The sequence below is a fragment of the Sorex fumeus genome, unplaced genomic scaffold, assembly GCF_029834395.1.
Source record: "Sorex fumeus unplaced genomic scaffold, SorFum_2.1 ptg000063l, whole genome shotgun sequence".
Lineage (NCBI taxonomy): Eukaryota > Metazoa > Chordata > Mammalia > Eulipotyphla > Soricidae > Sorex > Sorex fumeus.
The window spans coordinates 75123969-75184634 of NW_026606120.1; the positions used below are offsets into that span (position 1 = coordinate 75123969).

General features: G+C 43.9%; 3 protein-coding genes across 3 annotated transcripts; all 3 read right to left on the reverse strand.

The window, feature by feature from the left end:
• Nucleotides 1-23818: 23818 nt before the first annotated feature.
• LOC130035559 (keratin, type I cuticular Ha3-I-like) lies at nucleotides 23819-29638 on the reverse strand. The gene is made up of 7 exons (XM_056127328.1): nucleotides 29291-29638; nucleotides 27555-27637; nucleotides 26127-26283; nucleotides 24740-24901; nucleotides 24520-24645; nucleotides 24174-24394; nucleotides 23819-23927 (listed from the first exon to the last, which is right to left on the reverse strand). Exons 1-7 carry the CDS (start codon nucleotides 29636-29638, stop codon nucleotides 23819-23821), a joined length of 1206 nt encoding a protein of 401 aa, XP_055983303.1.
• A 6718-nt stretch (nucleotides 29639-36356) lies between these two features.
• On the reverse strand, nucleotides 36357-41850 carry LOC130035515 (keratin, type I cuticular Ha1-like). The gene is made up of 7 exons (XM_056127259.1): nucleotides 41503-41850; nucleotides 40131-40213; nucleotides 39051-39207; nucleotides 37996-38157; nucleotides 37776-37901; nucleotides 37430-37650; nucleotides 36357-36476 (listed from the first exon to the last, which is right to left on the reverse strand). The coding sequence occupies exons 1-7, from the start codon at nucleotides 41848-41850 to the stop codon at nucleotides 36365-36367; spliced, it is 1209 nt and encodes a 402-aa protein (XP_055983234.1). The 3' UTR covers nucleotides 36357-36364.
• A 6463-nt stretch (nucleotides 41851-48313) lies between these two features.
• Nucleotides 48314-51571, reverse strand: LOC130035496 (keratin, type I cuticular Ha4). Its single transcript, XM_056127227.1, has 7 exons — nucleotides 51209-51571; nucleotides 51020-51102; nucleotides 50414-50570; nucleotides 49547-49708; nucleotides 49324-49449; nucleotides 48978-49198; nucleotides 48314-48515 (listed from the first exon to the last, which is right to left on the reverse strand). Exons 1-7 carry the CDS (start codon nucleotides 51554-51556, stop codon nucleotides 48434-48436), a joined length of 1179 nt encoding a protein of 392 aa, XP_055983202.1. The 5' UTR covers nucleotides 51557-51571; the 3' UTR covers nucleotides 48314-48433.
• Nucleotides 51572-60666: the final 9095 nt, after the last annotated feature.

The window sequence follows — 60666 nt, forward strand, 5'->3', positions numbered from 1 at the left end:
TGGTACTTATCTAGGCTATTCTAGGGTGTTAGTCTCCTATTTTGTTACTTTATGTTCCCCAGATGAATGCAATCTTTCTATGCCTGTCCCTTTCTTTCTGACTCATTTCGCTTAGCATGATACTTTCCATGTAGTACCGCTTGCATATGAATTTCATGACTTCATCTTCTCTAACAGCTGCATAGTACTCCATTGTGTAAATGTACCAAAGTTTCTTTAACCAGTCATCTGTTCTTGGGCATTCAGTTTTTTTCCAAATTCTAGCTATTGTAAAGAGTGCTGCAATGAACAAACAAGTGCAGATGTCACTTTGACTATACTTTTTTGCCTCTCTGGGATATGTTCCCAGGAGTAGTATTGCTGGGTCAAATGGGAGCTCAATTTCTAATTTTTTGAGGATCGTCCATACTGTTTTCCGAAAGGGCTGAACCAATCAGCATTCCCACCAGCAGTGAAGGAGACTCCCTTTCTCGCCACATCCGCCCCAACATCGGTTGCTTTTGGTCTTTTGGATGTGGGCCAGTCTCTGTGGTGTGAAATGATATCTCATTGTTGTTTTGATCTGCATCTCCCTGATGATTAATGATGTAGAGCATTTTCTCATGTGCCTTTTAGCCATTCAGATTTCTTCTTTGAGAAAGTTTCTGTTCATTTCGTTGCCCCATTTTTTTGATGGGATTGGTTGTTTCCTTCTTGTGGAGTTCAACAAGTATTTTGTATAACCTTGATATCAATCCAAGACAAGGCAAATTTTGCAAGCACCCCTATCTTCTACAGAAAGATGCAAAAAATAAATAACCCACAACAAATCCATGTCAGTAATTTCACTGAAGGTCAAAGATTTAAATACAACAATTAAGAGACACAGAGATGCAAGATGAATCAGAAAACTGAACCCAATTTTCTCCTGCCTTCAAGAAACACATATGAACAGTCAGAGAAAACACAGTCTCAAAGTCAATGTCTGGAAAACAATATTTCAAGCAAATAAAATTTCCTTCAAACTGCAGAATGACCATATTTATATTTGACAGCATAGACTTTAAGTTTAAAGAAGTTATGAGAGATTGAGGTGGTTCATTTCTTAATGATCAAGAGGTATTTACATCATGAAGAACACATGCTCCTAATTATTTATGCTCCTAATAAGGAATCATCAAAATATTTAAAAACAACTCTTAGAATACCTGAAGAAAGATATTGACAGCAACACCATAAGTAATTGGGGATTTCAGCACTGCTTTATCAACTCTCCAGAGACCAATTAGACAAAAATTAAATAAGGAAACACTGTCTTTGAAGAAAGACATGGAAGAGATGGGTTTAGCAGATACATATAGGGTTTTATGCCCTAAAATTTTTATACCCATTCTTATCCAGTGAGCATGGGACATTCTCAAAGATAGACAACATACTGGACCACAAAATGTACCTCCATAAAATCAAGAGAATAGAAATCACTTCAACTATCCTTTGAGATCATGATGCAATAAAAATAGAAATTTATCACAAAGAGAAAGGGGAGGAGGAATTTAAACACTTGGAAATTAAACAATGCACTACTGAACAACCAGCAGATCCAAAAGTAAATTTAAAAAATCCTGAAAACAAACAAGAATAAAGATATGAGTTACCAGAACATGCGGGACATAGCGTAAGTGGTGTTAAGAAGAAAGTTGATAGTAATGGAAGGGCTCATTAGGAAGCAAGAAAGAGACAATATAAATAACCTAGCTGCATAACTCAAGCAACTAGAAAAAGACCACCAACAACAATAACAACAACAACAAAAAGCAAGGAGAGAGAAGGAAATAAAACTTAGAGTAGAAATTAGTGAAATGGAATTTTTAAAAATCCAAAAGATCATTGTAACCAAGAGCTCATTCTTCAAAAGAAAAAGTACTAAAATAGACAAGGCATTAGCAAGAAAGAAAGAAGAAAAGAGAACCCTAGTAAACGCAATCAGAAATGAAAGAGTTGTCACAATAGATACCATAGATATTAAAAGGATCATCAGGGATTGCTTCAAATTCTCTATGACACAAAACCTAAAAGAAGAGAACCTAAAAGAAGAGATTAAATTTTTATATCACTATAACCTTCCAAGGTTTGACCAAGAAGAAACAAGTCACCTGAATAAGCTACTTACTATGAAGGAAATAAAAATGGTAACCAAAGCTCCCCCAAATCAAAAGTCCTATATGGAGTTACTAGTGAATTCTTCCAAACCTTTAAAGAAGATCCACTACTCCCAATCCTTTTCAGAGTTTCAGAAATTTGAAGAAGAAATTCTCTCTAATAGTTTCTGTGAGATGAACATTACTCTGATATCAAGCACACAGAGATATCATCAAATAAAAAAAACTGGGGGTATGGTGCCGCCAGCAGGTCAATCTGTACCTGTGAGGTGAGTGCATCAGCAGCCTGATGGCACCATCAGACTTTCAGATACCCCAAAATTGCTGCAGTGCCTTTGTCCAGACCCCAAAAACTTGGGGCAAAGTTTACCAAGAAAGTAAACGGCCAAAAGTCAGGTACGTGGGAGACACACCCCACAAACCACCTCTGGCTCAGCTATATAATTGGAAGCATGGCCTCTCTGGTTCTTGATCGAACTGCTTAACGGCCATGATCCCAGAGACTCAGAAATGAATCTCGGAACCCAAAGGTTTTTGGCAGAAATGCATCCTGTTCCTGCAGTAGGTTACTGGTGCTGGGTCACTCTAGGTGGGAATAGATTCTGTGCCTTGGCCTGTTCCCCCTGGCAGGCCGGTGACCGCCATCCTCCAGAGGCCACTGGACAGTCAGGTGTGTGCCTACAGTGACAAGATACGCGGGCCTCACCAGATGAGGGTGGAACCGACCCTTTCTTCCCCATCCCAACAAGACCCCGAGTCGCCACCTACAAACGGCCTCTCTGGATCAAGCTGATTAATGGCTATGATCCTAGAGACTCAGAAACAAATCTCAAAACTCAGCTGCTTTTGGCAGAAATGCATCTGAACCGCATACAAGGTGGCCTCCGCCTTAGAGCTTATAGGAAAGCCAGGTATGAGCCAACGGTGATGGGGCAACTGCAGTCTCATGGGAAGGGGGGGCAGTACCAGCTGGTCCATCACGCCCTACCGAAGTCACAAGTTGCCCCCCACGAGTGGATCTCTGGCACGGCCATGCTCCAGAGGCAAAAGGACTTAATCCAGAGCCTGGCAGCTTGAGGCAGAAAAGTGAATGGACCATGCATTAAATTATGGCTCTATGCCTCCCCAGCAGGGAAAGGGTATTGCTCCCTTCTGCCTTTTGTCCCCGGCAGCAAGGTAACCGCAACCTCAGAGCTTATAGGAAAGCCAGGTATGAGCCAGAGGTGATGGGGCAACTGCAGTCTCATGGGAAGGGGGGCTGTACCGGCTCGTCCTTCATGCCCTACCGAGGTCACAAGTTGCCCCCCTCATGAGTGGCTCTACAGCACAGCCATAACACCAGATGCACAAAAACCAATCTCATAATTATCTAGCTCTTTGCAGAAATCCAAAATCATTATATGACTCTCATAACCAGCCATAGAAAACAAAGTATTTCACAATGCCTTTTCAGCAATTCTGATTGTTGGGGGGGGAAGTTCTAAACAATAATGGTGCATCTTTTGTCGAAATAATGAATGTAATCAATGTAGAGAAAAATTAAGTAGAAATCATCTGCCTACAGGCATTGGGAGGAGTCGGGGGGGGGGGTATATTGGTGTTCTTGGTGGTGAAAAATGAGTACTGGTGAAGGAAAAGGTATTTGATCATTGTATGACCGAGACTTAAACCTGAAAGCTTTGTAACTTTTCCCCACAATGATTCAATAAATAAATAAAAGAAGAAAAAATAAATAAATAAATAAATAAAATTATGGAAAAAAAAGTAAGGTGGAGTTCATGCCCAATTCAATCAGCTAATCAGTGGCTGAATAAATAGCAGTACTCCTACATGAAAAAAGGAAAAATTATAGACTATATCCCTAATGAATATAAATGCAAAGATCCTCAAAAAATTAGCAAACTGGGGGCTATAGCGATAGCAGAGCGGGTAGGGCCTTTGCCTTGCACGGGACCGACCTGGGTTCGATTCCCAGCATCCCATATGGTGCCCCGAGCACCACCAGGAGTAATTCCTGAGTGAAGAGCCAAGAGTAACCCCTGTGCATCACCAGATGTGATCCAAAAAAGCAAAAAAAAAAAATAGCAAACCAAATCCAACAATGCATTAAAAAGATTATACACCATGACAAAATGAATTCATCCCACAGATATAAGGACTTTTTAAAAAAAATTTAAAGTCAGTCTGTTTATCTGCCGCTTCTTGAACACGGGACTTGGATTTCACCCTGCAAGCCCCCCAGGCATCCTCTCGGACGTTGGGAGACAAAGCAGCTCTGAGCCTCTCTGCCTCTTCCTTTTCGTTCCCCAAGCTGAGCTGATCTTCTCCCCCACCCAGTCTTTACTCCCCCCACACACACACCAGGTACCCGTGGGGGTGTGGCTGCTTTAGAAGTGGGCATGGTCTCTGTAGAAGTGGGCATGGCCTAAATTTCGGGGGCCAACGCTCACATGGCCGCAGGTAGTTTACTCATACCAAGAAATCTAGTCCCTACACCTACACACCAACATGAAGAAACAACGCAAATCCCCACTGCAGGGAGAGGACTATGAAACGAGTCCAGAAGCCTCAGTAGGTGCTATTCACCTAAGGGATCTCTCTGACAAAGAATTCAGATATGAAGTCATGAAGATGTTCAATCAACTCAATGAAACAGTCAGACAGATATTCAGTAAATTGAAAGAGGACATGAAAGATACAATGGATGGCACAATCGAGAAAATACAGGAAGAAATGAGATTAGAAATTGGAAAGCTAAGCACAGAAATGTCACGAATCAAAGATTCCATAAATGAAATGAAAAACTCAGTCTGTGCCCTCAAAAATACAATGACCATAGCTGAGCAAAGAATCAGTGAGCTGGAAGATCAGCTGCACCAAGCCAACAGGCAACAACAAACAGTGTCAAGGGACCTCAAAATAGCTCTACAGAGAATCAGAGTCCTAGGAGATGATTCCAAGAGAAACAACATTAGAATCATTGGACTACCAGAAGCTCAGGGAAACAATCCCAATGAAAAAGCCATGGTTAAACAAATCATCGCTGAAAAATTCCCAGAGCTCGACAATTCAGCCATTCAGATTCAAGGAGCCCAAAGGGTGCCAGCTAAAAGAGACCCTAACAAAAACACTCCAAGACATAGCATAGTTAGAATGATTGATGCTGCTGATAGAGACACAATACTGCAAGCAGCAAGGTCAAAGAAGGAAATCACATACAAAGGAGCACCCCTTAGATTCAAAACAGATCTATCAGAGGAAACCCTCCAAGCCCGAAGGCAGTGGCGAGATATAGTGAAAAAACTCACTGAAATGAATGCTTCACCAAGAATACTCTATCCGGCTAAACTCTCACTCAAAATCAAAGGAATGGTACACTATTTTCTAGATAAACAGCAGCTCAGGAACTTCATAGACTCAAAACCAAACCTAAAACAAGGGCTAAAGGGGCTACTATAAGATAAGACAAACCCTACAACCGCAACAGACCTTTACAGAAAGATGACACAAAACCCTATAACAATAATCTCTCTCAATGTCAACGGTCTAAATTCACCATTTAAGAGACACAGAGTGGCAAAATGGATACAGAGACAGAACCCAACACTCTGCTGCCTACAAGAAACTCATCTCAACAGTCAGAGCAAACACAGAGTCAAAGTCAAAGGATGGAAAACAATCCTGCAAGCAAACAGCTCCTTCAAAAAAGCTGGGGTGGCCATACTAGTATCCGACAACATTAATTTCACATTGAATAAGATTATAAGAGACAGTGAAGGCTATTTTCTCTTCATCAAGGGATACATACAACAGGAAGAAATCACACTCTTAAATGTATATGCACCTAATGAGGGAACAGCTAAATATTTAAAACAACTGCTAACAGATTTTAAGGAGGATATTGCTAGCAACACAATAGTAGTTGGAGACTTCAACATTGCCTTATCACGTCTGAATAGATCAACAAGAACAAAACTCAGCAAGGAATCATTGACTTTGAAAGAAGAAATAGAAGAGAAAGGGCTTATAGACCTATACAGGGCTTTACACCCCAAAAAGAAAGAATACACATTCTTCTCCAGTGAGCACAGAACACTTTCCAAAATAGACCATGTGCTAGGCCACAAAACACACCTCAACAGAATCAGGAAGATAGAAATAGTATCAACCATCTTTTCAGACCATGATGCACTGAGGATAGAAGTGAATCACACACAGACACAGAGAACCAAATCAAACACCTGGAAATTAAACAACTCAATGCTGAACAACGAGTGGGTCAGGAAGGAAGTCAAGGACGAAATCAAAAGATACCTGGAAACAAATGAGAATGAAGACACGAGCTACCAGAACCTATGGGATGCAGCGAAAGCCGTATTAAGGGAAAAATTTATAGCTCTGCAAGAATATCTTAGGACTGTAGAAAGGATGCACAGAAACAACTTGACCTCACAGCTCAAGACCTTAGAAAAGGATCAACAGAAAGAGCCTAAATCGGGCAGAAGGAAAGAGATCATAAAACTTAGTGCAGAAATCAATGACATGGAAACCATAGATACAATTCGAAAGATCAATGAAACCAAGAGCTGGTTCTTCGAGAAAATAAACAAGATAGATAAACCACTAGCAACACTCACAAAGAAACAGAGAGAGAGAACCCTAATAAACCGAATCAGAAATAAGAATGGAGATATCACAACAGAAACCAAAGAAATTCAAAAGATCATCAGAGACTACTTTGAAAGTCTGTATGCCATGAAACAAGAGAACCTAGAAGAAATGGATAAATTCCTGGACTCCTATAATCTCCCAAAGCTGAATCAAGAAGATCTAGAGTATCTGAGTAGACCTATTAACATCAAGGAAATTGAAACTGTAATCAAAAGTCTTCCCAAAAACAAAAGCCCAGGTCCAGATGGATTCACTAGAGAATTTTTCCAAACATTTAAAGAGGACTTACTGCCAGTCCTTCTCAAGTTTTTCCAGGAAATTGAAAAAACAGAAACTCTGCCAAACAGTTTCTATGAAGCCCATATCTCTCTAATACCAAAAGGAAACAAAGACACCACGAGAAAAGAAAACTACAGGCCGATATCCCTGATGAACACGGATGTGAAGATTCTCAACAAAATACTAGGAAATAGAATTCAACTACTCATCAAAAGATCATACACCATGACCAAGTAGGATTCATCCCGGAGATGCAAGACTGGTTTAACACTCGGAAATCAATCAACATAATCCATCATATGAACAAAAGAAAAGATAAAAATCATATGATCATATCAATAGATGCAGAGAAAGCATTTGACAAGATCCAGCACCCGTTTATGATGAAAACCCTCGCCAAAATGGGGATAGAGGAGACTTTCCTCAATATAGTTAAAACCATCTACCACAAGACTACAGCAAGCATCATCCTAAATGGGGAAAAACTGAGAGCCTTCCCTCTAAGATCAGGGACGAGACAAGGACGTCCACTCTTTCCACTGCTGTTCAATATAGTACTTGCAATAGCAATTAGGCAAGAAAAAGATATTAAGGGCATCCAGGTAGGAAAGGAAGAAATCAAGCTCTCACTATTTGCAGCTGATGTGATACTATACTTAGAGAACCCTAAAACCTCTACCAAGAAACTCCTAGAAACAATAGACTTGTATAGTAAAGTTGCAGGCTATAAAATCAATATCCAAAAGTCCATGGCTTTCCCATATGCAAATAGTGAGAAAGAAGAAAATGACATGAAGAAAACAATCCAGTTCACAATTGTGCCCCAGAAAATCTAGTACCTAGGAATCATCTTAACTAAGGAAGAAAGGACCTGTACAAAGAAAACTACAAAACGCTACTTCAGGAAATAAAAGAGGACACGAGGAAATGGAAAAATATCCCCTATTCATGAATTGGGAGAATTAACATTGTCAAAATGGCAATAACTCCCAAAGCACTGTACAAATTCAATGCGATCCCTATTAGGATACCCGTGACATTCTTCAAAGAAATGGAGAAAACACTCCTGAAATTTATATGGAACAATAAGCCCCCACGATTAGTTAAAGCAATTCTTGGGAAAAAGAAAATGGGAGGAATCAACCTCCCTAACTTCAAACTCTACTACAAAGCAGTAATAATAAAAAAAGCTTGGTAAAGGAACAAAGGCAGAGCTGTAGACCAATGGAACAGGGTTGAATATACTGACATCTCTCCCAAGCATACGACCATCTAATCTTCGATAAGGGGGCAAGAAAAGTGAAGTGGAGCAAGGAAAGCCTCTTTAACAAATTGTACCGGCAAAACTGGACGGCTACATGCAAAAAAGTGGGCTCAGATCTCTGCCTAACACCATGTACAAAAGTAAGATCAAAGTGGATTAAAGACCTCAACATCAGACCGGAATTCATAAAGTACATTGAGGGAAAAGTTGGCAAAACCCTCCATGACATTGAAGCTAATGGTATCTTCAAAGATGTCACTCCACTGGCCAAGCAAGTGAAAACAGAGATAGACAAATGGGACTATCTTAAACCAAGACGCTTCTGCACCTCCAAAGAAACACCATATGATTTCTCTCCTTGCGGAATGTAAATTTAAAAATCAAATGAACACAACAAAAGCACAGAATAGTGGTCAGCAGAGGAAGCAGAGAGAAAGATGGGGGAGCCTCAATGTTTTTGGGTTATTTATTTATTTATTTTTTATTAGTGAGACACCATGAGGTACAATTGTAGACTTACAAATTTTGTGCTTGGGTTTCAATTATACAATGAGCCTGCTTCTCCCATCCTGGGAGGATCCTCCCAACACTCTTTATTTGGTGCTCCCTTCTCTATCTGAGAGATAGACATAGAAAGATTGCATTCATATGGGGAAACATAAAGTAACAAAATAGGAGACCAACACCCAAGAATGGCTGAGATTCGTACCAGGAATTTTGCTCCATGGCTTGGAGGCCAGCCACACATGCTAGGGGGAAAGGAAACTCAGATAGAGCCTCAATGTTTAAGAAAGAGTATACGGCAAAATGTTGAGTGTTATCTAATAAAGATGAAAAAAACTGTTTTGACATATTTTGCTTTCATTAGCTGAGGCTCTGGAATAAAATCACTGTCCACTGTCACTGTCCTCCCGTTGTTCATCGATTTGCTCGAGCGGGCCCAGTAACGTCTCCATTGGAGACTTTGTTGTTACTGTGTTTGGCATATCGAATACGTCACAGGTAGCTTGCCAGGCTCTGTTGTGCGGGCGAGATACTCTCGGTAGCTTACCGGGCTCTCCGAGAGGGATAGAGGAATCAAACTCGGGTCGGCCTTGTTGGCTGCGTGCAAGGCAAATGCCCTACCGCTGTGCTATCGCTCCAGCAATAGCATGGATGGAATAAAATAAAATAATGACTGGAATAAAATAATAACTTTAAATTTTTCCTAAGCTATCATAGCCTCTGACTCTGTATATTAAATGTAGATACAGCCTAAGAGAAGGACCACATGGAGGGCGGGAACCACAGATCCCGGAGGGAAAAAAAAAAACAGGTTCCAAAAAGAGCCGAGATCACAGGCAAGTCCCAAATGGGGTAGGTACCGCATCCCGCCTCCCCCAGATGGAACCCTGGTGACCAGAAGCCTCTACAAGCACAGCTCAAGTATGCGGGAACTAGGACTTGTTCTCAAATCTGCCGGACTACAGCTCCCAGGTAACCTCTGATTCCGGAAGTCACGCCCACAGCCCACCCCCCCAGCACCATTTTTACAACATACAGCCTAAGAGAAGGACCACATGGAGGGAGGGAACCACAGATCCCGGAGAAAATAAAAAAACAGGTTCCAAAAAGAGCCGAGATTACCGGCAAGTCCCAAATGGGGTAGGTACTGCATCCCGCCTTCCCCAGATGGAACCCTGGTGACCAGAAGCCTCTACAAGCACAGCTCGAGTATGCGGGAACTAGGACTTTTTCTCAAAACCACGCGGCTGCTTTCGAGGCCGCGCGACATCTCTCTATATACAAAGTGATCATTGGGAAGTAAACCACCCAACCTTTCTCCCTGAAAATCAGAGTTAAGTTTGGAGCATGGCCACAGCCCCAGAAACACAAGGACTTAATGCAGAACCCGGCAGCTTGGAGCAGAAAAGTGAAAGGACTATGCATTAATCCAGGCCATCATGTCTGCCTGGAGGGGAAAGGGTGTTGCTCCCTTCCGCCCTCCTCCCTCTGGAAAGAAAGATGGCGGCCACATGGGAGCCTTGTGGACAGCAGGTATGAGCCGGGGGTATGGGGGCGACTAAAACCTCATGGGAAGGGGGGCGTTCCGGTCCGTCCTTCACGCCCTACCGCGGTCACCAGTTGCCCCCCGCGAGCGTCTCTCCAGCACAGCCACGGCCCCAGAAGCACAAGGACTTAATGCAGAACCTGGCAGCTTGGAGCAGAAAAGTGAAAGGACTATGCGTTAATCCAGGCCATCATGTCTGTCCGGAGGGGAAAGGGTGTTGTCCCATTCGCCCTCTCCTCTCTGGAAAGAAAGATGGCGGCCGCATGGGAGCCTTGTGGACAGCAGGTATGAGCCGGGGGTGTGGGGGCGACTAAAACCTCAAGGGAAGGGGGTTGTTTCGGTCCGCCCTTCACGCCCTACTGAGGCCAACAGTTGCCCCCCACGAGCGGCTCTCCAGCACGGCCACGACTCCAGAACACAGAAACCAATTTCTTAACTATCTGACTTTCAGTAGAAATACTTCCAGGGTCAATAGGTAAAATAGCAGAAATCCAAAACCAACATTTAATTCTTGAACCTAGCTGTAGAAAGCAAATCACTTCACAATGCTTTTTCAGCATGTCTGATTTGGGGGGGGGGGGGGTAAACTCTAAATAATAGTGGTGAATCTTTTATTGAAACAATGAATCTAATCAAAGCAGATAGAGTGTTAGAGTGTTAACTAGAATTCATCTGCCTCACAGGGGCTGGGAGGGGTGGGGGGGTGGGGTTTTATTGGGGTTCTTCATGGTAAAAAATAAGTATTGGTAAAGGGAAATGTGTTTGATATTTGCATGACTGAAACCTAAATATGAAAACTTTGTAACCTTTCCCACAGTGATTCAATAAATAAATAAATAAATTTTTTTAAAAATGTAATGATATTTTATATGCCAAATCTCATACGTATTTACTGTCTAATTTCTGAAAAATACAAAGAAAGTTGAAAACAAAAATAATCCATAACCCTACAACAAGAATTCTTATTGCCAGTACTCTAGTGTCTCTGCTAGTATTTTTCCACATAATACTAGCGTTAATAGCACTGTAGCACTGTCCTCCCATTATTCATCAATTTGCTCGAGTGGACACCAGTAACGTCTCACAATTGTTGCTACTGTTTTTGGCATATTGAATGCACCACACGTAGCTTGCCAGGCTTTGCCATGCAGGCTAAGCTACTCTCAGTAGCTTACCGGGCTCTCAGAGAGGAGCAGAGGAATTGAACCCAGGTCGGCCATGTGCAAGGCAAACACTCTACCTGCTGTGCTATTGCTCCAGCCCACAGCGTTAATATTATGTGTTAATATTAATTAACATAGATGATTATACATAGAGAGATATACTTACAAGAATGTGTGTGTGGTACAAAATCCTAAATTTATATGTAAAATTTGTGATTTTTTTTCTCTAGATGTTTAAACTTGCTTGAAATATCCATTCCAGTTTATGGGAAAAGAAAAGTCGATTCTGTATAAATACAGAAATGAATCAGAATTTCTCATTCCCAATCCCTTAACAGGAGATGGCTTCAGAATTTGAGGATCCTAAATGCTATAATAGCATTAAAGAGAGTAGGAACTGGTTCATAGTGGGAAGTTACTGACATGTACATGGTCCCCTTTTCTTTACTACCATTGTCTCCCTATGATGGACCCCCTGATATCCTGGAGCTCTCTCTACTCTTCGAGAACTCTTCATTCTTCCAACGCCCCCATCCAGAGATTCCAAAATTCACTCAATCAGACCACCCAACCTCTCCACAAGTTTACTCTGAATTAAAAGGCCCTCCCGTTGATCGTCGATTTGCTCGAGCGGGCCCAGTAACGTCTCCATTGGAGACTTTGTTGTTACTGTGTTTGGTATATCGAATACTCTCGGTAGCTTGCCGGGCTCTCCAAGAGGGGCGGAGGAATCGAACTCGGGTCGGCCATGTTGGCCGCTTGTAAGGCGAACGCCATAAATTTTGACTTGAATATTCTCTGTGGAAAGGGAGAGAGAGAGAGAGAGAGAGAGAGAGAGAGAGAGAGAGAGAGAGAGAGAGAGATACTTGCCATAAATATAGGGGAGGGAAAGGGTAATTGGGAACACTGGTGGTGAGAAATGTATACTGATGAAGGGATGGGTGTTGAAACATTGTATGACTGAAACCCAATTACAAACAACTTTTTAACTGTGTATCTCACTGTAGGGCTGGAGCGATAGCACAGTGGGTAGGGCATTTGCCTTGCATGCAGCCAACATGGCCGACCAGAGTTTGATTCATCCGCCCCTCTCGGAGAGCCCCGCAAGCTACCAAGAGTATCTCGCCCACATGGCAGAGCCTGGCAAGCTCCCCGTGCTGTATTTGATATGCCAAACACAGTAACAACAAAGGCTCCAACGGAGACATTACTGGGCCCGCTCAAGCAAATCGATGAACAACGGGAGGACAGGAAATCACAGGAAATCTCACTGTGATTCAATTAAAATTATTTTGGGGGGCTGGAGTGGTAGTACAACAGGTAGGGCATTTGCCTTGCACTCTTCAGACCCAGGTTCGCTCCCTGGCATCCCATATGGTTCCCCCAAGCTCCAGCAGGAGTAATTCCTGAGTGCGGAGCCAAAAATAACCCCTGAGCATCGCTGGGTATGATTCAAAAAGCGTATTTTTTTCTTTTTTCTTTTTTTCTTTTTAAAGGATACTCTGAAGTCATGAGGAAGGAGCAGCCATGGAAAAAATTGTAAAAGATGAGAACACAGAGTACTTCAAAATTCCATTCTGATGAATATTTTTCCGAAACTAAAACTACCCTAAAAGTTATGAGAACACTGAATTTTTTTTAATCTTATGAGAATGTTATGGCTAAATATTTCAAAATTTTGAAAATTTTCCCACTTTCCATTTTCTAACTTTCCACTAGTTAAAACAAAACACAAAGATAAACTTCCCTAGATAGGAATCCTAAAGAATCTTTCTTGTTATCTCCCTAAATTTCTATATTGCTGAATCTCTAACATGTTAATAAATTTAAGGTTATTAATAAATACTAAAAATCACCATCCTAGAAAAGATGCCCATTTTTTTTATTAGTGAAACACCATGAGGTACAGTTGTAGACTTACAAATTTTTGTGCTTGGGTTTCCATTGTATAATGATCAAGTACCCATCCCTCCACCAGTGCCAACTTTCAACCACCACTGATCCCGGTTCCCCTCCCACCCACCCCCCTTATCCTCCCATCCCACCCTCCTCTGTGGCATGGCACTCCCTTTTGTTCTCTCTCTCCTTTTGGGTGCTGTGGCCTGAAAAAGAGGCATCAAGTGGCAACATGTTTGGTCTAGAGTCTAGTCTCAGCATATTTCTCCCATCCTGGGTGGATCCTTCCAATACCCCCCATTTGGTGCTCCCTTCTACATCTGGGCTGCCTGTACCCCTAGAGTGTGAAGCTGGCCTCCAAGCCATGGAGTGAACCTCCTGGTATTTATCTCAGCTATTCTTGGGTGTTAGTCTCCTATTTTGTTACTTTATGTTCCCCAGGTGAATGCAGTCTTTCTATGTCTATCCCTCTCTTTCTGACTCATTTCGCTTAGCATGATACTTTCCATGTAGTACCATTTGTATGTAAATTTCATGACTTCATCCTTTCTGACAGCTACATAGTATTCTATTGTGTAGATGTACCAAAACTTCTTTAACCAGTCATCTGTTCTCGGGCACTCAGGTTTTTTCCAGATTCTAGCTATTGTAAACAGTGCTGCAATGAACAGACAACTGCAGATGTCGCTTTGACTATACGTTTTTGCCTCTCCAGGGTATATTCCCAGGAGTGGAATTGCTGGGTCAAATGGGAGCACAATTTCTAGTTTTTTGAGAATCGTCCATACTGTTTTCCAGAAGGGCTGAACCAGTCGGCATTCCCACCAGCAGGAGGGTCCCTTTCTCGCCACATCCAGGCCAGCACCTGTTGCTTTTGTTCTTTTGGATGTGGGCCAGTCTCTGTGGTGTGAAATGATATCTCCTTGTTGTTTTGATTTGCATCTCCCTGATGATTAATGATGTAGAGCATTTTTTCATGTGTCTTAGCCATTCAGATTTCATCTTTGAGGAAGTTTCTGTTCATTTCGTCACCCCATTTTCTGATAGGGTTGGATGTTTTCTTCTTGTGGAGTTCAACCAGTACTTTGTATATCCTTGATATCAACCCCTTGTCAGATGTGTATTTGGCAAATATCCTTTCCCATTCAGTGGACTGTCTTTGTATTTTGGTCACTGTTTCTTTGGAGGTGTAGAAGTTTCTTAGTTTAAGATAGTCCCATTTGTCTATCCCTGTTTTCACTTGCTTAGCCAGTGGCATGACATCTTTGAAGACACCATTAGCTTCAATGTCATGGAGGGTTTTGCCAACTTTGTCTTCAATGTACCTTATGGATTCTGGTCTGATGTTGAGGTCTTTAATCCATTTTGATCTTACTTTTGTACATGGTGTTAGGCAGAGATCTGAGTCATTTTTTGCATGTAGCTGTCCAGTTTTGCCAGCACCATTTGTTAAAAAGGCTTTCCTTGCTCCACTTCACATTTCTTGCTCCTTTATCAAAGATTAGGTGATCATATGTTTGGGGGGAGATGTCAGTATATTCAACCCTGTTCCATTGGTCTGCTGTTCTGCTTTTGTTCCAGTACCATGCTGTTTTAATTATTACTGCTTTGTAGTAGAGTTTGAATTTAGGGAGATTGATTCCTCCCATTTTCTTTTTCCCAAGAATTGCTTTAGCCATTCGTGGGGGCTTATTGTTCCATATAAATTTCAGGAGTGTTTGCTCCAGTTCTTTGAAGAATGAAAGACACCCATTTGCATCCATTTTACATTGCCTTCACCAATACCTCATGTGTGAGTTGGGGGTGGGAGGGGGTGTAGTGCTCATCAATTTGTCGATTTGATAAATCACTTTTATATTTGCTTAGTTAACTATTGTGTTTATTTCATTATTACTGCATTTATCTTACAGATCATTTTTAATTTTGGAAATTATCTGCTTGTTGCTTTTTCTATTAAGCTACTACCCCCAAAATTATTCAGAACCATTTAGTTTATATTAAATATTTTGACTGATGTTTCTGTCACTTACTGTTGCTGCTAAATTGTTTCCAGGGCATCATTTTTCTTTTCATCTTGCCTCTAGTATTTTTATGCACCAAATTGCCTTTTCATGCTGGCAAACTTGTCATCTTTTTCTTTCTGGGGCTCGTATGCCTGAAAAGTTTCCCCTATAACCCAATTTATAGGTTGGAAAATTTACTTTTGTGGTGGCAGATAATGCTGTTCAAAATCATCCTAGTTTTCCTCATTGAGGAACTTGAGTGCCTAGTAAGTGTATTTGTGGACTAGAAAGACAGTCAAGATGCACCACTGAAGTTGTTCAAGCTAAGCTTGGCATCTGTCTGGTGGCCTCTAGTGTTCACAAGGTGATACTACACATGTAGTTTTAGTGTTTATTCTAATAAAATCGGCACCAACTCAGGTCTCAGCTGAAAACAACTCAGTAAGAATTTGATTTGTTGTGATATTATTATGTTTACATGGCATGAATTTAAATCATAAGTCCAATTAACAGTCTCTGGCAAAAAGGAACATGGTTATCAAGTCCATCCTGAGTGCTATGTGAGACATTATACTTTACATGTATTTTCGTGCTAACTCAAGATAACTCTATACATTATTTTTTTCCTATTTGGCACACTTTAATTATTTTTCCCATTTATTCTAATTTATTATTCCAAAAGATAAACACAATGATGAATTTGATATATATACGTATATACATATACATATATATTCCTTTAGCATTTTACTCTTTCATAAATTTATATACAGAATTTTTTTTAACAAGTAGCACCATTAACCTTTTCCATCAACTCATTTTACTGTGAGTTTGAAAAGATCCCCTCCTTTAACCAAGAAATTCATGTTTTCACTGTCTTTATCATCAGCCATAGCTTAACTAGAGAGGAAGAAAAGATTCTTCAAGACATTCCCTGACACTTATTATCGTAATCCAGAATCTATGTATTCCTTCATCAGCTTTGATCAGCGATGTGTTTGGCAAGAAATGATGGGCCTGTGCAGAGAGAAGAGTCAAATTGTCAACTCTTAGCTCTGTAACTGGGTTATTCTAGGACACAGGCTTGATAAGCATCTTTCCTCCTCTGTGCTCAAGTGCCTCGAAGCATTTGAAACCTAGGCATGAACTCAATCTTTGTGTGACCAAATCATTCTTATTATTTCCGGAATGCCTTCTTTTAATGAGGTTTAATTTAAAAGTTGTTCTCCTGTTCTTATCATCAAAATTCTTTCCCACTGAAGTTTCATGCCCAGTCTTGTGTCTTGGTTATTGATGTATGCTACGCTGTCCAAGTCATAGTGTTTGTTCCCTGAGTGATTTGTTGGTTTCAGACATGCAGGTTATTATTAGTTGAACATTGTGCCTCCAAAGTGTCTGCTATAAGAGGCATCATAAGGCTTAGTTGTTAAGATATGTCAAAATTCTGGGGACAGAGATATAGCACAGTGGAGAGAGAGGGCACTTGTCTTTCACACTCTCCACCTGGGTTAGATCTCTAGCATCTCATATGGTCCCCTAACTCCTACTAGGAGTGACCCCTGAGCACAGAGCCAGGGGTAATCCCTGAGCACCACCAGGTGTGAACCCAAAATAAAACAAAAACAAACCAAAAAGATATGTCAAAATACTTCACTGTCATTCATACTGCCTGACTTGAGGGTCTGTCTACCTGGGACAGTGCCCTGGAGTGCAAGGGCAGGCCTGGAGCTGTTTGTACGGTTGTCTCCACTGCCCTGACCTCATATTAGGCACAAGGGCACTCAACTGGCAGGGGGTGGGGAATAGGAACTTAATACGCTTTGGCACTGCTTGCCAGACCAGAGACCTGGGTGGGCTGTGACCTGGCAGTGAGGGATTTTTTTCTCTAATTCACCCCCCTGACACTGAGGGGTACTGGAGACTTGACTGGGGAAACTAAGAACAAAGGGAGCTAGAAAATAAGGACTAGTGTCCCATAGGCACCAAAGGACAGAGAAGGTGGATCTCCATTAAATTCAAGGGGGAAACATGGCACTGAAATTTGGAGACAAAGTCAAGGTAGTGGCTAAAGCAGAGCCACAAAGACCACAGGACAAAGTCACTAACAGGATCAGAGCAGTGACAATAAAGAAAGATACCTCAAAGGGTAGAAACACAAGCCTGGCATGGATGAGGTCCAGAGTCTGATCCCCCATATAACATGGTACCTTGAGCATCGCCAGGTGTAGACATGGTGGCCCCTGAGAATAGCTGACCCCAAACATTGAACTGTCAGAGCCACAAAGCTAGGTTCTCTGATACTGGGAATAGCCCCAGGACCTCCTGAGAAATGATAAGAAGACCTTTCCCCCCAAAAGAGACAATGGTAGGGGGCAGAGCAATAGGAAAGAAGAGTAGGGGTTTGCCTCACACATAGCGGGCCCGGGTTAGATCTCCAAGACCCCATATGGTCCCTGCCAGGAATGATCCCTGAGGACAGAGCCAGTAATAAGTCCTGAGCATCACTTGGTGTGGCCTCTAATATTTTTTCAAACTTAAAAAATGTAAATACAATGGTTTCAAACTAAAAAAGAATGTAAATACAATGGTAGTAGACAGATTGCCTCCCTCTCCCATCTCTTTCCTACTCTTCCCTTCTTCCTTTCCTCTTTTAGCACCAAGCCCAGAGCAGGAGTACTAAGTCTCCCATAAACACCCATCAAATGTTTTTTCTAAAGCCTTTGACATCTATCCATCAGACCCTGGAGCCAGTTTTGCCAGCACAGTACCTGCTTATCTCACCTGCAATGTCCTAGATCTTTCCCCTCTCATTCTCTCCCACCAGGCCACCTGTGTGTCTGCATCTCTCTTCGAGATACATAATCAGGAGGAGCCAGTCTCATCACCAAGCGTCTATCTGAACTGTCCTGGTGCCATGCCACTCCCACTCTGGTCGTGGTGCCTATCCCTTGCATGGCTGGAATGGGTACTTCCCCAAGCAGCCCTTGGATGGAAAGGTGTGTTCCCCAGCCCCAGTCTGACATCCAATACCCCTCCACACTTTTCACTTTATTGCATGTTCCAAGAGACTTAAACAATAACTTGGACACTTCATACCCCATGCTTTGCCTCTGAAAATTCCGATTGCTGCAATCCATGAAAATGCTACTGATTTCATAGTCTTAACTATCCATCTTCCTCCTCATACAACACACACTTGCACACAGGCACATACACACACCCAGAGAGATGTTTTGGGTATTATAGTTTGCAACATAGGCACTAACCAGCCATCATGTTTGATCTATAGCCTACTTTCAGCATGCATCTACCATCCCAAGTGATCCCTCCAACCATCATTTGCTTAGTGGTCTCTTCTCCATCTCACCTGCCTTTTCCCCCAGCACATGAGATCTGCTTCCAAGCTGTGGGGCCACCCTCCTGGCCTTTATCTCTACTATCCTTAGGTGCTATTCTCCTATTATGCTACTTTATATTCCACAAATAGGTGCAGTCATTCTGCGTCTGTCACACTCTTTCTGGCTCATTTCGCTTAGCATGATACTCTCCATGTTGATCCACTTATATGCAAATTTCATGGTTTCATCTTTTCTAACAGCTGCATAGTATTCCACTTAATCACTTAACTTCCCGTTAGTCGTCGATTTGCTCGAGCGGGCGCCAATAACGTCTCCATTTGTCCCTGTCGCGTGCTAGTGTTGCCCAATGGCATCTGTTCGCTCCGGGAATATGAAGGGCCTCAAACCGATCGTTCGTGATCTTGACGAAGAAGTCTGACCATCTGGTAGGTGGGCGGCCACGCGGTCTTTTGACATCCCGTGGTCTTTTGGTGGGATCCCAAGGCCTCTCCAGTCCGCCGAGGGCGCACCACCGGCCCGTCTCACCCGCCACGCCGGGGAGGTGGAGCACGAGTGCACGTGTTAGGACCCGAAAGATGGTGAACTATGCCTGGGCAGGGCGAAGCCAGAGGAAACTCTGGTGGAGGTCCATAGCGGTCCTGACATGCAAATCGGTCGTCCGACCTGGGTATAGGGGCGAAAGACTAATCGAACCATCGCATAGTATTCCATTGTGTAGATATACCAAAGTTTCTTTAACCAATCATCTGTTCTTGGGCAGTTGGATTTTTTTCCAGATTCTGGCTATTTTAAATAGTGCTGCAGTAAACATACAAGTGCAGATGTCATTTCTACTGTGCTTTTTACCATCTCTGGGATATATTTCCAAAAGTGGTATTGCTGGGTCAAATGGGAGATCAATTTCTAGTTTTTTGAGGAGTCCATATTGAGGGAAATTTCCTTTACTACTGGTGGGAATGCCGTGTGGTCCAGTCTTTTTAATTAAACATCTTTATCCACATCCTCTCATTCCATCCCCTCTAAAAAGCTATGAGCTGGTTACAATTCTCTTCATTGTACGGCTCAAGAAACTGAGGCTCAGACAGGCCAGCTCACATACTGTGGTTGAGGACAGAGGTGTCACAACCTGCATATTGGACCCCAGAGCCATTTTTTAGGACCCCAGAGCCATTTTTTAGGACCTTGGTGACTTGCTTTCTATCTGTCCTCTTTTCCTCTTCTCGCTGTATTTAAAGCTTCAGGCACACACCCCAGCCCTTGATCACCCCTCCCAATGCTTCTCTGTGGTCGCAGGTCCCCTCTGTTTGTGCCAATGACACCTGCACAACTGAGAACAGGTCTGAACTACTGACAAGGCTGCCTGACTGGGACATGTATGCCTATCTCCCTGCTCTTTACATGTCACATTCTGGCTTGTCCCTGCACGTAGGAACATGGGAATGGGTGCACTGTGCAGCACACCTGTGCAGGGTCAGATAAGAGCCTGGCAAGTGGCCATCTGCTGGCACCAGCCCTCCTCCCAGTCAGGGTGTGTTTCTCAGTAAGGAATAGGCCATGTCAGGGCTGTAGGTTCTCATGACAGCCCTCTCTGTTGTTTGATGGGGGTTGTAAACACCCTTTAGAGAACAGTGACTCTTCTTCAAACTGCATCAGAACAGAACAAGGCATTTGACCTTAACTCATGACCCTTCCTCCCCGAAACTTTGCAGGACAGTCAATGATCATCTATTTGACACTTAATTACCAAAGGCGACACCCTTCATCTCCTTAGATAGGACTTCTGGTTCCAGGTGAACTTAGAATCACACTGGGAATGCAAGTACCCCCAAAGGATCCTGTGGAGTTGGAGTACTATGGGGCTTAATGCATTCACACAAAGTCTAGGTAAATAACACAGCACAGATCTGAGGGAGGAAGAGCCAGATTTGAGAGAGGGAAAATGTCTCCACCATTGATGGCAAATTTGTGACAAGTTTTCTTGCCCTGTCTGTTCTGTTTCCCCACTATGGAATTGCTATGAGTCACTGTCCTCTCAAGCATGAAGTTCATGCTTGATAGATGTGGAATAGACGTGTGTGTCTATCTATTATTCAAGCACCCCAAATCCTGAGTCATTTGCTTTGGATCTTGCTTCCCTCCACCATCTAGCTAAATTTTTTAAGTGTAGAAATAAAAGAGGGTCAGGTGACGTGAATTCTCCCTCCAGCCATTCTGAAAATTCAATTTCTTCTTCCATAAAATGAATAAAGAGCCACTGGAAGAGGGAAGATTATAAAGGTACCCAGAACACTTGGGAGGAGAATGGGCACGTTTGTTCATTATGTAGGAGTGTACACATGTCCACAGATCAACTTTATTCTTTAAAATGTACAGCTTGGGGGTCAGAGTAATAGTACAGTGGATAGGTCACTTGCCTTGCACACAGCCAACCTGGGTTCGATCCCTGAAACCCTTTATGATTCCCTAAGGCCCACCAGAAGTGATCCCTGAGCACAGACCCAGGAGTAAGCCCTGAGACACCTACGGGTGTGCCCTCCCCTCCAAAAGAACATAAAAAAATAAATCATAATAATTCTTAGACTCTGAAAAAATATATGGTGGTTACTAGAGGGGGAGTCTGAAATTTCAAGTACCTCTTCTGGGGAGGAGACTTTGCCCTTCACCCAGGAAAATACTGGAACTGGCAAGAGGTGAGAGAATTATGGACAGAAGTCAGGCATGGGTTTAGGGAAGACAGGGCAGAGATTCTGTGAATGGGGATTGGAATGATGAGACTTGTAAGCACTTGTTCTACCCTGACATCCCAAGCAACTGGAACAAGGGACTGTGCACCACTCAGTGCTTCAGGTCATAGTCTCACACATGGGACCTGTGTGAGAATGTGAATTCACATGTCCACTAAGTGTGTGTGTATGTGTTACTCTCAGGCTAGACTCTCATTGTAAAAAAGAAGATTCTTATGGACTCAAATAAAATTCACTTTCAGCTCTTCAAACATACATGGGTAGTACCAAAGAATACCCACCAATTATCTTATATCCATTTAAAATTATAGATCCTGGTGCATATAGTTGTAATGCTTTGGGAATGACAGGGCCTCATCATCACTCAATTTTACATAATTACATCTGACAGCCCTGTAGGGAAATCTATGAGCACATGTATCCAATATATCAACTTATTTTTATGAGTACATGCTACAACTTTTATTTTTATGCACACATGCTACAACTGTTAGATATAATTCATGTCACAAATGTACTTAATACATGAATAAGAAAAACTGTAAGGAATAGATTGTTTGTGATAACTGTTGGAATTTATATTTGTTCTAATTATAAAAGATTAAAACACTTGCTCTCCCAAGAAAAATTATTAAATGTAACATGAAAGAAGACATCAACATTAATAACATTTGGATGAGAGAGGTATGATTTTTTTTTCAGAATTTAACCTACCCATCTTTTTTTTTATTAGTGAGACATCATGAGGTACAGTTGTAGACTTACAAATTTTGTGCTTGGGTTTCAGTTATACAATGATCAAACACCCATCCCTCCACCAGTGCCCATTTCCCACCACCATGGATCCCAGTATCCGTCCCACCCCCTATCCCCCCATCCCACCCTGCCTCTGTGGCAGGGAATTCCCTTTTGTTCTCTCTCTCTTTTATTGGGTGTTGTGGTTTGCAAAAGAGGCAATTGGTGGCAATCATGTTTGGTCTATAGTCTACTTTCAGCATGCTTCTCCCATCCTGGGAGGATCCTCCTAACACCCTTTATTTGGTGTTCCCTTCTCTATCTGAGCTCCCTTTTGAGAGGTATGATTTTAAAGGAATATTTTTATCACTTTGGTTTGATGATTTGTAACATATTGACCTTGATGGTCTGAGTACAATATATTTCTGCATTTTTAATAACTATTATGATATTAGTGGGCACAAAAAGAGTCATTGCTTGATTTTTTGATGACCAGGCAACCTTTCCAACACATGGAGATGGAAAGAGAGAAAAATCATTGACTGAGTATATTTTTCACAGTTCTTTCTACATGATAATAGACATGTTGCCAAGAGACAATTTTTCTACAACTACTTTCTCCTATTTTTTACCTAGCTTTGTGACTCTCTGTCATACTCCATTTGAAGGACTTTACAGAAAATTTGCAGATATCCTGGCACAGAGTTACTCACCCCTTCTTAAACATAAAATCCACATCAGATAGTAGGTGCTGTCTGATGAGACTTTATCCTTGAGGGTAATTGTGGACTATCAGGGTGAATGACCCATTCATGTGACAAAAGACATGGGTGATTTTTATTTAAACAAGACACCCAGTTTTGAAACCACTGTCACTGCCACTGTCCTCCCGTTGTTCGTGGACTTGCTCGAGTGGGCCCAGTAATGTCTCCATTTTGAGACTTGTTGTTACTGTGCTTGGCATATCGAATACATCAAGGGTAGCTTGCCAGGCTTTGCCATGCGGGCGAGATACTCTCAGTAGCTTGAAATCAATGAGTGAAAAGAACAATGAACATATTTGTGCCAGAGTAAAAGTTTATTAGAAGGCTTAACAAGGCATCATCATGGCATTACCAAAGACCAAAATATTGACAAGAAAGAGGTGATCTAAATATGTTCCATTTCACAAGTTGTCCTTCACCTGTCACACTTAATTCCCTTTAAATCATATTGAATTATATATATTTGTAAAATCATCACATTCTGTGCGAGTATGTTTGTGATCATAACTAGTACTTGGTCCTTTTGTCAATTTCTCTAAATCAGGTGAGCAGGTCAGTAAGACTTTGCATTTGGCATGCTAAAGGATCAAGCCATGGAATTCCAGGAAAAGCTAGAGTGAACACCATCAGCAATATGATGCTGATAAAAGTTTCTTCCTTGGTCAAAGTGTGGTCCCTGTTGGAGAGCTCTAGATGAAAGAAAGCCGTGATGAGACCTGCAAGCTCTTCTACTCCTCATGGCACATGTGTCTCTAGCACACAAAGTTGTTGCAGGGTCCACACCGAGGGCGTTGGACACAAGGAGTACAGCATCCGGCGGACTCACATGCATTGGTCGTGGCACAAGGGTTGCAGGGGAGCCTGAAGGGTGTTGGGAAATTACAAAATATTAGGGCTAATTGGTGGAAAATAAAGCTAGACTTAGGAATGTACACAATCTAAATGTACCAATATCATTTATGTGTAAGAATCTCATTCAGTTATACAATGATTGCTCCCAAGCAAAAGTTGACAATTATAAAATCATCTCTATCAGGAAGAATCTTCATGTGCACAGCAAACTATTGTGCCCCCATGAAAAATATTACTAGCTTCATTTGTACTTACTTGCAATCTTCGCTCTCTAGCAGGCACCGGTACGTGTTGATCTCGCACTCCAGACGGGCCCGCACGTCCAGCAGCACCTGGTACTCCTGGTTCTGCCGCTCCAGGTCACTGCGGATCTCAGCCAGCTGCGACTCCACATTGGTGATCATGCACTGCACCTGGCCCAGCTGCGAGCTGTAGCGGGCCTCCGTCTCCGTCAGAGTGTTCTCCAGGGAGTCCCTCTGTGGTGGGGAAGACAGGGAGGCTCTCTCAGCTGCCCAGAAGAAGCCCCATGGACCCTTTGGGCCCACCAGTGACTCCTATCCCAGCCCCCCATTTCTCCCAAGGAGGACTCAGCCACACCCACCAGGTTGTGCTGGGCCTGCAGCTCAATCTCCAGGGCATTGACGGTACGCCTCAGCTCGATGATCTCTGCCTGGCATGTCTGCAGCTGCTCTGAGCTGGACACCACCTGTTTGTTCAGCTCCTCAGTCTGCAAGAGCAAAGGGAAGAAGACAGGGTCAGACCCCACCTTCAGGGTCTCCAGGGGTATCTAATCCTGCATGTTCCCAAGTTGAGATGCCCACCTGGGTGGTGAACCACTCCTCCACATCCCTTCGGTTGGTCTCCACCAGGGCCTCATACTGGCAGCGGGTCTCGTTGAGCACGCGGTTCAGGTCCACAGTGGGGGCAGAATCCACCTCAATGTTGAGGCGGTCTCCAATCTGGCAGCGCAGTGTATTGACTTCCTACAGTGTAAGAGGAGATTTTTCTAAGTATCACAGTGAGCCAGAGCTCTTCAGAGATAATGCAGTACAACTTGTGCGCATTCTTCAACCTTCAACTGCTCTGCTTCCTTGGATCTGCTCGTTGACCAGGTTCCAGATTAGTGGGGGGAAAAAAACTATATATTTTCTTTACCAAATATTCTCTGTCTAAGATCTTTCTTGCCCTTGACCTAATATCTGCCCCCCACCTCACTACCTCATTTAGAGAGGTGGCAGACAGTGACTTGGCTTTGGTGTTGAGAAGTGCTAGGCCATGATCTAAACTCTTGGCCAGCCCATACACCTAGGCCAGTGTCTTCTCTAGTATATCCTCTTATCTCTGATTCCTCAAAAGGGGGAATAAAGAATACAGAGTCCAGCTAAAGAGGAAAGAAAAACATTTTCTTCCAAATCTGCATCCTGGAATCAGATAGATTTAGCTTTAGGTGGCCTGTTGAATTCTACTAGGGTAGATATGTCTAAAGGAACAATGTAGATTCTCATTTGACTGCTCATCTCTTCACTGGCTAGCATAGCTTGGCTTTCTGTGAGTATCATATTCAAACTGGCCTTCATGCCCAACTAACTTCAGGAAGCTTCTAGAAGCCTTTACTTCTTCATCTGTCAAATAAGAGTTACCTCTGGAGTTCTTAGCACAAGGGCTGGTGCACAGTAGGCACTCAGTTACTATTAACTGTGACCATTTAGTGTTCTATGACTTAAGGATTGCTTGGAACATATACAACATCTCCTTTAGCTGACCAGGCAATAATATGAGCATCTGTTCACATCTGTTCAGCTTTTCCTCTAGGCAGCATCAAATGGGAGACAGTCCTGGCCCAGATCAGGCCTCTCCACTCTGTGGCCTTCTGGCCTCTCCACTTATGAAACAAAGAACCATGATGAGAGATTTCCACAGCCCTCTCTGCTTGAACCTGGGAACGGAGGAGGCTGTGAGCACCACCTGGTTGCTGACCTTGGCTCAGGATGGAGCTTGCCCGTCTTTTCACTCCTATTCCTGCCGTGGGCAGAAAAATTCTAATCTTCTATCTCTGAATTTTTCTTTTGATTACTCATTATCTGCAAATCCCTCTATGTTTGGAAACTAGATTCCTCAGTGAGGTGAGCCTCTGAGCCTCTCCGCACCCTGTAGCTGTTGGAAACAGGCCTTGGGAGCAGAGTGCTGTTGCAATTTGGGAAGCCCCACCTGCTCGTGGTTCTGCTTGAGGCACAGCAGCTCCTCCTTCAGGGACTCCACCTGGGCCTCCAGGTCAGACTTGCACAGGGTCAGCTCGTCCAGGATGCGGCGCAGGCTGTTCATGTCTGATTCCACCAGCTGCCGCAGGCTCAGCTCTGTCTCGTATCTGTAATACAGAAGATGAGTGGCAGTCTTGGCCTTGACTTGGGTTGGAATGGGGTTGGGTTTGTCAGAGAAATGGGAGGTGGGGTTTAGGGTCTTTACAGCTGTCACATTCCTTTAGATTTTCTCCACCACAGTGCACTAGCTCCCAGAGGAAGATGCACCACTGATTAAGCGTGTAAAAATTTTATGAACAGTGCCTTTAAGTGTGTTAAGTGAGCCATGCTCATGGCCACTCTGCACGCTCAGGTCAAGCCTCACCAAAGAGTGAACATATATATATATATATATATATATATATATATATATATATATATATATATACACACAAGGCTCAACCTTTAACAACACGTTAGTGATCTTTTATAGAAGGGCTTAATGGTCCCTGAGTGAAATACAACAATCTTCACACTCTTTCCCCTAAGGAAACTTTTTTGTCGCATTTTCAGCAGTTTTTCATAACAAACACTGTAGCACTGTCTGAACTGTCCTCCCATTATTCATAGATTTGCTGGAGTGGGCCCAGTAACATTGTGAGACTTGTTGTTACTGTGTTTGGCAATACAAAATATATTATTTCGGTTCTGCTTTGGAGCAGGGATTGGAGCTAGGGATGAAAACACCCAAAATATGGTGGTGGGGAGGTGCAATGGTGGTGTTTGAATATTAAATGTAATCAAATATTGTGAACTACTTTATAAATTTTTTTAAAAATAAATAAATAAATTCAAATACTCTCCGATAGCACAGTGGTAGGGCATTTGCCTTGCATGCAGCCAACATGGCCGACCCGAGTTCAATTCCTCCGCCCCTCTCGGAGAGCCCGGCAAGCTACCGAGAGTATCTCGCCCACGGGGCAGAGCCTGGCAAGCTCCCCATGATGTATTCGATATGCCAAACACAGTAACAACAAAGTCTCCAATGGAGACATTACTGGGCCCGCTCGAGCAAATCGAAGATCAACGGGAGGGCCTTTACTTTACTTTACTTACTCCTTAAAAAAAGTGTGTTAGGGGAGGAAACTTTTAAACATTTAAAAATGAATGTCCTGTCCTTCTTGCATCAAAGAACCATGGCTTCCACACGGGGTAGGGTTGAAGGAGGCTGCTTTGCAGAGAAAAAGAAGAAAGAGCCCCAGATCCAAAGAAGAGATATCTGAGCTCTGCGAAACAGTGGCCCAGTGGACCTTGGGACAGTGTCAGTGTTGGTCAGTGTTGAGGAAAGGCCCAAAGAGAGGGAAGGAGAGGGAAAATGACACCCCACGTGCCTACTTACTTGGTTCTGAAGTCATCTGAGGCCAGCTTGGCATTGTCAATCTGTACCACCAATCTGGCATTCTCTGACTTGCTGCACAGGATCTAGGAGACCCAGAACACTCTAGAATGAATCTGGTGGTGTTTAACCAGCAGTTATTCCTACTTAGTCACCGATATAAAAGAAACAGAATGAGAAGTCACACTGGATCTTATATAAGCTCATTAAGTACAGTTTGTGGCCAGTGAGTGTTCAATAAATGGCCGAGAAATTAAATTTTTAAAAAACATTTTGGGTCAGGGAAATAGTAGAAGGGTGAGTGCTCCTGCCTTGCATGCACTCGACCCTTGCTTGATCCCTGGCACCACATGGGATCACTAAGTACAGCCCTGCAGGCCCTCAAACAGCAGCAGTGGGCCTGAGTGGGCTGGCACTGCAGGAACCCAGCAGCACCATGTTCTCAGACTCTGACACTGACCCACCAGAACAGTTGGTCAAGAATTTCCAGGAGGAGGCTGGAGCAATAGTACAATGGTTGTGTTTGCTTTGCACACGGTCAACTCCAGTTTGATTCCCAGCATCCCTGAGCACTGCCAGGAGTAATTCCTGAGTGCAAAGCCAGGACTAACCCCTGTGCATGGCCAGGTGTGACCCCAAAAAGAAAAAAAAAGAATTCCCAGAAGTCTCCAGGAACTCCTGAGCACTGCTCAGGAACTCCCGCCTTCACCCTTACCCTCCCCCCAAAAAATGATATATATAAAAAAATTAGTAGATAGTAAACTTTCTTTTTTTCTTTCCTCAAGATGCTATATACTGAGACACTAATAACAACTAATATGTAAAACCTGCTGCTACTCTGCCACAGTACAAGGAACAGAAGATACAGTCTGAAAGCACTGATCAGTCCTTCCCTTTCTGACCAGCTGGGGGGTGGAAATTACTATAACCAGTTGAGGGGTGTGGGGGGCTGCAAGAAGCAGCAAGCCTCAGGCCCTCCTGGACAGCTTACCACCTCCCCTAAGATTAAGTACAAGCTAACAGGTTTCAGCCAATCATCTTGTCCCTCACTGACCCGGGGTGAAACCCAGAAGCCTTAGGTCACGACAAAGAATCAAATCCTGATGTACGTAGAAGAGGACAGCAATGAAAAGGTCAAAGGCATCGAAGCGGCATCGAAGCCCAGGGAAGCTGAAATACTATAGGGTTTAAGGGTCTACCTGCAAGCAATCAACCTGCTTTGATTGCTTGCACCACATTTGGTTCCCCAAGCAACACCAGGAGTGATTTCTGAGCACAGAACCAGAAGTAAACCCTGTGCACTGCCAGGTATGGCCCAAACCTTCCTGTGCACACACCCCTCCCCCGCCCCTTCCCCCACCCCCAGCCCCACCCCCCACACACACACTGTTTTAAATTAACGATTTTAAATCTAGAGGAGGGATTGAGAAACTCCAAAGCCTCAGTTCTTTTCTCTCTCCTCAGGGTAGTCATTCTAAGAGCTTAGAAATGCAAATGTATGCCATCACATTTAGGAGGCAGCTCTTAATTACAGCTTATTTATGCAAAGCACAACTGCCTCCATTATGCAGATACTCAGACCTAACAGTCTAGAGGCTAGGGAAAGAAACAGCTGCTCTGGAAAGCAAGAGAAAGACCAGACTCCAATCCCCACAGTCCTCTTGTTTCTTAATCACATCTCCTCCTCCTAATCCTTCCTTATAACTCCCCGCTAGAGGTGGTGCAGGCCCACCCCTCACCTTCTGCTGCAGCTCCTCGATGGTGCGGAAGTAGGACTGGTAGTTGGGGCACACATTGGGCTCCTGCTGCTGACATCGCTCCCGGATGCGACTCTCCAGCTCCGCGTTCTCACACTCCAGCTGCCGCACCTTCTCCAGGTAGCTGGCCAGGCGGTCGTTCAGGAACTGCATGGTCTCCTTCTCGCTGCTGTTGAACGAGCCCTCGCAGAACCAGCCACAGCTGCCGATGTTGGCGGGGATGTTGCAGGCTCCGGGCAGGGTGCAGCCATGGCAGCTGGGGGGAATGCAGGGCCTGGAGGAGCAGCTGGAGCGGCAGCTCATGTTGGGCAGGCAGCAGTTGTAAGGCATGGTACAGGCAGGAAGTGAGGTAGTCAGCTGAAGGCAGAGTCTGAGTCCTCCAAGTCACAGAGCTGTGGGTCTCCTGCCTGCAGGGAACCTTTATACCCCCTCCATGGAGGGTGTGGCCGTGGAAGGCAGGCCTTTTCTTCTTACTCACTTGAGGGTTGTCAAAAGGCCTTCCCCTCAATTTGTTATGTTTCCTTAGAAGAGTCCCTCACCTCATAAAAGACTTGACTAGGGCTTCTCCCTAAGTCAGGACTCCTTCCATGCTGGGCGTCAGTGAAGTAAGAGCTTCACACTATGGCTTCAAAGAGCTGGACACATGAAAGCCTGGGCCTTCATTAGTGGGATGGGGTGGGTCCAGGGGTATGAGGGCTGAGCTACCTCCAGGCTCTGTGGTCTGGACCTCTTGGCATGCTATGGCTCGAGGGAGAAGCACCACTCACCCAGGTAACCTTTGCAAGGTGAAATGTCCAAAGGCATTGGTCCCTTCTGGAGCAGTGAGAGAGAATATACTGGTCCCAATGTCATCTTGATCCCTGACAATGCTGATCCTCCTATACAGATGCACCAAAAGCCTAGTTCATATAGGGGTTTGTGAGGTGGTGTGTGTGTGTGTGTGTGTGTGGAAGAAGAGCTCTGGCTATAGTCCAAAGGAACTAGCTTGAGTGGATTGAGTAGCTGAATAGCCCCAAATTGGTGCTTGACAGTTTCCATGTGACAATCTCAATCTTATATCTGGCCATGAGCCTTCAAAGTAAATGCAGTTATTCTTTGTGCAGGTAGGCAAAACAATACCTCAAGCATAAGGCTAATATTAAGCAAGAACTGCAGTACTTCTATCAAAACATGTTGCTTCAATGTCAGTGAACATTCTCCTTCCCTGCCTTCATCTGACAAGTCATCTGCTCCTCCTCTGCATCTGTTGGAACAACATATAACTACAAGGGGTCAGAGATGGTGACTCTATTCAAGAGTATACAGTTATCAGAATAAGGTACACAGTTAGAGTTGCAACAAAATGTTAAATCCTATTCTTTTAACAATGAGAACAATGGAGAGATAAAAAGAGCCACACAACAATGAGGGAACCAAATGCTTTTTATATGTATGATCGATACTTTTCTTCTCTCTATCTATCTATCTCATTCTTTCTTCTGTACAAAAGAAAAATAAAATTTTAGTGAAAAAAATTTTTAAAGGAAATTTATATGTGTCTTCTAAAATATAGTGTTGTTTGGAAGCCCAGGGAAGGCCTCTGTAATCACCAAATTGCTCTTGAGTTTGCTGTTCTGGAAATAAAGCCTGTGTCATGACTAGCATTCAGCACTGGTGGTCATTCTTGAGCTTGCCCGTTCTGAAGGGAGCTATTAGGCCGTGATAAAGGGAAAACAAGCTTCCTGTAACTCATGAATTGTCTGATGAGTGGGTCAGAGCCTCAGGTGAACAGAATGTCAAGAAGAACGACCAACCTATGTTCTTCTAATTACCTGACAGACACTGCCCAGCAAGATGGGGATTGGAATGACCCAGCACTCAGCACTTAGCCCTGTAGTGGCCTTTGAGAAAATGCCTTACTTAATTCCCATATCTATTATACCTGGCCTACTAACTCATTTCATGGTGCTGTCCCTCCTAACAAAATCATCTATGCCCAAAAGACTCCAGAGGTCCCACAGTTGCTCAGTTCTGCTGCCGAATTTCTAGACTAGCTGCAGTACACTTCCCCCCACCCAACCTCCACCAGAGTTGGCTCCGTGAGCTAGGAGTTGCATCATGCAGCTACTCTATTTACTAAAATTGGTTCCTCTACTCCTTTCTCAGGATAGGGAAGACTCAAAGTTCTTTGTTATTTAATATGTACCTCACCACATGATTGGTTTAGAACATTTTAAATACAACTCACTTCTTCCAGAATTGGCTATACATCTCTTGCTCACCCACCTCCCAGAATTTCTATAGAAAGCAGAAATTTGCCTAAGCAGTCCAGAGACAGACAGTTAAAAACTCCCTGCAAATGCATAAAAGCAACTTTTTTCTCTAGAGGCCTCCACTGGTCAGCCCAAATAGTGTCCTTTTCCCCTTTGATCAACTTACTTTGCTCTTGCCTACATTGTTTCCTGGTAAATTCTCATTCTCCTACTAAATTCTCTTTTTTATTGTTATTATTTTTATTAGTGAAACGCCATGTGGTACAGTTGTAGACTTACAATTTTTTGTGCTTGGGTTTCAATCCTACTAAATTCTCTTACCACCCCCCTGCTCAGATTCCACAGGGCCTGAGTGTGAGTTCCATCCCCTTCAAACCTTGGCCTTTGAATGCAACAAAGACACACTCAAAAGAGAAAGATGTGTCTTTTCTAGAAATAGTGTCCAAGTCCAATGATGCCCTATAATCTAATAGTGTTGGAGCTACTGAGAACCCAAGTGTCCTTCTCTCCCATTTTCTTTTCACAAGTGAAGAGATATTGACACATAAGGGAGAAGGGCTTACTTCAGCTCTCCCAAAGCACTTGATCAAGAGTCTAAATTGGACAAGTGGCCATCAGAGCAAAAAGGGACAGAGAACAAGCTGTAGTCTTTATAAGAGAGTGACAAATCTGTCCACTGGTCAAAGACTCATCTCTCGGAAGCCTGCACCCTTAGTGAAAAGATGAACTAGAAGAGCAGAAAGATACTCATCAAGGAAGAAAATTTTAAATAAATAAATGATACACCACAGACTTAAGATTCATGGTTACCTCTAAGGGGATGGTAGATGAGGGTGGAGTTTTATCTCAAACCATCACATTTTATTTATTTAATACAAAATAACCAAACCAAAACAAATGCTGCAGCAATGACATAAATACTCCACAAGGTTGACATATATATATTTTTGGTTGAGAATTCCACTTTTGTTTATATATGGGAGCTTCTCCCAGATTGGGTGTCACTCTCAATGCTGCTCAGGGGAGCATGTGTGCTGGAGTTTGAACCAAGGCCTACTGCATGCAAAGCATGTGCTCCAGCCCATCGAGCCACCTCCCCGGGCCGAGGTGAACATCTCAAGTCTTATGGATTCTTAAGTGCCTTGAACTTTTTCATCAAAATGTATTGATTTCGTGGGGTATGGTGCCGCCAGCAGGTCAATCTGTGCCTGTGAGGCAAGTGCATCAGCAGCCTGATGGTGTCTTCAGACTTCTAGATACCCCAAAATTGCTGCTGTGCCTTTGGTCAGACCCCAAAACCTTGGGACAAAGTTTACCAAGAAAATAAATGGCCAAAAGTTAGGTATGTGGGAGACACACACACAAACCACCTCTGGTTCAGCTATATAATTGGAGGCATGGCCTCTCTGGTTCCTGATCGAACTGCTTAATGGCCATGATCCCAGAGACTCAGAAACAAATCTCGGAACCCAAAGGTTTTTGGCAGAAATGTGTCCTGTTCCTGCAGTAGGTTACTGGCGCTGGGCCAATCCAGGTGGGAGTAGGTTTCATGACTTGGTCTGTTCCCCATGGCGGCCCGGTGACCACCATTCTCCAGAGGCCACAGGACAGTCAGGTTTGGGCCTGCAGTAACAAGACATGTCACCAGTTGGGGGTCAAGCCGGCCCTTTCCTCCCCATCCCAATGAGACCCCGAGTTGCCGCCTACAAACAGCCTCTCTGGCTCCTGATCAAGCAGATTAACGGCCATGATCCAAGAGACTCAGAAACAAATCTCGAAACCCAGCGGCTTTTGGCAGAAATGAATCTGGACTGCATACAAGGTGGCCGCTGCCTCAGAGCTTATTGGAAAGCCAGGTATGAGGCAGCGGTGATGGGGCAACTGCAGTCTCATGGGAAGAGGGACGGTACCAGCTCATCCTTCACGCCCTACCAAGGTCACAAGTTGCCCCCCACGAGTGGTTCTCAGGCACAGCCATGGATCCAGAGACAAAAGAACTTAGTCCAGATCCTGGCAGCTTGCGGCAGAAAAGTGAATGGACCATGCGTTAAACTATGGCGCCATGCTTCCCCGAGAGGGAAGGGATGTTGCTCCCTTCCGCCTACGCGTCCCCCCCCCCCCCCACCAGCAGCAAGGTGGCCGCTGCCTCCAAACTTACAGGAAAGCCAAGTATGAGCCAGCGGTGACAGGGCAACTGCAGTCTCATGGGAGGGGGGGGGCGGTACTGGCTCATCCTTCACGCCCTACTGAGGTCACAAGTTGCCCCCCACGAGTGGCTCTTTGGCACAGCCATAACACCAGATGCACAGAAACCAATCTCATAATGATCTGGCTCTTTGCAGAAATCCAAAATTATTATATGACATTATATGATTCTCATACCAGCTATAGAAAACAAAGTATTTCACAATGCCTTTTCAGCAATTCTGATTGTTGGGGGGGAAATTCTAAACAATAATGGTGCATCTTTTGTCAAAATAATGAATGTAATCAATGTAGAGAAGAGTTAAGTAGAAATCATCTGCCTCACAGGCATTGGGAGGAGTGGGAGGGGGGTATATTGGGGTTCTTGGTGGTGAAAAATGAGTGCTGGTGAAGGGAAAGGTATTTGATCATTGTATGACCGAGATTTAAACCTGAAAGCTTGGTAACTTTTCCCACAGTGATTCAATAAATAATATAAGAAGAAAAATAAATAAATAAATAAAAATATAAAAAAAAAAGAAAAGTAAGATGGAGTTCATGCCCAATTCAATCAGCTAATCAGTGGCTGAATAAATAGCAGTACTCCTACATAAAAAAAATGTAGTGATACCCCATTGGTTGATAATACTCTAAAATTTTGAGAATATAATTTCACACCTCTATATCTGTATAAACCTTTCTTCCCTTGTTATTTTTGTACTCTCCTATGTTTGAAAGATTTTATCATTGAAAACAAGAAATGGTAACCAGAGACCTCAGAAGCCAATTCAGCTGTAGCTTGAGAAAATAAATCTGAGACCCTGGCGCTGCTTCCTCTTTTTCCATCAAAGAAAACATCATGACAGACAAAAATGCCCAGGACAGTGTTCCCCAGACCCATAGTTTGGAAAACATAGACATGATTTCCTCCCACAATGAGTCAACATTTTGTTTCATGTATTATACAGTAAACCCAAAAACAAAGTCAGTTGACTGTAACAGGCAGTTTGTTCTCTGGTTTCCAGGCAGAGAACCAGAAGTTTGAGAAGCTCCTGTCTGAGGATGGGAAAGTTGTGGTACCAACACTGTGAGGACTGAAGGGCTGCACTATCATGTCTGTTTGTGCAGACCTTGAAAATGGCTCAGGGAGTAAACTGGCCCTGAATGGAGAGAGGCTGAGCAGTGTCCACAAGCCACTGATGTTCACAGCAAACATGGCGCCTCACTCCGTCTCCTATTTGCATGCTAAAGTCTGCAAAAGGGCTTCCCAGCAACATCAGCAGCAACCGAGCCAGTATGAAAAAGATAGAGTGTGAATGGGTAGGCACTTAAATCCTGTGCTGGAGCAAGCAACCATTCTCTCAACAGTGGGAGGTAAAGTCAGCTTCAACTCAAGAAGCAAAACTCAGCTAATAGTTTGGTCCAAGACCAATATAGTTGCCTTGCACCAGTCCCAGAACACACAGAGAAAGTAGTGCTTGGTCTGTGCCAGACCACAGGTCCCTGGTAAATGTAGAGACCCAGCCTAGCAGGCACTTCCAACACTGGAAGAGACAGAGACTCAATGAATCCATCAGGTTCTAGAGAACTCTTGGCTGTTGTGGTCCCCGAACACAAATGCAGTTCCTGTGGTTGCCCAATTCAAATGAGAAGAGAAACACTTTACAATCTGTTGACGATGAATCAAATGGAAGAGATGCTCTGTTTAGTCTCAAGAGAGCTTCAGTGTTTCCTAAAGGAGTCTTCCAAAGAGTTGGGGTACAAAATAGCATCAAATTCCTCCAGGTGATAGACCTGTAGGATTAGATAGTACCTTGAGGTGCTTCTTGGTATACTGTTTGCTTTTCTCCTAGCTACCTGGCAGAAATAGCTGACATTCAGAAGGTAAGCTCTGGGTTCACTCCCATCCTTGTTATTCCATAAATAGAGAAAGTTTGTTGCATCATTCTGGGCACTTACTTAGGATTCAATAAGTGTTAGCTCCTGTCCCTCTTCTTAGAGGGACTTGGGAAAGAAGTAGAACTGTCTAGAAGTGTCAACCACCGTTGGATTTTACTAAGTTCCCATAATGAGTGCATTTATCATATTCAGATGAGACCTCTTGCCCTAGTGGCTCCACTGGCTCTAAGCTAACCCAAGAGGAAGCTGGAGTTCCCTCTGCTTAATTAATGCTAATTAATGGTGATGAAGCTCTTTGGGGAGAAAATTAATGCTTTCAAGTGGCTTTATCAGCATACAGGTAGAGAGTGTGCACTTTGAAAAGAATGAATACAAATGAGAATGACCTCTACTTTGCAAGAGGGAGTTTATTAGGAGATTTACAAAGGCATTTGGGGAACTGCAAGAAAGGTCAAAGCAGCAAGCACATTTCTCCCATGACACCTTCCCAGCCCAAATCTGTCACACCATCAGAGACAGAAGAGTTACAAGAGAGCAATCTGGAAGGAAAATAATCTTGGAGGACGGGGCACAGGACTGGCCACACCCTCAACATTTGTTCTCCTTCTAGACTATAACTTCTGACGATGCCTGGAACAGGGTCCTGGGGTCAGAGAGACAGGGCTGATTCATCCATGGCCCCTTGTGTCTTCCCGCAATCCTCTTGCCACTCCCAAGGTGTCTAGCAGCAGGGCCCGCAGCGGGAGCGTGGGGCACAAGGGGTGCAGGAACTGGTCATGCAGGACCCCGTAGACCCACACGCATTGGTGGTGGCACAGGGGTTGCAGGGAAGTCTGAAACAGAACATCACAAGCTCATTAGCATGAGAGATATCATTTAAAAATAATTGTAAAGGAGGGAGATCAAACTAGGGGGACAAGATAGCCACAGAAACCACTATGGTGACTCAGGCTCTGTTCAGGCAACCCCTCAAAGCTCTGAGACAGGGCAGAAATGGCAAACGCTGAAGGTGGCATCTCCAGAACCTCCTTTTACAGCACTTGGCTCGTGGAGAAATTACTGCTACTCATTGGTAATACCCACCAGTATGAATGTCATCATAGAAATAATATTAGGTGATGAGTGCAGGCCTCTATGAGCCACTAAGTCCTCTTCCCTTTTGTTTGTTTATTGTGATTTGGTTTGGGGGCCAAACAAGTGATGCTAAGGGGTTACTCCTGGCTCTGTGCTCAAGGATCACTCCTGGTAGTGCTTGGGGGAATCATATGGAATGCCAGGGATTGATTTAACCCAGGTCAGCCTCATGTAAGGCAAATGTCCTACCCACTGTACTATTACTCTGGCCCTTCTCTTCCCTTTTGATATCCCAGTCTCCTTTAGTTGGTGATTCTAATTTGCACTCTGCCCATCTTGTCTGTTTCTAACATGAACCCATGAAACCATAGATGTGGGTGAAATCATAAAGTGCTATGCCTGAGATTTATTAAATTGTTTCCATATTGCTATGATAAGCCATTTCTGTGGGTAAATCTTCCTATTGGCTTCTAAAGACTTGCCATTTAAGAAAATAGTTAAGTCTCAGGAGTGTTTTCAAGGGAACCGTCAAGCCAAAGTTTCCTTAAGGCTACAGACTATAGTAATATCTACCCTCTGCTTCCCAAGGTTGTCACATCAAACTCTGGTCTCTGCACACATATTGACACCTAAAACTTGACCTGCAAAGTCCCTATCTTCTTAATAAAACTGTGTGTGTGCCTTGCAGGGTTGCCACCAGCTGGCTACTCACTTGCAGTCCTCGCCCTCCAGCAGGCACCGGTATGTGTTGATCTCACACTCCAGACGGGCCCGCACGTCCAGCAGCACCTGGTACTCCTGGTTCTGTCGCTCCAGGTCACTGCGGATCTCAGCCAGCTGTGACTCCACGTTGGTGATCATGCACTGAACCTGGCCCAGCTGCGAGCTGTAGCGGGCCTCCGTCTCGGTCAGCGTGTTCTCCAGGGAGTCCCTCTGTGGTGGGGAAGACAGGGAGGCTCTCTCAGCTGCCCAGAAGAAGCCCCATGGACCCTTTGGGCCCACCAGTAACTCCTATCCCAGCCCCCCGTTTCTCCCCAGGAGGATTCAGCCACACCCACCAGGTTGTGCTGGGCCTGCAGCTCAATCTCCAGAGCATTGACGGTGCGTCTCAGCTCGATGATCTCTGCCTGGCACGTCTGCAGCTGCTCTGAGCTGGACACCACCTGTTTGTTCAGCTCCTCAGTCTGCAAGAGCAAAGGGATAAAGACAGGATTAGACCCCACCTTCAGGGTCTCCAGGGGTATCTAATCCTGCATGTCCCCAAACTTAGATGCCCACCTGGGTGGTGAACCATTCCTCCACATCCCTGCGGTTGGTCTCCACCAGGGCCTCATACTGGCAGCGGGTCTCGTTGAGCACACGGTTCAGGTCCACAGTGGGAGCAGCGTCCACCTCGATGTTGAGGCGGTCTCCAATCTGGCAGCGCAGCGTGTTGACTTCCTGTGGAGGAAATAAATGTCAGGAATGAAGTCACAGAAGGTCTTAAAGTCTCTGAGGGAGTCTAATGTAGTGGGATGTAGATTGTATTAGAAGATAAGCAACATGAGTTGAATCACAATTTGGTGTAGAATCAGCTGAGTTACTTCTTATGATTCCGGCCTATTGCCTGGGTCTGTAAAATGAGGTTGCTTGGTTAAATCATTGCTAACACTTCTTTGCAACATAGGATTCTGTCTTGTATTTCTGAGTTCCCTTTGCCAATTGATAAGTCGGCCACAATAACTGGTTTATAATTTGCTACTAAGTAAAGGGAAACTGGGTCTATCTCCTCCCATTTACGTGTCTTTCAACACATGCATTGTATATTGGGGGTTGTTTTCTATTCATCAAAACTTCCATTTTTGATATGTGCATCAGATTTCTTAGTATTAAGAAGGGCTAAGTTATCCATCACTTGAGTTCCTTCATAGTGGCCATCTTTCTCACCCATTCATCTGCCCAATTAGGCATTTATTCAATCAGGCATCCATCCATGAAACTTGGGTTCTAGAAGCCAGGAAACACACAACATATGAACGTTTGCTATGTCCTCCCTGCTTGATCATCAACCTGGCTCTTGTTTAAAGATAATTGATCTCATCAATTTTAGAAAACATTTTAAGAACTTTGGGTAAACTTTCAATCACAGTTCTGGCCCCAAATGGAAATTAGTCAGCTGATGATACTCTTTTAGGTAAAACTTGAGACTCATCCCAACAATCACCCAAGTAGGTTTGGAGCAACCTTCAAAGTATTGTGTTTGTTCTAGGGTGCTCAGCAAAGGCTGAACTTGTCTTCTTAGAAGAGTCATGGAATTCTCAAAGTTGAGGTGTTAAGGGCTGGGACTCCCTCACCTGCTCGTGGTTCTGCTTGAGGCACAGCAGCTCCTCCTTCAGAGACTCCACCTGGGCCTCCAGGTCAGACTTGCACAGGGTCAGCTCATCCAGGATTCGGCGCAGGCCATTGATGTCCGATTCCACCAGCTGTCTCATGCCCTGCTCCGTTTGATACCTTCAGTAAAGGTTAAAGGAAATCAGAGAAAGACACTTTCCTATGCGCCTTCCAATCAGTATTCTATGGCGTAGTACTATCATTTTTTAATTCTTTTAAAGGGAAAAATATCTTTGTACAGATTAAAAATGAGCCTTTCCTCCCTGAGACTCGCAGAGTGAATAAAGGAAGGGCATATTTTCAATACAACACTAACTCATTTGTCCTGAGAACCTCACTTCACATTGTCATCAATAAAATCCTATCTTCTTGGTCTCCCAAGAGGAGAAAACTTTAAACTTATAAGCTGCCAAAGGTTGCTCATCATCCTTCTTCCCACCTAGAGATGCTGTCTAGTTAAAGTAAAGTCCCAAACTAAAAGTCAGTTGGAGTCAGACTTGTCATTCTAACTTTGGATAAATCCCTAATCTCTCTGATTCTTGGAGGCCTCATCTATAAAATGGTACCAAAACTAATGCAGCATCAAGCAGACCTGAAAACAAAGAAGTGACAGGCGAATAATCACATTATAAAATTCCACAAACCTGCCCAGGAGCTTTAAGAATGTCATGACCACACCTAGAAAAACAGGTTCTACCTCTGAAATGGGTTTTGTCTCTTATTTTTTAGGATTTAATACCTTTTCCTGGAGGCATCTTATAAAGAATCTATCTTAAGAACCTGATGTGAAACCCACTTGGAAACTTACATCATTAATTTCAAAAAAGAGGAAGAATGGGTAATTTTCCCCCCTCAAACCAAATTTAACACAGAGATTCTTAATTTCAGCGAGACTGCCAACATTGAAATAAAGTCTCTCAAGAGAAGCAAATCCCCACTATGATCCCAGAGAAGTTGGGCAGCAAGCTCCCAGGACAGAGAGCATCACTTTCCAGCTGGTCCTTTCCAATCCTGAATTGCTCAGATCATTAAAGAAATCTCACTTGGTTCGGAAATCGTCTGCGGCCAGCTTGGCGTTGTCGATCTGCACCACCAGCCTGGCATTCTCTGACTTGGTGCACAGGATCTGGGAACAAGATTAAGGCGGTAATGAGTTAAATTAAGAAGAAATAGCCTTGACTTAAAACAAAAAGCTACTTTTTTCCACCACAATCCTTCCAAATAGCTTCTAGTTCTCTCAGATTTCCAGCATGGCAGTAAGAGAAGAATTCATCAATAGGATTGATCTTTCTGCAACAGAAGCCTTCTCTTCTTACACTTTCTCTGACTTCCTGCAGAAACTGAAACTTCTGGGTGGGTCCCAACCCCATAGAGGGTGGCCTGAATCCCAGTCTTGGTAGCCTGGAATGCAAACCTCAGAAAAATTCCAGGAAAATCAAGACATATGGGTTATTTCTCCTTCCATACCTTTCTTCTAGACCTGCTGGCTCTCCCCAGTTTCCCTTCTATTGCTCTTGCACATGCTTTGGCAAAAAAAAGAAAAGAAAGAAAGAAAGAAAGAAAGAAAGAAAGAAAGAAAGAAAGAGAAAGAGGGAGACCGGAAGAGAGAGAGGGAGGAAGGAAGGGAAGAAGGGAGGGGAAAAGGAAGGAAAGAAAGAAAGAGAGAGAAAAGAGAAAGAGTGAGGAGAAAGAGGGAGACAAGAAGAGAGAGAGGGAGGGGGAGGGAGGGAGGGCTGGAGGGAGGAAGGGAGGGAGGGAAGAAGGAAAGAAAAAGAAGCAACGAAAGAAAGAAAGAAAGAAAGAAAGGAAGGAAGGAAGGAAGGAAGGAAAGAAAGAAAGAAAGAAAGAAAGAAAGAAAGAAAGAAAGAAAGAGAAAGAGGGAGACCGGAAGAGAGAGAGGGAGGAAGGAAGGAAAGAAGGGAGGGGAAAAGGAAGGAAAGGAAGAAAGAGAGAGAAAAGATAAAGAGTGAGGAGAAAGAGGGAGACAAGAAGAGAGAGAGGGGGGAGGGAGGGAGGACTGGAGGGAGGAAGGGAGGGAGGGAAGAAGGAAAGAAAAAGAAGCAACAAAAGAAAGAAAGAAAGAAAGAAAGAAAGAAAGAAAGAAAGAGAGAGAGAGAGAGAGAGAGAAAGAAAGAAAGAAAGAAAGAAAGAAAGAAAGAAAGAAAGAAAGAAAGAAAGAAAGAAAGAAAGAAAGAAAGAAAGAGGAAGGAAGAGAGGGAGGGAGGGAGGGAGGGAGGAGGGAGGGAGGGAGGGGAAGGAAGGCAAGCTGATTCTTTCTGGGGCTAGAATACCCTGGGATGCTCTCACCTACCTCATCATAACCCACCTTGGCTCTTGCCCCCCACTTCTGCAACTGTTCACTTACTCTTACTTGAATAAATAATTCAGTGAATTGGCATCGGGCCCACCCCTCACCTTCTGCTGCAGCTCCTCGATGGTGCGGAAGTAGGACTGGTAGTTGGGGCACACATTGGGCTCCTGCTGCTGACATCGCTCCCGGATGCGACTCTCCAGCTCCGCGTTCTCACACTCCAGCTGCCGCACCTTCTCCAGGTAGCTGGCCAGGCGGTCGTTCAGGAACTGCATGGTCTCCTTCTCGCTGCTGTTGAACGAGCCCTCGCAGAACCAGCCACAGCTGCCGATGTTGGCGGGGATGTTGCAGGCTCCGGGCAGGGTGCAGCCATGGCAGCTGGGGGCCACGCAGGGCCGGGAGCAGCAGCTGGAGCGGCAGCTCATGTTGGACAGGCAGCAGTTGTAAGGCATGGTGCAGGCAGGCAGCAGAGTTGGGAAGGTTAGTGGCAGAGTCCGGTTCCTTCCGTCTGGGATAAGCCTGGGATCCCTCCAGAGGTTTATATTCCTTCAGCACTGGGTGTGGCCAGTGTCCACAGCCTTTTACCCTCTTTACCAATTTTTCTACTTGTTATTTAGCCACCTCCCATGAGTCCTTTACCTCATAAAATGTTTTACTCTGGCTTCTTGCTAAGTCAGGACTCCTCACCAACCATGCTGGTTGGCTAAGGAAGAGCTTCATGGTTTAGCTTCAAAGTGACCAGCCCATCCCCTTGCCAACAGCAGTGCTTATTCACAGGGCACTGAATGACAATTGTCCCCTGTCTCCCCAGGACATTTCTGTGGCTCTTGGTCCTCAATGAAAAAAGGTTTGCACCATCTCCAGCACATCCTTGATTGAGGACTTTGGGAGAAAAGCCAGGGAAAGAAGCCCCCCCCCCCCCAGGAAAGCAAGCTGTTTAGTGGGAAATCTGAATGCTAAGTTGTTCAGGACTTGCTAAGCCTTCCCCAGCCTATCTTCCCCCTGTCCTTCCATACAACTCCAGGCCAGCTATTCGCCTCCTCTGAGAGGGGTGCCAGAGCTGACCCTCTCCCAGCTTCATTTCAGCTCACACTCCATGTTGACAGAGCTGTCATAAAAACGAGTATCTGGGGAGCATCAAGACTGTGAGAACCTCCATGTCATTAGTCTTCACCATGTGCCTTGTACTAGAACAGCTCTGATTTGTGGCACCTCCGCCATGCTGAGCACAGGGCACATGGCTTCTCTTTCAGTCCACACTAAAACCCCTGCAGGTTTATTTATCCACCAGATATCATTTGGAACCAAGTCTAATGAGGTGGATAAATCACCAACACTAAGGTTGTCCAAGGTCACAGAGCTCTTCCTTGGTGGTGGAGCCAGTGCTCAAACCTGATCTCTCTGTTCCCCAAAGCCACATGTTCTCCCTCACCCCCCTTACCCCATATCTCTCATATCTCTCATCTCTCATATCTCTCTCTCTCCCTCTCTCTCTCTCTCTCCACTCCAAGATGCAATGGATCTTCACCATGACTAGAAAGTATCCCCTGCTCAACTATAATGGGTCAAGAAATATCAAACCTGTTCTCTATCCAAGAACCAGAGGGTTTTTCTATTCTGATAGAAGGAAATCTACTATGCGCAAAATACAATAGCCCCTAGAAGCTAGAGGAAAAGGAAATCCAAGTTTAATTTGGTGTAGTAGGACCCAGTTCATCAAAGGACCCTAGAGAGCCACCATGTTGGCACTTGCTTCTTGGCATCTTGTGATCAACCTGACATTTTGGCAACTGATGTTCTGCCCTAAGTTTCTTTCAGATGCAACATGGAACTGTGGTGCTTTTGTGTTTAGTAGCTCTCTACTCAAAAGATGAGTGATGCCCCCTCAAGTGCTTTTTGGAGCTACATGTTGATTGCTCCTTTATTCAGAATGCACCTTTTTCAAACTTGCCCTCAGAGTCTGTGACATTTCTTTTGCTTAGAATCGGAGGCAAATATTCATCTTCTAAAGGCGCCTTTATTTGAAGGAACAAGCCAGATATCATTTGAAACCAATTCTAATGAGGTGGATAAATTGCCAGGCTTTCCATCATCTTGACCAGCTCAGAAGCACTTGGTGACTGTCAACACATGTTCACAGGTGAGTCTGAACACCCTCCAGGCAGACTTCAAACATGCTTTCATAGCTGACAGGTGCTTTGGAATAAGCATGTGAACTCCCGGAATGTAGACTTTGAGGTGCCAAGAGTCTTCACCTAAGTTCACAGCCCTCAATGTTCATCTCCTCCTGCCTGCACCCCCAACTAGAGAGAGCCATGGAACAGAGGTGGAAGTGTTGGTTAAAAATTGGTAGTGCACAGATTGAAGCTCAACTGGGTGGGATCAAGTAACTATTCAACAAGTACCTGGAATCTTTAGCTTTTCTCCATTTTTCTTACCTTCTCATATGACTTTTCATATTTCAAAGCATCATTTGCCACTTTTTTAAGAGTTTGGAAACAAATACTATGCTGTAGACTGGTAAATATGTCCCTTAAAATGATACTGTAGCAAAAACAGAATAATCCAGAAAATAATTGTTCTATCTTCAAAAAGTGAAGGGCCAAGTCTAGAGATTGCATTCCTGCTATTGACTGCTCCACATCTAAAGTAAGGATCACCATGATGGCTCCACAGTTTTCTGATCATTTGATCATAATAGTTGTGAGTATGTGGGTCTGTTGCAGAAAAAAACAAGTTTTGGACCAGAGAGATGGCTTACTGAGCAATACTTTGTGTCCAGGAGGTCTAGGTCTATCCCTGGCATTACATGGTCCAGCAGGACCATCAGAGGTAACTCCTAGGCACAGAACTGGAATTAACCCCTGAGCACTACCATTTGCAGCCTAAGAAACAAAACAAGAGTCAAGTTTCAATTAGCTTTTCAGAAATTCTAGAAGGCAGTTGTGTTTCATTTATACACTTGCTATGTATTGTGAATGTTTATCTTTACAAAAGCAATGATATTGTCTATAACCAATGACCCATCAATAAACATGATGAGCAAATCAAATCCTACCAAACAGAAAGGTTTTAGACCTGCCCAGGTAATTGTGTCAGACGCTGGAGTCAGGCTTCTGGGCTCAAGATGCTAGCAAATTGTAGTTGAGGTTTAAGGATGCCATTTATTATAAATTCCAAGGCTATTTTCCTTGGAGAGATCACACACAAACTCATCAGTGGCACATAGCCACGGAGAGGAGTCAGGGCCAATAAGTAGCTAAGTCATTCTCCCTGTGACAGACTCTGAAACCACTGAGAGATCTCCTACTTCAAACCCTGTTCCCCAAACCTTCTTCCCTTTTGGTGGGGGACTTGCACCTGAAATTCTCACCATGAGAAACATAAATGCATTCTTGGGGAAATGCAAAATAGCATATAGGTCACCTAAAGATTCATAATATTTTGATGGTTACCAACAGCAAGGAGAGAACAAGGAGAGGTATCACTGGGCACAGTCCAAGAAGACTGACTTGCACAAAAGAAAAGAAAATCCCCCACTGGAGAACTGAAAATTCTCTTCAAAACCAACACCACCTGTTGGGCCAGCCCCAATTAGAGCTGGTCCAAAGAATAGTACCTAATGCCATCTGCAAGCTGCCCTACAGAAAGTAGTTACCTACTTGCCAACCCCCTGGTCTTACTGCATTGAGGGGAGAATTTGTGATGATAATTCATGAACTTGACTAAAAGGCTTAGCTCTGAAAAGATGCTCAAACAGTATTTCCAGTGAGGGACAATCCAAGGAGGACCTGGAGGATCCCAGTCAGTCTTAAGATGAACAATGAGGGATTCAGAGTTCATTCCTCAAACCCTCACCAGATCCATTGTTTCTCTTGCACTCAGTCTTGGACTCCCAATTAGAATGACATCCTAATGGGCATCTGAAGGGACTCAGCAAGTCAGAGACATGAGAAGTTCATCTCTCTGAGCTTAACTCCCAAGGGAGTCAAGATGAAGGTGATACATCTCAAACAATCTAACGCAATTGTCCTCTGCTGGGAAATTGAATTTTGGCACCATTCAAAGAAGAAATTAAAACCTGTTTGTGTTATTATTCTCCACAACAAAGGGAAGAGCAGGGGCTAAAACATTCCACGCAATTCACAGAATTAATAAGGCAAACTAAGCCTCGTGTTAAATCTGAATGTGTTGGACTGAACTTTTGCATCCAATTCACAGTTGAATGAGAGGCTTGATGTAGCCAAATTGTATTTCTTCCCCAGGCTTCCCATAGAACTAGTTGTATTCACAGTTACCCAGTGAACTCCCTATTGTTATATCCAACAGAGTAAATTCCACAGTAGATTGTTCATTTCTTCAAGAAGGATGCCATTGGCCTTCCACTCATTGAAGAGCTAAATACTTTTGACTTCTGTATTATTTCAGTTGCTTCTCCACTTCCTTTTCCAAAGGAAGAGAACCTACTGTGGTATTTACCTTTGGAGACCCAGTTAAATGAAAGCCGAACTTACTGTTCTGGATGTCAAGAGAGTCCTAGGCCACTCTGAGTTTCTATCATTGGTTCCCAAAGTTCTTCCATATTCTAACATCTCCCCCTTGGCAGTCTTCACAAGTCTTACCTCACTGCTATCTTGTTTAAGGGAATGTTCCTATATCATGCCCAGAATTTTTCTACCCCTCTCCTTTGGAGATCTAACCTAGTTTCGTGTTCTCAGGTTCAAAAACTTTGGGCTCCTATGGGCCCACAGGAGGGTCAATTAGGGCTAGTTTCCTTCCTTCTCTCTCCTTTGTTCCTCTACCTCCAATCAACTCCCATATCCCATGTTGTGCCTCTTAAGTTCACACTTCCTTGCCCCACCCTCTCCTTTACCTCCACCCATCACAGTCCTTGTTGTCTCTCATTAAGTCCTATTGATCTTCCTTTCTTGACAGCCAAACCCTACCCAGTTTTAGGACCCATCACAACCCAGCCTAGAAATTCTTCCAGGTAGAGCAAATATCAAATTTCCCAGAAATCCTTCAAGGTACTCAGAGATGGTGCTACCTACCTCTGAAGTTTTATCTTCCACAACTACCTTTATCTTCTGCCCCTTTTCAGAAATTGATCTGTAATGCCCTTAACACACCTCCAGTCTTCTCGTCTCTTTATGTGCCAAGTTCATACCTAGAAAAACGTTCCCTCTTCTTAGACCTGCACACACTCCTAACATCCAAATACACCCCTATCAAAATTTGTTTCAGAATTATGCCAATATCACATCATGATCATTGATTGAAGTTGAAACTATGGGAAGTATATAAAGTTTTAACAACCTCCTCATGATTCTCATTAGTGTTACTGCTCCTTATTCAACTTACAGTATTCTATGGTTTGCAGTAGGCATTAATTAGGTGAAGATACCATCTCTGTTGAAGGGCCAATGAGACAGCAGACAAAGTTTATGAGAAGAGAATATTTGGCTTTTCAAAGCCCCGATGAAATTTTCTTGGAGTCTCATCATTCATCCACCTGAATGTCATCCTCTTTTATTTACATCACTTTTGAGTCACATTGATGTTTATCTCTATGATGCTGTTTCTTGTTCTTATTCATTCCAGACTATGATCATGCTGTGGACCACTTACCTATGAATTCTCAGTACATCTCACAGTACCAACACATACACAATCAATGACTGTGGCCAAAAAGTTCAATTAAATAGAGACTTGAGAGAGTAACTATATATTTGAGATCTTTGAAAATTCAACAATGAAATAAATAAGTTTGGGGTATGGTTAATGCTTATGGGCAGGGAGGAACAGGAAATAAATGAAGAGGTTGTAGAAAAAACATGATGGTCTTGAGCCAAGGCTAAATAAAAGAGTTAAATGGAAGAGAGGCATCAAGGAGACTCTGCCTGGGAGTCTTCCATTTAAGGGGACTTTCTAAAAAATGTTGGGTTTGACAAGTACATTCCAAGATGAACCAGTACAATACAGATAAGTTTTAGCCTAATTAAATGTGATGGGATCACCTGACATTAAGTGAAACTATCCCGTGGGTGTCCCAAGACCCATGTGTCTGTCAGCATAGAAGGACTAGTTCTCCATGCACTGGAGTATATGGGTATTTTTCTCTGTTTTTAATTTTAGCACATCAGGAGATAGGAGACAGGCAGCTCGCAATATCATAAGACCCAGACAGTAAAGGATGGTGGGAGTCTGGGAAGGTCTGCTTCAAGGAGAGGTACTTCTCCTGGAGACATAGTTGCAGCCAAGAAGTTGGTAAGAGGGTGGTCGTTCTCTGAGCAGTTTCTACAGAAGCTAGTCCCTCTGGAAACTTGGAAGAAAATGAACTAATACATTGGAATGAGAAAGGTGACCATGGACATAAAAGCAAGGTTTTTGGAAGAGTTTCAGAATTTCCAAAAGTCCTACTACAAAGGCAAGATGAACAGAGGTGCCAAAGGCCAAGTTTTCTGCATGGTCTTCTCTGGGCAGGAGTCTTCCAGAATGACACTTCTCCTTCTCCATAAGAATTTACCAGTGAGCCATAATAGAAGCAGTGATGTCACCTACATCACCCCTCTTTATATAGGGATATTTTTATAAAACATGACCAGTTCTTTATAGTGCGTGACCTGACCATGAATGAGACACATTTACTATGCCAGAGAAATAAACTTTATTGAGAAGTCAATGAAGCAACCTTCTTGCATTCCAGAGAATGCCAAAGAAACAAGAGAATCAGGAGACATCACAGTCCAATCAGGAGCTTCCATCTGGTCACATTGGAAGCTCCATATTCAGGGAGCTGGATTTCCCCCACAGAGACTCAACCTTTGACAGGACACAGTTTTCAGACACTGTGCTTGATGAAGTGTCTTTCCTTTTTGGATGTGGAAAGCGTTTCAGTGTCTGAAGATATCATAGTTGGCCTGACTCTACTTCTAAGTGAGAAACAAGTTCCAGCAAAGGTGGGACCTGGGACTTCTCCTGCGCTTGCCGTAAACAGCTTCATGAACTTCTTCAAAGAGGATGCCAGTCTTCAAATTAACAACGCTTTTGACAGCCACCACAGGGCCCACAGCAGCTGCCACTAGCGTTGGTGGTGGCACAGGGGTTGCAAGGGAGCCTGGGGAGACAGAGATTAATAATGGATTGGCGAGGGAAGAGAAGAAACCCTCAGGTGCTTGATGAAACAAACAATCAAAGTTCTCAGCAGTTAGAGTGGGTTGGGATCAAATTTGATGGTTACCAAATCCCTGTCCCTGTCACAGCATGCCATGTGCAAAGGTGGAAAGTTGTCCTCTTGAAAAATGTAATCTCTTGATCTCATGCTCTCACTATCTGCCTCCCTCAGCTGTAACTGTTGTGAGTATCAATCTCCCAACCAGTTCCCCACTGTTACCACCCAGAGGCCCATGAGGTATGGCTTTCACCAAGGCCTTTCTACATTTTCTAAATGATTGCAGAATAGACACACAATCTATGTGCAGTGTTGGGTGAATAAAAAATGTGGCCAATGTGTTTGTGCAATAATATCATGTGGTTAACCCCCTACACATTTTCCCATAATCCTCCAGCCCATACTCACTTGCAGTCCTCGCCCTCCAGCAGGCACCGGTATGTATTGATCTCACACTCCAGACGGGCCCGCACGTCCAGCAGCACCTGGTACTCCTGGTTCTGTCGCTCCAGGTCACTGCGGATCTCAGCCAGCTGTGACTCCACGTTGGTGATCATGCACTGAACCTGGCCCAGCTGCGAGCTGTAGCGGGCCTCCGTCTCGGTCAGCGTGTTCTCCAGGGAGTCCCTCTGTGGTGGGGAAGACAGGGAGGCTCTCTCAGCTGCCCAGAAGAAGCCCCATGGACCCTTTGGGCCCACCAGTAACTCCTATCCCAGCCCCCCATTTCTCCCAAGGAGGACTCAGCCACACCCACCAGGTTGTGCTGGGCCTGCAGCTCAATCTCCAGGGCATTGACCGTGCGTCTCAGCTCGATGATCTCTGCCTGGCACGTCTGCAGCTGCTCTGAGCTGGACACCACCTGCTTGTTCAGCTCCTCAGACTAGATCAGCAAAAGGGTGGGGAAGACACGATCAGACCTTGCCTTCAGGGTTCCCAAGTGCCTTTGATTCTACCCATCCTGGAGCTGAGGTGCCCACCTGGGTGGTGAACCACTCCTCCACATCCCTGCGGTTGGTCTCCACCAGGGCCTCATACTGGCAACGGGTCTCATTGAGCACACGGTTCAGGTCCACAGTGGGGGCAGCGTCCACCTCGATGTTGAGGCGGTCTCCAATCTGGCAGCGCAGCGTGTTGACTTCCTGTGGAGGAAATAAATGTCAGGAATAAAACCCAAAAATGGATCTGTGGTTTCCCTGTTGTAAGGAAACACAACCCAGCCATGCACCGAAGGAATATACAGATCCTTCTTCAAAGGCCAGCACAGGTATTGTGTAGGAAAGGTACCCAGAGGTCTCACACCAATACCTGTACTATGAAACAGAAAGAAACCCACGTTTCCAAAAGATCAAGCCTAACCTTGGCATGTTCACCCTCTACCCCCTTGTCTTCACATCCCTGCAGGAACAGCATGTCTGGTCATACTTCCCCATGGAAACAGAAGTGACCCCCCCACTTCAGTGTCTTTGCTCAGCCTCTCCCCTCAGATTGAAATCCCCGCTATTAAAATTCACTTTCCCATGACTTACTTTTGAGACCAATCCTATCTCCATGCAGGCTGACTAAGGTTTTCCCTGTCAGAGAGTTTTTGAACAGAGAGTTCTGTTCAAAAAGTGGCGGGGAGGAATAGGGGCAGGGGTAACTTCCATACACCACCAAGACCTCAAACCCTAGCAGCTTAAGAACTGGCAGCTGGCCTCCTCCTCACTGTGGAAAACACAGCCCCATATTCTGAGTGCTTTAGATGGAGAAGGTCCCAAATCAGAGACGCTGCTGGAAATTTCCTCCAGACTGCCAGTGCTCACAAGCTTTACTCCAGAGCCCAGTGTTGGGGTTCTCCCTCTCACCTCCTCATGGTTCTTCTTAAGGCACAGCAACTCCTCCTTCAGGGACTCCACCTGGGCCTCCAGGTCAGACTTGCACAGGGTCAGCTCGTCCAGGATGCGGCGCAGGCTGTTGATGTCTGACTCTACCAGCTGGCGCGAACAGCGCTCCATCTCATACCTGCTCACATAGATCCAAGTGGGAGGACGAGCCAAAGAGCACCCCCATCCCTTTACCCAAGCTCAGGTCTCTCACTAATGGGGTAGACCTGGCTCCTTGTCCATGGTCCTCCAGCTATGCCTGATAGGATTGAGGTGTCCTGACTCCCTTAATACCAGAAGGAGCCCCCCAGGACCCAAGAGATGGAGTCCCTTCCTCTCTTCTCAATGATGTTGGTTGATATGCCATGAAATTAAGGCATATTAGTACTATTCCTCCATATTCAGCGATTTACAAAGGCTTTCTAGAAAGAGCTGAAGAACAGGTATAACACATGTCTGTCTTGGTCTCTGTAAACAGTTGACTTATGACATAGGGACAGGTGGTTTTCTCTTCCTTCCCTGGCAACACAGGGCCATGAATAAGCCAGAGGCCCCTAGAAGGTCAACTGGTCCAAAGGTTCAACCTACTTGGTCCTGAAGTCATCAGAGGCCAGCTTGGCATTGTCAATCTGCACCACCAGCCTGGTGTTCTCTGACTTGGCACACAGAATCTGAAAACAAGATCCTGCAGTGAGGACCACTTGACCATGAGAACCCCTGGTGGTTCAAAGACAGTGGGCTACTGCTGTGCCCCCCCCCCTCTAGCCTATCCCTCACCTTCTGCTGCAGCTCCTCGATGGTGCGGAAGTAGGACTGGTAGTTGGGGCACACGTAGGGCACCTGCTGCTGGCACCATTCCTGAATGCGGCGCTCCAGCTCAGCGTTCTCACACTCCAGCTGCCGCACCTTCTCCAGGTAGCTGGCCAGGCGGTCATTCAGGAACTGCATGGTCTCCTTCTCGCTGCTGTTGAACGAGCCCTCGCAGAACCAGCCACAGCTGCCGATGTTGGCAGGGATGTTGCAGGCTCCGGGCAGGGTGCAGCCATGGCAGCTGGGGGGAATGCAGGGCCTGGAGGAGCAGCTGGAGTGGCAGCTCATGTTGGGCAGGCAGCAGTTGTAAGGCATGGTGAAGGTAGGGCTGATGGAAGGGCAGGTGAGCAGATGGAGGTAGATGTGGGTGCAATGTGAGTCTCCCCTTCCTCCCAGGCCCTTTTATACTCTTAATGGTGGGTGGGGGCTTGGCAGCCAGCCTCATTTCCTTTCCTCACGCTTCAGTTAATTTTTCACCCAAATATGCTACTTAGCTGCCTCCAAAGAGTCCCTTCATCTCATAAAATTATTCCACTCTGCTGTGTCACACCTGCCTCCTCCTGTTTGCTGCTATTTGGTGGAATCCGGGGTTTCATCAGATGGCTTCAAAGGAAGCAAAATCATCACAATCATCGCAGCCCCACAGGGTGTCCCCATTACTCAGAGGGGAGAACAGCCAGAACCCAGGGTGCAGCTGTTGGGGAATTCGGGACTCCAAACCTGGGAGGTTCTGCCATGAGAGTCCCTGGAAAGGAACTTGGCCTGAGAAATCTTTTCGAATGCTCTCTGTTCCCAGTCTGAGGGGTTTAATTTCTCCAGGTTTCCCTTGATTCTGAACCTCCTCAAGGAAATAATTCATTAAGTATGAGGGAATGTGTGAATTCATGAAGAGACTGAACACAATAAAGCAGCCACAGTTGGAAAGCAAAGCCAGGCAGATAAATGAGAAGAGCACAAGGCCAAGATCTGCTATGGCTGTCCACTGACCACATTCAGCCTTCTGCCATTTTGATAAATCAAAGTGATGCTCCTGCCTATTGGTGTTCTCTGTGCCATTTTTGTGCTACTATGGCAAGAGCTGAGGAAGGTCAACCAATCCCCTCTGGTCTCTAAAGCCTAAAATACTATCTGGCTCATACAGTGGAAAACCTCTACCAATCCACACAGAAGCCACTCGACCTGGATATAAGACAAGTTACGGCCAGAAGAAAAATTCATCAGATCCCTGGGTTGAGAGCACCAGAGTCCGTGTTGGGGCATAAACAATGCTTCAGATTCAACAGAAAAGGCGAGGGAGAGTGGGGTCTTCATCTTTGTCCCCATGGTGACCTGACCTGAGTTTCTAGGAAATTTTTCCCCCTTAGGCCTACCCAGACTTCCCTTTCAGAGAACCAACCACCACTAGAAGTGGATTGCCAACTGAGGTTACTTCCACACAAGTTTGAAGGCCAAGGGATGCCAATGTAAATGTTGTCACTTCATGAGACCACTGTCTTGAGTAAGAGCATGATTGTCAATCACCCCTGGGTTCTACAACCATTTGATCCTTCCAAATCCTTGAGAGTCTCTGGTTTGGGTGTTTGTTTTTGTTTTTTATTAAATCACCATGAAAAACAGTTACAAAGCTTTCGTGTTTGAGTTCCATTCATACAATGATCAAACACCCATCCCTCCACCAATGCACATTTTCCACCACCAATGTCCCCAGTATGCTCGCCCTTCACAGCCCTCCCACTGCCTCTATGGCAGTCAATTTCCCCCATACTCTCTCTCAAGTCTCTTTGTTTCCCTCAATGACTCTCAAGTAAGTAGTAACCTTCTCTCCTTCTGATGCCTATCACTCTTTCTCTCTTTTGTTCAGCAAAGAAATAATATTAGTTTCAGAAGGAAATCATAGAAGGTTACAGAAGCAATAGAGGCCATTTCAAAAGTATGTATCTGCATCAAAGGCAGGATGAGATTTAAAAACAAAACAAAACAAAAAGATCACTTTGAAGCTAAAGGACCTGGGTTTGCTTCCCTACTTACAAAAAAGCTCAGAGAAGTAGGTTCCCCTTTTGGATTCTTGTTTTCCTCATAAGTAATAATGCTATCCATCCCCATAGTTTTGTTGTGAACCTTAAGACACAGTGTGTGGAAATGGTTGGGGTGATGATAATAATTTCTTCCTCCTTACTCCCTCTTCTTGTTAGGCAAGTTGGCTCAGATGAAGAATTTGGGAAAAATTCTATTTTGAGCAGACATTTCCCAGGTACATTGCCCAAGCCTATGTGGTGGCAACCAGTCACTTACTTTGAAGGCATAAGAGCCCAGACTATATTACAGAATTCATCAACAAAACTGCCAATGCAAACATTGACTCAGTGACTGCAATGGGATTTTAATGGGTTGTCTTCTATCCCTAAATTTTCTGCTAAGTTCCTTTTCCTCAAGTTTTGGTATCTTATTTGGGATAGATTCTTGAGAAGAACAGGCACCCATTGAAAGGACTCTACTCTTTCTATGGAAATCCTCCAGACTTGCAGCTCCAAGAAAACATTCAAAATGAGTGTGGTAAAAGTGATGATGAAGGCAATGATGATATCATTTCATGAAAATTTATATACCCAACAACCTATTTACTACTTTGGCATATTTTTTGTTTGATCCTTTCAACAACACTCTAAGGTTTCCCTATAAAAAATATTCCTATTTTGAAAAAACATTGGGAAAGGAAACATATTGAGAAAAGCTTCAAATTTCCTTGTGACATGGCCATTAACTGGGATCTGAACAACTCACGTGTCTAACTTCTAAGTTTGAACACAGAGTGAAACTTTGGACACAGCAAGTTCTTTGAGTTTTGGGAAGAAATTTTTAGGTTCATTTCTGTCTGATAACTCTTTTTTATAGTTTTTCTTTCAGGTTCCCCCAAAACCCTGTTTCCCACTCCCTGATTGCCCCAACAATCCTCCTAGGCCTCTGTACTCAAGCTTTCCTCTCACCAGACTTGGAACCTTCCTAAAGAAAGATGGAGTCACAATCCTTTACCTTTCTCCACATGACAATGACTATTCTTTTGTATAATTGATTGATATGTCCATATTAGCATGGCATTGTTTTGTTCTAGGACCTAAACAAAAGAAATTGCCCAGTAGCATGGCCAAAGGTGATTTAGAATCTTGGAGAAAGCCTGCCTGTCTCACCTAAAGTTTTAAGCCCCACAAATATTCACCTCAGAAACACATCCTGTCTCCTAGAACTGAAGAATTCTAAGGACCTGAATCTGTGGGGAAAGAAAACAGGCCTGGACAGTGAAGAAGGAAAGAAATGAGTGTCAACAGATGTTCCTGTCATGTAAGGTACTAGAGCCCAATAAGAGTGTTTCATCCATCTTTATCTCAAATCCTGAGTATGAGAGACATTGTAAAGAAATGTAACCTATACAAAATAGCCCTAGTAAGTAGATTTAAGTCTGCCAGGGTTGCCCCATGATTATGAGTTACAGAGAGGAGACAATGTCTAGGAGCACACAGGGACTAGAAGAAATCATGATTCTGATGCCAGCCCTGAGCTCAGACAGGAATTCACACCTCAGCTCCCTGGACAGGGCCTGACTCCTTGGTGATCCGGGGGTTAAAAAGTGCCTAATCCACAGGTTGCTGATGATGTGACTCATGAAGGCCAGGGATTGGTTTTTATAAAGGAAAATGCTCTGCGCTCCTGGCCAGCCCTGCTCTTCTTGTTGATACTGAGAGCAGCCTCTAGCCTCAAAGAATTCTAACAATGGCTTTACCACCAGATAGAAGTATGAGAATTGGGGCTTTGCTCAATCTCTCTGCAAATAAAATGAAATCATAAAATAAAAAGTTTCATACATACTAAAGAAAAGAAATTGGTCTGGAAAAGACGACGGTCTGAGTATGAAGTACACCCAGTATGCTGAGTTCAGGTCAGACCAGGCTGGGTATTCACAAACAGGGCAAAGGGCACTAGGATGACAGCTGAGACAGCCCTTCTAAAGCTGAGTGTAATACCCAGAGCACAACTAAAGCAGAGAAGAGTCTGTATGCCTGGTGTGAAGCTGGTGGGGGAACTTAGCAAAGATAAAAAAAAAGTGGAAACAACAAAAGATATTATAGTGTAGTGTAGTATAGTATAGTGTAGATTATACTATTGGGCATAACCCCACCCCAAAAAAAAGAGTGAGAGAAGGATCAAACTTTTCTACCCCTAAGTAGCTTTGTTGTATGTTAAGTCAGCAAATATAAATATGATTAATAATCCTAATAAAAACATCTGGTTTACAAAGTCTTTCCATAAACACAGTCTTCTATGACCCTTTGGGCAAGTGGATAAATCAGAGATGAGCTCCACCTTACCTTTGGGAAAACTGAGGCTCAGCGCTATTACCTGCCTTGCCCAAGAACATAGAGCTGATTAGAAGGGAAGTCAGAACTAGAATCCAGGGTTCTGAGAAGTGATTCATAGCCTGGCTTGTTAGAACCACCTATATAGCATTTCTAAAATTCCCAGTAACCTAGCTATATCCCAAACCAAGTAAATCAGCTCTTTGAGCAGTTTGAGCTTCAGAACTTTTTTTTTTTTTTATGTTTCCCTTCAGGTGATTCTGAGTGCAATCAAGACTGGGAATCACTGTTCTTCCCCCTCCCCCCCCCCCCCGGCCTTTGGTCATATCCAGTGCTCCTGGCTCTGCACTCAGGAATTACTTCTGGCATGCTCAGGCAGTGCTCAGGGGACCATAGGAGATGCTGAGGATCAAATCCCTGTTGACCGCGTACTATCACTCAGGCCCTGGGAATCACTATTGTTAGACCTGTGCTGGCGAATGACAAACACCTGGAAACAATTAAAATCAAAAACTGGTGGAAGGGTATTGCATGCATTTATTCCCAGAATTAACATGTTGCTGTAAAGATAGAGATTTTTGCTTTTAAAAAACATGGAAGACTTTACAGATGCCAAAAATCTTTGTCTCTACTCAGTATTTACCTTCATCCCAATGATGTTCTCCAAACTGAAAGATGTTGAGCACTTTTGTTTTAACAGCATCTCTATCTTTTTAATATCCAGATTGTTCATAGCAAACTTCTGTCCATTAAGGAAAGAATCTAAGTATTGGAAAGCAAATTGATGAGCTAGAACCCTTGCCTCATACACATCCACAAAGTAACTCAAAATAAATATTTTTTAATTTTTAATTAAAAACTCTTAGAAAGAAAGGGAAATCTTCAGGAGTCAATAACGACTCTTGGCAAATATCAAGAGGGGAAAAATAGGCCAAATGGAGCCAAGAGATAGTACAGTGGATAAGAGATACATGCTTTGCATCCAAGCAACTGGTCCAAGTTTGGTCCCCATATGGGACCATGACTATTGCTAGGAGTGATCCCTGACACAGAGCTAGGACTAAGCCCTGAGTACAGCCAGGTTTGACCCCCAAACAAACCAAAAAATAGGCTAAGTGAACAACAGAAAAGTTTTAAACTTAAACATAAATATATGTTACTGAGAGAGTAAAAAGGTAACCAGAGAAAATAGCTGCAAGTTATAGACCTAAAATAAGAAATTAATGTCCAGAATGTATAAAGAACATCCTGCCACTCAACAATAATAACAACAAAAATCCAATGGAAAATTTAGTTGTGCCCATTTTGTGTATATTTCAATTTAGAGTAATCCAAAGCAAGAGATTTGAGGAGTTTACTAAAACATGGACAGGAATTTAGTCATGAGTCTTCTTCATCATGTAACTTGACCCCTTTGTGTTTAAATCTCCTCATCTATAAAATGAAGATAATAAGAATACTATTATCTCCTGTCTTACAGCATTGTTACAAGATCCAATTATCAAGCACACACTGAGTCCACACATTCTGGTACAGAGTAGAATCTCAATTAGTGCCAACTATAGTTATTTAATAGTTTCAATTAATGCCTGAGAGTATCTGTCATATGAAATATATGTGAACAATAAAGCTCATCTCAGGATGAAGCAATATTTACCTAAAGATACTGAAATGTGGAGGCTGTGAAATTTGAATGATAAATTTCCAACCCCTGTTCCTAGAATGAATATTTGACTGTTATTTTTTTTATGGTCAGTGAGGCCTCAGGGAATATAGCCAAAAGGACTGGAATGCACGTCTTGCATACACTAATCCCTGAACTCAATCCCTGGTTTGAATCCCATCAAATTGTATGACCCCGAGCATCACCAAGGGCATCCTGGTGGCCCCCAATACCACTGGGTCTGAACAGCACCAACATCCTTGGGCCAGAGCATTGAACTGCCAGGCCCACACAACTGGATGAAATATCACTGGAAGTGGCCCTTCAGCCCCTTAGGGTCCAAGAAACCTGGACATTGGACATTAGACATTTCTATAAATATGGGCAGAAGTACAAATGGGCAAAAGTACATGTAGAGATACTCAGCATTACTAAATAAAAAAACTACAGCAAAACACAGTAAGATATCACTTCATACCCATTAAGATGATTTTGCACCCAGAAATTAATTAAATAATCAGAAAAAATGTTAGGGATCAGGTGGAAAAATTAAGGCACACTTGCATATTGTCGCTGGACATGTTAAATGGAAAATAGTATAACAGTTCCTCTAAAACCTAAACAGAATTTCAAATCAATTCAATTTCCAGGTCTATACATAAAAGAACTGAAAGCAGTGACTTAAATAGATCTAAATACATGAACACTCATGACGACTTTGTTCACAATCATCAAATGAAGTAAAGACCCAAAAATTCTCATTGGTGGGAGGCCATGAGTGAAATCAGGGGAAGAGTGCTTATCTTCCATGTGTGATGTCCTGGGTTTGGAACTGCCAGAAAAATCAACCAAAATTTCTATCTATAGATTAATAAACAGACAATACATGCTATATGCACACAATAGAACATTAGTCTTCTGAAGGAATATAATTCTGACACAGACAAACCTGAAAACATTATAGCAAGTGAAAAAAAAAAACAGAAGAAGGATCGCAAGTGTGTGTCCACCAAAGGGAGGTGCCTGAACAGTCAGATATATGCAGATCCCAAAGAGTTGGAATATAAGGATTTGGGGAGTTTCAGAGTTTGAGGGATTGAAACGCTATGGAGTTAAACATTAGTGATGGTTGCCTAATTCCCCCAGAATCATAAACCAGAAATGATTTAAATGGTTAGTTTTACGTGATCTATGCTTATATGGATGCAAAATTGTGCTTGCATTTGTGTTTGTGTGTGTGTTTATATATATATAATAGACATGTGTACATTTGAGGAGACAGATCCATATGCTGAAAGTTGAAAGCATTGGCAGGACTGTGTATTTCTTTCTATTCCAAAGGTGATTTTGTTCTGTGAGCTTTGCATTTTCCTGGAGAAGCCCCTGACCACCAGTGTTCTTGACTCATAGTTTTCTTCTTCCATCTTCAAATCCTACAGGGCTGTTTCCTCCTACCACATCATTCTGAGCTATGTCCACAGTGGAGCTTCCACCCTCCCTTCTCTGCCTCCTTTTTCCACTTCTGAGAACTTTTGTGGTTACCTGGGATCCCCTAAGGATAATCCAGGATAACTCCCCATTTTATTTTTTTTCTGTTTTTATTTTTTTTTATAGTTAGACATCATGAGGTACAGTTGCAGACTTACACATTTTTGTGCTTGGGTTTCAATTATACAATGATCAAATACCCATCTCTCTACCAGTGCCCATTTCCTACCACCACAAACTCCCCATTTTAAATCAGTTAGTTAGCAACTTCTGTGAATACCTAACATAGTCCCAGGCTTGACAAATTAGAACATAAAAACCTTTGGGGTGGAAGGGAACAACATTCTCCCAAGGGAGCTATTAGAAACATGTTTGTGTCATGGCGAAATAATCAATGTTGGCAGGATATAGAATAAAGAATCCAGCACAGTGAGGGAGTCTCTGCACTGATCTTGACCTTGGATGTGGAGGGTATCACAGGCTGGTATTGCATTCGTGGTCTGAGACTTCTCAGAAGTCAAGGAGCCAAGTAGGTGAATCTGATTCCCTCCTGAACTTGACCTTGAAGCATAAGAACTAAGTAGGATGATTTGGTAGAGAGAATAGTTGGTCTATTAAAAATGTACATAACTAAAACAATAGTATAGTGGGTAAAGTGCTTTCCTTTCCCATGGCCAGCCTAGGTTTGATCCCCAGCACCACATATGGTCTCCCAAGCACTGCTTAGGAGTGATTCCTGAGCACAGAGCCAGGAATAAGCCCTGAGAACAGCCAGGTAGGGTACAAGAACCATATTTATATAACACCCCATATCTCAAGATCACCAAAAATTGGGGTGGGGGTGTCTAACATCTTCCCCTGAAAACCTGGTGTGATGGGGAGAGGTAGAAGATGAGGCGCAGAAGGATCTCTCATCACTTCTTACGAAAATTGTCTCTTAGGAGCCCAAGAACATAGCAGGGCAGCTTTTGCCTGGCCTAGATTCAATCTCCAGGACCATATAAGGTCCCTACAATCCCCTGAGCACTGCTAGGAATGATTCCTGAGTATAAATCCAGGAGGAAGCCCTGGCTTTTTTGTCCTTCCTTCCTTCCTTCCTTCCTTCCTTCCTTCCTTCCTTCCTTTTTTCTTTCTCTTTTCCTTTATTTTTCTCTCTCTTTCTCTCTTTCTTTCTTTCTTTCTTTCTATGGAGGGGGGGCAAGTGTGACCCATAAAACAAACAAAAGGTCATGGCACTCTGGGGTTGTAACAAGCCAAAGCCATGCATCACATCCTTTATTAAAAAGAGGAGTCCATTCTTGATGACAGGGTTGTACCCTCCTCAGTGCTTTCCCCTTTCTGCCCCTGAGATTGGCCGGCAGAGCCAGCCATATATTCCAGGTGCTGGGGCCCATCCTGTAATAGCATTCCTTGGGCACTAGCTTTATGCAGCTATCAAGCTGGCTTGTGAATTGTGTCTCTCTTCTCCCCTCCAATCAGGGTTTTACATAATTCTATCTAAGTAATGTTTGATTTGAACATAGAACACAAAAATATCCAGTGAAGAGGGAAAGAGGCTCTAATCCCGTGGGCTGAGGAGGGAAATAGAGCTGCTGGAGCTCAGCTCATGGTGACCCATCAACACAGGGAACAGAGGACATGGTAGGCATTGCAGATAAATCAGGAGCTCCTTCCACCAAGTGGACCTGAACAGAACAAGAACCAGGGGAACAGAACATTGGCTCAAGCCATTGGCCTGGACAGGACCATGCAAGATTTTCTTTTCAGCACCCAGCCTATTCAGACTTGAATCCAGCCGTATCTAGGATGCCCAGGTCGAGAGAAACATCCAGGAATGGTCAGAGTGCTCAGATGCTAGCAAGGCTGCAGTTGGTCCTCTCTTCTGTCATCCTACCTCACCCTCAGGGCCTAGGCACCAGGCCAGC

Excerpts from the sequence above, each read along its gene's own strand:
- LOC130035559 (XM_056127328.1), bottom strand. The coding sequence starts at position 29,638 with ATGCCTTACAACTGCTGCCTGCCCAACATGAGCTGCCGCTCCAGCTGC. Across the intron at positions 24,646-24,739 it reads AGGAGTGGTTCACCACCCAG|ACTGAGGAGCTGAACAAACA; the intron begins GTGGGCATCTCA and ends TTGCTCTTGCAG. Across the intron at positions 24,395-24,519 it reads TGCAGGCCCAGCACAACCTG|AGGGACTCCCTGGAGAACAC; the intron begins GTGGGTGTGGCT and ends TCCCCACCACAG.
- LOC130035515 (XM_056127259.1), bottom strand. The coding sequence starts at position 41,850 with ATGCCTTACAACTGCTGCCTGTCCAACATGAGCTGCCGCTCCAGCTGC. Across the intron at positions 39,208-40,130 it reads GCAGACGATTTCCGAACCAA|GTATCAAACGGAGCAGGGCA; the intron begins GTGAGATTTCTT and ends CCTTTACTGAAG. Across the intron at positions 37,651-37,775 it reads TGCAGGCCCAGCACAACCTG|AGGGACTCCCTGGAGAACAC; the intron begins GTGGGTGTGGCT and ends TCCCCACCACAG.
- LOC130035496 (XM_056127227.1), bottom strand. The coding sequence starts at position 51,556 with ATGCCTTACAACTGCTGCCTGCCCAACATGAGCTGCCACTCCAGCTGC. Across the intron at positions 51,103-51,208 it reads TCGAGGAGCTGCAGCAGAAG|ATTCTGTGTGCCAAGTCAGA; the intron begins GTGAGGGATAGG and ends TCTTGTTTTCAG. Across the intron at positions 50,571-51,019 it reads TCTGATGACTTCAGGACCAA|GTATGAGATGGAGCGCTGTT; the intron begins GTAGGTTGAACC and ends CTATGTGAGCAG.